Source organism: Mus musculus, chromosome 4, assembly GCF_000001635.26.
Source record: "Mus musculus strain C57BL/6J chromosome 4, GRCm38.p6 C57BL/6J".
Lineage (NCBI taxonomy): Eukaryota > Metazoa > Chordata > Mammalia > Rodentia > Muridae > Mus > Mus musculus.
The window spans coordinates 133,844,916-133,915,646 of NC_000070.6; the positions used below are offsets into that span (position 1 = coordinate 133,844,916).

Sequence of the window (70,731 nt, forward strand, 5' to 3'; positions counted from 1 at the left end):
TGTGGAGAGCTGGCTGTCTTGGAATTTGATCTGTATACCAGACTGGTGGCCTTGAACTCACAGAAATCCACCTGCCACCAACTACCTCGCTATTCATGCACGTTATAAATAAATAAATAAATAAATAAATAAATAAATAAACAAATAAATAAATAAATAAATAAATAAATAAATGCAGAGACAGGGAGGCAGGTGGATATCGGTAAGCCTTGGCCAGTCTGGTCTACAGCACGAGTTCAAAGACAGCCTAGGATACACAGAGAAACCATGTATCGAAACCACACCCCCACCCCCACCAAAAACAAAGACAGACAGACAGGATGCTGAGATACCCTGGTGTGTAGGCCAGTATTGAGAGCGAGTCTCTGACCCAAAGGGAAGATGTCAGCTCCTCCCAGCGTCCCTCGGTCAGAACACGAATCTCCTGGACCTTCTAGAGCCGTCCTCAGTGTGTGCCCCGGAGGGGTTGGGAAACTTTCTATTTTCTTACCACTAGGAAGTGCCCCAATTTCCAACTTGCTTTCCACCATTTGCCAAGGAGGGGAACTTTCTTTTTCTTTTCTTTCTTTCTTTCTTTTTTTTAAAGATTTATTTATTATTAAATCTAAGTACACTGTAGCTGTCTTCAGACACCAGAAGAGGGCATCAGATTTCATTATGGATGCTTGTGAGCCACCATGTGGTTGCTGGGATTTGAACTCAGGACCTTTGGAAGAACAGTCAGTGCTCTTAACCACTGAGCCATCTCACCAGCTCCAAACCTAGATTTTTTTTTTTTGAGGGAGGGTCTCATCTCATGTAACTCGTGCTGTCTTGGGACACCCGTCACTGAGGTTCATCCTGTATTGAACTTGAGTCTCTGCCCCAAACCAAAAGCAAAAAAAATCAAGACCTTGATCCTCCTCCCTCCACCTCTCAGGTGCTGGGATTACAAGTGGGAGCTAACATCAGCAACTCAGGATTCTTCATTCTCTTACTTACTGTGTCTGATGTATGTATGTGAGTGTGGGCACACACACCACAGCGTGTGTGTGAAGGCCAGGGCTTTCTACTGCGGGTTCTGGGACTTGATCTGGGAATGCCTGCCTGCATGCAGACATGCTATCGGCAAAACCAAAGCCATAAAATACTTTCTTCTTTCTTTCGTTGTTGGACAGGGTTTCTCTCCGGCTTTCCTGAACTCTGCTTTGTAGTCCAGGCTGGCCTCAGACTTACAGATCCACCTGAGTCCACCTCCAGAGTGCTGGGATTAAAGGTGTGTTCTACTAAGTCTGGCTGGCCGGAAAAAAAAAAATTATCAGTGGTGTGAGGCTGTCAGATCCGTTGGAACTGGAGTTACAGACAGCTTGAGCTGCCATGTGGGTGCTGGGAATTAAACCTGGGTCCTTTGGAAGAACAGACAGTGCTCTTAACCACTGAACCATCTCTCCAGCCCCGGGTAAAATATTCTTGAATCTCTTATTTATTCTCCAAAACTGCAAGTGTTGCCTACCCCCAAAGCATGTCTGGTCCATTCCCTCCCCATCTCCCTCCCATCATTAGGAAGGTTGAGAACCATGGCCCTAAATCCGTTTAAGAGCTTTTACTGTTCACAATGCTCAGGTTGGGCCTGCAAAACCCCGACTCCTTCCCAGCCTCATCTTGCCATAAACTCCTGGTTCGGAGGACAATGTCATCAGCTAAGCTCTAGACTGAGTCATTTCTCCAGTCCTCTAACTAGCCTGCATCCATCTTTGGGTCTGTCCTAACTGGCCCCTTCTTACCATCCAGCCCTCAGCTTCTGGTCAATCTGTACAGTAGCCTACCTTCCTACCCCATTCTGATTCTATGCATGTCTTATCAGTAGGTGACTACGAGTTGTTAACTGTCCATTTCCTCTCTATAGGGTAAGGTTCTAGGACCTTATTTTCTACTTGGCCCAACAGAAAACACCTACTGTGTGCTACATAAGAAAAGTCATTCCCTCTCTGAGCCTGTTTTCCACCCATAAAATGGAATGCCTACCTGACAGGGTTAAGATAAATGAGACAGGGGCATAGTTTAGTGACACAGCACTGTGCAGGGTTCTGGGTTCAATTGTAAACACCACCAAAAAGAGAGGAGGGAGGACGGTGGCAGACCACCTGTCTGGGGTGTTTAAGGTCTTGGGTTGCATATTTATCACTAAGGGCCAGCGACCATTGCTGGTTGCTAATGTCGTTAGTGTTCATCCATACTGTGAGAGAATCCTCTCATAGGAGCACATATATGCACAGAACCAGAGGGGTTCTCAATGACGTGTGCTTCAAGCAAGTGGGCTAACCTGTCCCTAGCCTGTTTCCTGTCACCGTTGAAGTCTTCAAGGAGGATAAAGAGCAGAAGGAAGAGCGGGCGCTTTAACTGGATTGTAAGTTTATTAGAAAGGCCTTGGACAGATGAACCCTGAGTTACCAGCTGAGGAGGAAATGAAAAAGCCCTCATCGCCCGGGGACCGCCTCCCTGGTCTCCTGTGAACTCTGTCTAGCGGCAGACAGCAGGTTTCCCCAAAAGTGCTTTCTGCTTCCTCTCCATGGGGTTGTCCGATCCCACCGCAGGGACCCACCGAGGATGGGCGTTGTGGATGCTGGTGCCTGGAGCCAAGAGCTGACAGGGTGGGGTCCCTTGCTCTAGCAGAAAGTGGTTCTAGAACCCCAGAACAGAACGGAAAAAGAGATGGCTGGGGACCAAGTTCTGCTGAGGAGCCAGGAGACAGCTCTGAGAGGCGACGCTGGACCTGCTCGAAGTCATGTGCAGATGGCCCCACGGCCAACAGCGGAGAGGGCCCCAAAGCTACCAAGGGAGTCTCGGCCACACATGTGACTCGTCGTTCCTCCTGGGACTGCTGGGACTGCGATGGCCAAGAAGGCAAATGGATCTTGTAAAAAATTCATGGGAGATGACGCCATTTTTTTTTCCTTAAAAAATAGTTTGTACAGTGAGTGGCTTTCACACGGTGGAGCCTGAGCCCAGAAGAGCCCGTCCCGGGGAGGAAGGCACGTCACACCCTCACGGGTGATCTGGGCTGGTTACTTCCTTTAGAACTCCATTCCACTTGGTCCTGTGACCCAGGCTTGCTGTCTCTGGGAAGGACTCTGCCTCTGAGGAGTTCGTCTGCGGCTCACAGGGTGGTGGATGGCAGCTTCCTCACCCGCCGCTGGGCCAGGATAGACGACTCAATTGGCTTGAGCTGAGGGGTGGGTTTGGAGCTATTGAGAGCAGAGTATGTAGCCGCCATGGCTCCCTAAGAGAAGAGGTAGGAGAATCAGACCACGAAGGAGGGTTGGTGGTGGGCATCAAAACACAGGTACCCCAGGGTCTGGCCCACCCCTCCCAAGCTTCCCCAGTCCACCCAGCCCCGTGCTTCTAGCCTGGGTACTTATTGCTTATGAGCAGGGTTTCTCCCTGGGGCACAAGAATGCATCATGCTAAGTCTGGGACTCACCCCTTAGGGGCAGGGCTTTGTCTTTTGCCACAACCCCTGGTTCTAGGCAGACCTAGAACTTCAAGTCCTGGCCATAACCCACCGGTCTGAGACCAATCCCACACAACGACCCCAGACACTTGGCAGCCCCAGGTGTTCATGCCGACCTTCACGAGCTGCAGGTCTTGGTGGGACAACTGGCTCTGGGGAAGCTTGTCTTTCTGGGTGATCCATGGGTGCTGCAGGACCTGCTTGGCTGTGAGGCGCTGGTGGGGGTCCACATGCAGCATCTTAGATACCAAGTCCTGGACACACACGGACAAGGAGGTGAAGGGTGGGGCACCGAGGAAGCAGAGAGCCATGTCCCACTGATGGCCAGTGACTGGAAGGCCAACCGTGTCCTGCAGTCCGTTCTTTATACACCAAAGCCCTCCTCCCCCGCCCCATCCCAGGATCTCTTTCTTCCCTCCTTGCTGCTCCAGTTATGTGGGGGACATCTTTTCCCTTTTCCTTCAGAAAAGCCACGAGGAAAGGTGGGGGTTGCCTGAAGATGGGGGGGGGGGAGGAAGCTTGAATGTGACCCTGAGAGCCTGAGAGCTGGCCTGGTGGGCACGAGGTGCTGGGCTCCGTCCCCAGCCCAGTGAAGAACAAAAATGAAAAGAGAAATCCATGCCAGGTATTTAATCCAAGCACTTGGGAGACAGAGCCGGGGGGACCACCAGTTCAAAACCAGCCTCGGCTACATAGGCCTTGAAGGGCAGCCAGGGCTGGGAGAGAGAGACCTTAACTTCAAAGTGAAACCAACGCAAGCAGGCTCAGTGCTTACTGCTCCCCCAGAAGACCAGAGTTCAGTTCCCCGAACTCTAATTCTTTTTGTTTTTTCCAGACAGGGTTTCCTTGTGTAGCCTTTTAACTGTCCTGGCACTCGCTCTGTAGACCAGGCTGAAAACAGAACTCAGAGATCCACCTGCTTCTGTCCCCTGGATTTTTTTTTAAGATTTATTTATTATTTATTATATGTAAGTACACTGTAGCTGTCTTCAGACACTCCAGAAGAGGGAGTCAGATCTTGTTACAGATGGTTGTGAGCCACCATGTGGTTGCTGGGATTTGAACTTCGGACCTTCGGAAGAACAGTCGGGTGCTCTTACCTGCTGAGCCATCTCACCAGCCCTGTCTCCTGGATTTAAGGTGCGCACCATCACCGCCAGGCCCCGCACTCCCGTACACAGGGTAGGAGGCTCACCCAGATGTAACACCAGCTCTAGGGTGCCCTATGCCTTCTGGCCTCTGAGGTCACCTGCACTCACATGTATCCCCGCCCCTGCCTCCCCCCCACAGTTATAATATAGTGCTGGGTGTGGTGCTGTACACCTTTTAACCCAGTACTGAAGACCCAGAGGAGGGTGAATGCTGGTGAGTTTAATGGCAGCCTGGTCTACAAACCAACTCTCAGACAGATAGCCTAGGATACACAGTGAGACCAACAAAAACCAAAGGAAAACCAAACCAACCCGGAAACAGTAACAGAGCCTCAAATAATAAAAACCCTGCTGCCCGGCAGTGGTGGCGCACGCCTTTAATCCTAGCACTTGGGAGGCAGAGGCAGGTGGATTTCTGAGTTCGAGGCCAGCCTGGTCTACAAAGTGAGCCTGGTCTACAAAGTGAGTTCCAGGGTTCCAGGACAGCCAGAGCTATACAGAGAAACCCTGTTTCGAAAAACCAAAAAAACAAAACAAAACAAAACAAAACAAAACCCAAAAACCCCTGAACTTAGCTCTTCCCTCTTGGAGAGTTGTTACTTATGAGCCTCAGTTGACCCTCTGAGAAACAGAGGTGACAACACCCAGTGCAGGTGGTGCCATTCGCCAAGGGTTCAACTGTGCTACGAGATGTTCTAGATGAATAGAAATGTCCCAATATTGCATGTACAAGCCCAGCCTCCTTTGGGATGTCATTCCACAGGGCTCAGATCCACAGGGCTGGGATCCACCAGGCTGGTACTAGGATCCACAGGGCTGGGATCCACAGGGCTCAGATTCACACACCTGGCTAGAGAGCTAGCTTCAAAGGGTTGGCGTATTCTCTACTACATCAATTCTCCATAGAGACAGGGTCAGGCAGCCCTCTGCATCCCTTAGGGCCCAGAACACAGAAGGGGTGCAAAGTTATCCAGACAAACAGAGGAGGCGCGCGTGTCTGGGAATCTTTTATTTGGGATAACACTGCAATGGAGATTTGTGGAACATGCTACTTGGGAGAGGGAGGCTGTAGGAAACCTGTCCTAGAACTGTGGAAAGGCACTGATATCAGCCCGGCTCTGCCCTCCAAACCTCACAGACTCACCTTGGCTGTCTCTGAAACCGTGTTCCAGTTTCCCCCACTGAGGGTGAACTTCCCGCTGCCGATCCGGGTGAGGATCTCCTCTGGGGTGTCACTGGGCCCATTGGCAAATGGAGTGTATCTAGAGAGACGTCCCCAAATCCAGCTTTAGCCTCTGACCTCCATCCTGGCACTAGGGGGTTAGGTTAGGAGGCTGGAAGCTCCCAAAGGCAGGGTCAGGGGCCCAGACTTCACACGTACCCTGCCAGCATCGTGTACAGCAGAATGCCCAGGCTCCATATGTCACAGCCTTCATCGTAGCCCTGGCGCTTCAGCACCTGGCAGGAGGCAGGGGAGGGCGGTCAGGCTGAGGGGCATAGGAAACAGTCACACCATGGCTATATGTCTTCCCTTGGGACCTGGGTCAAGGTCTGGACAGTATAGGATGATTGAGAGCAGGCACAGGGCCACCTGATGCTTCCACTTACCTCAGGTGCCACAAAGTTGGCTGTGTAGCAAGGTGTCATGAGGAGTCCGTTCTCGGCCCGTAGCTGCTTGGCAAAGCCAAAGTCGCAGATGCGCAGGCACTCGGGGTTCCCAGACTCATCCACATAGAGGATGTTACTGGGTTTGAGATCTCTGTGGACAACCTGCGGGCAGAGGGCTGGGGTTGGTATATGGTGCAGGAGTAGTGACCTATGCCAAAGGTCAGAATGGAGAAAGCCACACAGACTGGCACACAGACCTCTAGAAGTGGGGAAGGTATTGAATCGGGGCCCTATGTTGGTATACTGCCTTTGAAAAAACCTGTGTGTGTGGGTGCCAAGGCGTACAATTTGAGGGGGGTTGATTCTTCCACCGTGTGTACCCAGGGGACCACATCTGGGTTGTCCGGCTTGGCAGCAAGCACCTGTGCAAGCTGGAGCATCTCATGGGCTCTGCATCGCCTTCATGAAGTCTCTGTGAAGACGGCAGCAGCCCTGTACCTGCCCCAGTTTCTCCCTCTGACCTGCCCACCATCACCCGTTCTCTCCCAAGGCAGCCCCCACCCCCTGCAGTGTTGGTCCTTCTCCTCTTCTTCCTTTCTTTTTTTTTTTTAAAGATTTATTTATTTTTATTATATGTAAGTACACTCTAGTTGTCTTCAGACACTCCAGAAGAGGGAGTCAGATCTCATTACAGATGGTTGTGAGCCACCATGTGGTTGCTGGGATTTGAACTTCAGACCTTCAGAAGAGCAGTTGGGTGCTCTTACCCACTGAGCCATCTCACCAGCCCCCTTCCTTTCTTTTAAAAGATTTTTCCCCCCCTGTACTTCTCTCTCCCCCCCCCCCCGCATCCCCCGGTGCTGCTGGTTCTACCATTATAACGCCCAGAGCCCAGCTCCTCTCAGCTCCTCCTAATCAGGAATTCCGTCCCCAATGCCATCTAGATTCTGCAGCCGAAAGAGAAAGTCCCTTAAACGTTAAGTCAAGGGGTCGGCAAGATGGCTGAGTAGGGGAAAGCACTCACAGTCAAGTCTGATGCCTGAGTTTGGTCAACAGAATCCGCACGGTTAAAGGAGAGAACCTACATTTTCCCCTGACTTCCACATGCATATAGCACAGCACAAGTGCACACAGACACACACAGAGTGATGGTTTGTATATGCTTGGCCCAGGGAGTGGCACTATTAGGTGTGACCCTGTTGGAGTAGGTGTGTCACTGTGGGCGTGGGCTTTAAGACCCTCACCCTAGCTGCCTGGAAGCCAGTATTCTGCTAGCAGCCTTCAGATGAAGATGTAGAAGTCTCAGCTCCTCCTGCACCAGGCCTGCCTGGATGCTGCCATGCTCCTGCCTTGATGATAATGGACTGAACCTCTGAACCTGTAAGCCAGCCCCAATGAAATGTTGTCTATGAGCTGCCTTGGTCATGATGTCTGTTCACAGCAGTAAAACCCTAACTAAGACACACACACACACACACACACACACACACACACACACACACACACACACACACACACACAAATATAGACAAACACAGACAAATATACACAAACTCAGTCACACACTCTCAAAAATGTTTAAAAAAAAAATGGAGGTGCTGAGTAACTCAGTGGTAGAGTCCCCTTGCAGGAAGATCGGAAGTCCAAATCCATCTATGACTAACGTGGTAAGTAAGAGGCCAACCTGAGATACACCGTTCTTGTCAAAAAAACCAATCACCTGCCTAGCCAACAAGGGCAGAGCTAGAAAGGTGGCCAGGTAGTTAGGAACCCTGGCTGAGCACTCTAGAGGCAGAGGCAGGAGGATCTCTGTGAGTTCAAGGTCAGCCTGGTCTACAGAGGGAGTTCCAGGACAGACAGAGCTACACAGAGAAACCCTGTCTTGAACAACCCCACCCACCACCACCACAAAAAAAAAAGTTAAAAAAAAAAAAGAATTTTAGCTAAGTTATCATGAAGATCAGAGCAGAATTTGAACCCCAAAACCTACAGAACAAACTCATGCCCTGTGCCATTAGCCCCACCTCCAAGTGGAGAGACAGGAGGATCACTGATTGCTGAGGCTTCCTGCCTTCCAACCTAGCCAAGAAAATGTGAGCTCCAGGCTAAGGGAAAGATCCTACCTTATCAGAGCAGGTGTCAAGAGGACACTTGACATCCTGTCCTGGCCCTCAGAGGTACACTCACGTATGCACCCCCACCACATACACATATAATCTCACGGACACGTATATCGATAAGCCTTTTCAAAACGTCACTTCGCAATCATGGTGACACTGGGGCCACTCACCACACCTCAGTAAGTAGGCAGGTGGCATTTTACAGAGGAGGCGATGGAGACCCCAAGAGCAACCCTGACTTGTAAGAAACAGGGGCAGGACTTGAACTCAGTCTTAACCATTTCGGGACCTTCCCAGTTTTACTGTGCACAAAGGACACATTTGGGGAACAGACATTAGGGAAGTTTGTGATCCGACCCTGCCCTAGCAACATAAAGAAATGAATAACTCTCTGACGGAAATCGAGCCTGGACACAGCTGGAACAGAATGGGGCAGAGCACAGCTCAGAAACACTCCGGTCACTGCTGCCTGGCCACCAGGTGTGCACGCTGTCACAGAAAGACACAGCAGGCTGGGAAGGCGGGAGTGGGAAGACAGAGTGGGAACCATAGCAACCAGACTAAACACGGCTCTGGGGATGAGGGGACAGTCACCACGCAGTAACTCAGGCCGTTTTCACAAAGGCAGCCAACCTCAGAACGAGAGCCCATCCCTCCTGCAAACCAGGGAGGGAAGCCTGGCCTCACCTCCACAGCTGTGTGGCCTTCAGCTCTCTTGCCTGTAAAATGGCACTGACACATGTGTCCAGGGCCCAGGGTCATGGGATGGTCTGGGATGTTTAACTCAGGGCCTGGGATAACGGTGGGTGTTTGTCATGGTAACCCTATAGTGGTTTCAGATGGAAGCCCAGTTTTGACAGGGATGAGGCAGGAGAATTGCTGCGGTTTCCTGGCTTCCAGTCTGAGAAAATATAAGCCCAAAATTCAAGGAGAAACCTTTCCTGGAAGGAATGAGGGCAGAGGGAGGGGACAATGCTCAGCTGGCCTCTGCTTCCACACACTCACATAAACACTTAAGACAAGCCAGTGGTGGCACAGCTCTCAGTTTGAGGCCAGCCTGGTCTACAAAGTGAGTTCCAGGACAGCCAGGACTGCACAGAGAAACCCTGTCTGGGTAAAGCAGTAACAAACTGAAGAACAAAACACGAGATGCAAACATATCTCCCAAAACCCACGCCCTAGCTTGTCATAGCAACATCATCTGTGGCAGATACCGGGCAACTACCCAGTGTCTATTAACAGGTAAGAAGAGTTCACCAGACCATCCATACTGTGGAATTCAAACCAGCAACAGAAACTGCTGCCCACAAGATGAATGATGGGAAGGAAGGCAGGCAAAATGAGCCTAGCTTGGAGTGGCCACACAAGGTTGCAATGTCACTACTCCCAACCTGGGTACGCAGTAGGGCTCTTTCCTGCTTCATACCAAAAACCCAACAACAAACAAACAAACAAACAAAACCCCCAAACCAACCCCCCCAAATCACTACCAAAACTACAACAACCAAAAAAAAAAAAAAAAAAAAAGATGAAGAAAAAAAGAGAACTGAGCGGGCAAGCTCTGCAGGAAGATGGGAAAGGCTTTATATATTGATGTCAGAGTTGGAATGGGGTGTGTTCACTGCCAGGAAATGGACCAGCATTGTGACTGGTGCGTCACGTTGTATTTATGAGAGATTTCAATAAACAGATGCTATTAAACAAGCAGGTGTTTTGGATCTGGCCCCTCATCAACCCTTTCAGCTTTTGTGGATTCTCAGCTTCAGACACCAAACCAACCCACAGAGCCCCTGCAAACACCTCAAAAAAACAAACAACCAAACAAAAAAGTAGTATCTGGGTCCGCATCAGCAGCCCCTAGTCTCTGCCTCCTGAGTGTTGGGATTAAAGGCGTGCAATGGTGCTATCCTTTCTGGTTTTTGAGACAAGGTCTTTTTATATAGTCCAGGCTGCCTTGCTACAGAGCAGCCCAGACTATCTTCAAATTCATGATCCTCCTGTTTCAGCTTCCTGAAAGCTGGGGTTACAGTCATGTGCGCGAGCCGTGTGTGTGTGTGTGTGTGTGTGTGTGTGTGTGTGTGTGTGTGTGTGTGTGTGTGTGTGTGTGTGTGTGTGTATGTTTAGTACTGTGGATGGAACCCAGGGCCTCCAGCACACCAGACAAGCATTCTGTGTGTGTGTGTATGTTTAGTACTGTGGATGGAACCCGGGTATGTGTGTGTGTGTGTGTGTGTGTGTGTGTGTGTGTGTGTGTGTGTGTGTGTGTATGTTTAGTACTGTGGATGGAACCCAGGGCCTCCAGCACACCAGACAAGCATTCTATAATTGAGCCAGAGCTGCTAAGGGGGATCTTTAACCAGTATTACCAAGACAGGAGAAGGAAACATTAATGCTCAGACCTGATATGGTTAAATATTAGTCTGCCTGCATTGACCACATAAGAGACCAAAGCCACTTCAAACACAACCATTCAAAAACCCACATGGCAAGCAAACTTAAGCTTTGCTAATAAGGTAAAGCTCCCTCTTATAAAAGGATTCTGGGCCTCCGAGAGGGCTGGGTTGGCAAAGGCACTTGCAGCCAAGTCTGATGACCTGAGTTCGATCCCTACATGTCAAAAGCAGATAACTGTCTTCCACAAGTTATCCTCTGACACCCACCGTGGCAAACACTCCCATACATACTAAATTAAGTAACAAATGTGTAAGAATTCCCTTAGTAAGTTATATGTAATCTAACACTGACTGCCAGGTTTAGTAAAACAATAGATTCAAATACTCTGAAAAGATAAATCCTCAACATGAGGGTCTCCCAGTGAGGAGATGGGGTGGCTCCCATCTGGCCTGAGTTATTAGGGCAACATGAGTCTGTGTCTGTGGGTGCCACGCAGGATGGAGTACAATGTCCCCCTGAGTAGACAAGTGATTCTGGCTGTCTGCCCCAGCCCCCAACCCACTTTATAGCTTTGTAGCAGAATGTCCAACAGAAACCTCATCACCAAATGGTCCTGTGAAAGAACCCGTTCTTAAGTACAAATGAGAGCCCAGCTGTTCTACAGAATTATCTCAGGGACTATGAGGCTTTGTCCCTAGGTATGAGAAGAGGACATCGTGACCCTCCACTTCCACCCCATCACTAACACATGGAACTGGATGCCATGGTTACCATGGTCATAAGCCCTCTTTCTAATTCTTCCTCTATGGATATAGTCAGTTTAAAACCAAGAAAACCGCCGGGCGGTGGTGGCACACGCCTTTAATCCCAGCACTTGGGAGGCAGAGGCAGGCCGATATCTGAGTTCGAGGCCAGCCTGGTCTACAAAGTGAGTTCCAGGACAGCCAAGTCTACACAGAGAAACCCTGTCTTGAAAAAAACAAAACACAACAACAACAACAACAAAAGAAAAGTAGAATTCCTTGAAGTTCCGTGGCCTGTAATAGCTAAGTATTCCATCTGGGTACTGGAGCTATGATGTCTATAATCCCAGCTCTGGGAAGGTTGAGGTAGGTGGATCTCTGAGTTACAAGCCAGCCTAGCATGGCTGCATGATGACTTTACAACTACCCTGGGCTACATAGCAAGTTTTAGGCTAGCCTAGGTTATAAGACCTTATCTCCAAACTAATAAAAACAAAAGCAGGCTGTGATACAGCACACCTCTCATCCCAGCACTCAGGGAGATGGTCAGAGGCAGACGGATCTGAGTTCGAGGCCAGCCTGGTCCAGAGTGATCAGGGATACACAGAGAAACCCCCAACTTGAAAAACAAACTAGTAAGAACAATCACAACAATAGTAAAAATTTAAAAAGACCCTTTCTCCCGCTGATCAATAAAGCATAAAATGCAGCCAGAGGCAAGGCACGGCACTGCAAGGGTTAGAGGAGCTGCAACCAGCTTTAGCTTACAGGAAACACAGATGTGATGTTTGTTACAACAAAACACCAATCATGCTACCAGGAAACAGGAGATTTAAACCTGAGATATTCCAAGGGAACTACAGATCTCTTATGTACAGAAGTGGCTCACCACAGGAAAGTGTCGCACGGCAGATGACATTGGTGTACATTTTATGCAAATTGTAATTCAGTTCAGTAACAGGGCCCAGGTGGATAAGGTCACATGCGTTTGAAGATGAGGTCCTGCTAGGTAGACTATCCTGTCTTCAATCTCACAGAGATTTGTCTGCCTCTGCCTTTTCAGTGCAAGAATTAAAGCCCTGTCTCAAAAACAAAAAGTCCTTAGCTATAGGTATTTACAAGTCAAGGGTCATATACTGCTCCATGTGGCTATTCAGAGGGAAGCGGACTGCATGGGACTCCTGTTACATGTGCTTGTTTTGAGGTAGTTCAAAACAGACCAGGGCTGAGGACATGGTTAAGAGCGCTTGTGCCCTTCCAGAGGATTAAGTTTGGTTCCCAGCCCCACGTCTGGTGGCTCACACCTGCCCTCTTCTGGCCCCCAACGTGCATCTGTGTGCCCATGCACATACCATTTTTTGTTTTGTTTTGTTTTTTGTTTGTTTGTTTTTTGGAGACAGGATTTCTCTGTGTAGCCCACTTGGCACAGAGTCCTGGGTTATATAAAGAAAGGAAGCTGGGGATGGAGAGATGGCTCAACAGTTAAGAGCACTGCCTGCTCTTCCAGAGGACCCAGGTTTGATTCCCACACCCACGGGGCAGCTCACAACTGTCTGTACTCTGGCTCCAGGAGAGCCAATGCCCTCTTCTGGCCAATGCAGGCACTAGGGAACTCAGTGTGGTGTACAAGAAAAACACCCACACACATTAGATAGATAGATAGATAGATAGATAGATAGATAGATAGATAGATAGATAGATAGATAGATAGACAGACAGACAGATAGTGTGTGCGCGTGCAATTTGAACAAGCCACAGTAAGCAAGTCAGTCAGTAGTACTTCTCCGTGGTCTCTACTTCAGTTCCTGCCTCCAGATTCCTGCCTCGATTTCCCTCAATTGGACCGCTACCCAAATAAACCTTTCCCTCCCTGAGCTGCTTTTAGTTGTATGTTTTGCCACAGCAATAGAGAGCAAAAGAGGGCAGCATGTAACCTTCAAACCATAGTTCAGATCTTTTTTTTTTTTGGTTTTTCGAGACAGGGTTCCTCTGTGTAGCCCTGGCTGTCCTGGAGCTCACTTTGTAGACCAGGCTGGCCTCGAACTCAGAAATCCGCCTGCCTCTGCCTCCCGAGTGCTGGGATTAAAGGCCACCACGCCCGGCCTTCTTTTTTTTTTTTCAAGATTGATTTATTTCTATTATGTATATGTGTACACCATTGCTTTCTTCAGACACACCAGAAGAGGGCATCGGATCCCATTACAGATGGTTGTGAGCCACCATATGGTTTCTGGGAATTGAACTCAGGACCTCTGGAAAAGCAGTCAGTGCTGTTTTGTTTTGTTTTGTTTTGGTGGGTTTTTCGAGACAGGGTTTCTCTGTGTATCCCTGGCTGTCCTGGAACTCACTTTGTAGACCAGGCTGGCCTGGAACTCAGAAATCTGCCTGCCTCTGCCTCCCGAGTGCTGGGATTAAAGGCATGCGCCACCACGCCTGGCTCAGTCAGTGCTCTTAACCACTGAGCCATCTCTCCAGCTCCACAGTTCAGATCTTTAGCATCCATGTAATCACTGGGCAGATAGGGCAGGCTACCTGTAATCCTACCACTTAGGAAGTGGAGTCAGGGATCCTAAAATAAATTGCTTGGCTGGTCAGCACAATCCCGGATCAATGAGAGATTCTACCTCAATATATACAGTGCAGCCACGTGATTAAGGACAACATCCAACGTCAACCACTGATCTCTACACGCTGGCACACGTGTACACATACCTGCCCATTTGCCTATACAAATGCAAGACCACACATACATACATACTCATGCATGTGTGACATGGTGGTGGCACATACCCAAGGCTGTCCTCCAACTTGGGATGCTCCCTCCTCCCTTGGCCTCTCAAGTGCTGGGATTACAGCCATGTCTGACTTCTGATACTTTTTCTCCTCTTTGGAGATAAGGTCTCACTAGTTAGACCAGGCTGGCCTCGACCATTCATCTCATGTCATGTGCCTCCTGAGTGCTAGGATTGAAGGCACATGACACCAGGCTGCCATCGCTCTTAACCCTTCACTGTCTGATCAGATGCTCCCCAAAACACCACCTCAGTCATAGAGCGCCACAAGGTAACTCACAACCATAAGGAACCTTAGCCCCCCACTCAGTTTACCCACCAGGGCAACATCAACAAAGAAAGCTACACCCTGCTCTTTGGCCCTACCCACTCTCTCTCTCTCAGCACCTGGGTCACTCTCTCGAATACCCTGCACCTTACAAACAGAAATCTAGCCCTCCTTGCAACTTCCAGTCGCCATTTTCCCCGGTTGTGTCATCCTGGGGGAAAAGACAGCACAGCTCCAACCTTCAGACTTTTGACCTGTCAAGTGCCAGTGACTTGACAGGTCATTCAATCAATCAAACATCTTACTCAGGATTTTGTGGAAATCCCAATAAAAGAACAAAGGAGGCTTTCTCTTAAATTAAACTGGGCCTGGTGTGCTGCACACAGTAGGCACTGGACAACTGGTCTTGAGTCTGGCCTCATTTCTCTTCTTACAGCCAGCCACCTACCCATCCGTAGTCCCCTCTGACTGGCAATGTGGAGGCTGCCGGTCCTGAGCCAGCCAGTTCTTGCACTCTGCCCAGGTTATGACCTTGGACACCCCCAAGCCCCCTGTCTCAACGGAGCCTTACCCCTTGAGAGTGCAAGTATTCCACAGTCTTGCTGATCGTGTGCAGGACGAAGCTGGCCTCCCGCTCTGAGAAGAATTTCTGCCGTAGGATCTTATCCAGCAGCTCGCCGCCCCTCATCAGCTCTGTCACCAGGTACACGTGCTTACCATCATCGTACACCTGCCAGAGACCGCGCCATCAGCCTGCGGCCCTCATAGCCAGCCCTCCAGACAAGCAGGCTCAGGGCTGGGTTCTGCCACGTGTCAGTGGCCCACCACCCATCTGGGCTTCCATCTTGCTGGATAGTGGGTGCTGACATCATGGGTGACGACGGTTAGAAAACCCCTCCCTCAGGGGAGGGCTCAGGGACCCCTGTCTCCTCTCATGCGTGCTGGGAGGAGGCCCCAAAGTCAAAAACATGGGGTCTCTCAGTCAAATCCCAGCCCCAACCTGGCTTCTATGATTCCGTCCCCACTCACATCTTTCAGGGTGATGATGTTGGGGTGCTGGCCATACCGCAGAAGAATCTCAATCTCTTCTGAGGGATCTCTTTTGCTCTTGTCGATGACCTGAAGAGAACGGGAGGCCATAGCAACGTCAGGGGCAAAGGCCCGTGGTGTGAGCCTCTTTGTATTGTTATGGAGGCCAGACCACGGGGCCAGGGAGAACTGAGCAGCCGTTCACCTGTCATTGTCCACAGACACTCCCCATCATTTTGCCACAGGTACACACTGGCCTTACCCCGAGCCCAGCAGCCTTAGCAGAGCTATGGTTCGGAGGCTCACCTTGACAGCATACTCCATGTTGGTGGCCTTGTGGACACAACGCTTACACACAGAGTAGGAGCCCACGCCGATCGTCTCCTTTACTACGTAGCCGTCACTGAAAACCAAGTTCTTCCCGTGGAGTTGCTGCAGGAGACACGAGTCAGCCTGACCCCGGATGCTACGGTGCAGGGGTCATTCCTAACATCAGGCCTTGGCTCGGTAGAGGTGGCATGGCAAAAGAGAAACAGCCACAAGACCTGAGTGTCATCTGACCTGTGTGGCCTCAGTCAGGAGTCTGCCCCTCTCTGAGCCTCCGTTTTTACTCTGCAACGGGCCAAGTGTCTCCTCTAGAGTCTGGCCAACTTGTAAGCTAAGCCCAGGCCATGAGCTCTGATGTTAAGAAGTTCCTATCTGTTTTTAGCCAATAGTCAGGGCCATTCGGAGACAGGTATCAAGGATCGTGTTATCAATCACTAGCGGGTTTACATATGGGGACCGTGAGGGTCCAAGAGACTGGAGGTCGTCTGGGTCCCAGAGGCGTGACCGGCCAGCTCCACAGCCTGTGTTCTTAGCTCTTCTGTTTAGGGCAACCGAGCAGCAGGGCCCAGCTCCCTCACCTGTACCACCGAGTGTAGGGGGGCCTGAGTGGTCCGAGGCTTGCCGTCGTCCTCCATCAGACCAGTGGCCACGAAGCTGAAGCCACGGAACAGCTGATGGGCACCAGCACTGGGAGGGATGCCTGGCGAATCTGTCAAGCAGAGGACATGGGCGTGAGCGGGTACCCTTGAAGCCTGCAGTCCAGGACAGGGAGACTGCCGGGACCGTGGCCTGCTTCAGCAGGCAGCCCTGGAGGGAGCATGTTGAAGGCTCATCTATCCCAGGCCTTGGCCTGTCTGTTAACATGTGTGGCTCAGTGGTATAGCACCTGCCTACATCCTACAATGTAGGTTCGATTTCCAGCATCACGAAAAAAACACAAACACATTCAGTGTTAGATCTCCATGAAACATGGGACAAGTCTTAGACCCGTGGCTCCTCCCAGGGCTCTCCACCCAGCCCTCAGCCTAAACCTCTCCCTCCCAGTACTGGGCTTCCTCTTCTCTTTCCTCAGCCTGATAAATAACTCAACTATTTTGGCTACTCTGGTCTCTTGACCCAGGCCACCCCTCTTGGTCACCGGCCCCTCTCTTGTTTCCCCCCCTACCGTGGTCCAGTTTAGTCTGCCGGCCATGTTCCATCAGAACTCTTCCCTCTGCCTGCCTTCTCCCCTGTATCTACAATAAAAACCCCCTCTGTGCTTTGGGAGGAGCCATGGTCTCCTCTGACTTCATTTTTCATCCACATACTAAATGAATGTGTAGCTGTGCATGACGGCACGTGCCTGCAATCTCAGCCCTCAGCAGGCAGAGTCAGGATTGCTCCAGATGGAGGCCAGACTGGGTTACACAGAGAGTTCTAAGCCAGCCTGAGCCACAGAAAGAAATCCTGTCTTAAAAACTCCAAATAATCAATTAACAAACACAATATAAGCAAACCAACACGTGCTTAGACTGGTCCAGACCTGTCACGTGAAGACTGTAAGAGCCCCACACCCAGCCTCCTGCTCAGGCCAGGCCCAGGATACCTCTTCCCACCCTCCCCACCTCAGGTCCATCCCCTTCTTAGGCCTATTCTCAGCACAGCTAGAGGGACAGTTCCAACCAAGAAGTCTGGGGCCACCTGTGTTCTACACTCATCAAGGGACTGCTCACCCCACCCCCACCCCCAAGTCTGGCAAGTGAGATCCACGTGGCCTCAGCCTCGTTCCTCCCCTTTGGGAACTCAGTCCCGATGAACTCCACACACTCAAGAGTGTCTCGGTGTCGCTACACACGCCGTTCTCCTGGATTAGATAAGCCACTCCTTGTCCATCATTCAAGTCTTAGCTACCTTCCTTTCCCTGAGAAGGCTACCTGATGATGTCGCTCCTCTGACCCTCTATAATCCTTCCCACTGACACCTGAGCTACATGGTTCTGTCTGGTTCACAATCCACCATTCTCACTACGGCTGGCATAGAGCGGGGACCTGGTATGGACTTGGCAGATAAATAAGGGGAAGACAAGACAGCTGTGAAGTGATGCGCTTCCAGTCAACAATGGTGTGCAAGTTACACAGAGGGAACGATCACCCTCTAAGAAGACACCTCAGGGGCTGGTGAGATGGCTCAGTGGGTAAGAGCACCCGACTGCTCTTCCGAAGGTCCGGAGTTCAAATCCCAGCAACCACATGGTGGCTCACAACCATTCGTAATGAGATCTGACTCCCTCTTCTGGAGTGCCTGAAGACAGCTACAATGTACTTACATAAAATAAGTAAATAAATTAAAAAAAAAAAAAAAAGACACCTCAGAACTAACACACACCTCCCCACCCACTGGCAGTATCTGGCTGGACGTCAGGTTTCCCAGCTCATCCAGCCTGTGGGCACCGTCTCCTCTGCTCTGCCGAGGCCTCTCCATCACAGGTCTGCCCGGTCAGATTCCTCATGTCTGATGCAAGTGCAGGCCTTGTGTGTTTAGTGGTCCCAGTGGGCTGGAAGATGCCTGGGGCAGGGGGTCCTGACTTTCCTGTTGTGGCCTAAACCACCCCCACACTTCAGTCCCTCACCGAGAAACAAAGCAGCCCACAGAAGCCCATGGAAGTAGTCGGGTCGCATGAAGTCAGGATGGAGCATGAAGCCCACGGGGCCAGATACTGCCTATCTACCCACACACCTGGGCTTCCAGAATCCTCGATCACCTCTGTAGCCCAGGGTTCCCCAAAGATCTGCTACCCAGCCCAAGACAGACAAGTCAGGTCAGGAACGTACCCCTGGGTGTGCGTGACGTGAACTCGGTATCAAAGTAGAAGGTGTCGTCGGGCTGGGCCACAGCCGGCTTGAAAGGGGGCTTGATCTCACGCCGGTAGAGCTTCTGTAAGGTGGGGTATATGCTCTGGTCACCATGGTGACCCCACAGCCTGCTAGCAGCCCCGACAGGAAGAGTAGAAGCTATGCTGCTCAGTGGATAACAGCAAGGGAGAGCAGCCTTCAAGGGCGTGAAGTCACCCCTCCAAGGGCATGTTAAGGGCTGCTCACCTTCTACCTCCCACAGCTGAGGCCACGGTTGGCAGGGGCCCCTCCCCCACCCTTCCTGCGTCCATCACAGGGCACAGGCACGGGCACTCACATTCCAGTCAATGGTGGAGTAGAAGATATGTCTCTTAATTTCCTCTGCCCCATCAGGGCCCGAGCCTGAAAGAAGCCAAATGAAGCCAACCTCAGACACCCATTCTGTCTTCCAGGCTCTGGACCAGCTGCTACCGTGGAGGGCAGCAGGGGTTCACCATGTCCTGCGTCAGTACCCACTACCCTGAAGCCTGGAGCCCGCTCAGTATTTCCTATGTTACGGAGCTTCTGCTGGTGTACTGAGGAAGGAGGGGCCAGGCAGGACGGGAAGCCTGTCCAAGCATTAATCCTGACAGAAGCTGGACTGACTTCTTTTGAGATCTAACAAGGGCCTTCATCCACTCCCGCCACAGGCCCCCCTCCTCTCTGCCCTTCTTTTCCTACTGCCTCTCGTCTTTATCCCTGAGACAAACGCTCATTCGATTCAACCCAGGGACCTGGACTGGACCTTAGCTGGTTGTGATCCAGATAAAGCCAGCATCCAAAAACCTCGGCAAATACTGTATACTTCACTGAACAACAGGAATGTCCTTCTCTCATCAAAGATCCCCGGGAGCCAGGGCAGAATCAGTGTCTCCACTGACACAGGAACCTGGGGCTCGGAAAGGTGGGGTCCCCTGCCATAGCGCAGGCTCATAAACCGTATTCAATCCCTCAGCAAATGTTTACAGTACTGCTGGGTGCCGGGCAGCGGGGACAGACACAGCTAGGCCTGAGACCTTTCTCGCTCCTAAGCTCCTGCGCCTTCCCTTGAGCCAGCAACCTTGGCAGAGAAGCTGTGTGGGGGCCTGTGTCCTTGTCCCTGAGGGGGTATGAATGACTCAGTTCCTGCCTTCCCCCCACACAGGTCACCCTCCCAGCACCATACATGGAACCAGAAAATAGGGTGGCCAGCAGCATTGTCTGCTCACACAAAGGACAACAGCTCCTTTCAGTCCTAGATGTGGCCCCGTGGCCTAGGCTGCAGCTGTACCCTGATCCTCACCGCCATGTCCCCTCCTCTGAGCTGGGGTTGCTTACCAAGCCGATTGGCAGGATTCCTCTTGAACAGGGCCCGCAGGAGGCTCTGGGCTTCCGTGCTCAGAAACTGGGGCATGCCTAGCTTCGCCCTGGAACAGCCACAGGTCTCATCAGGGCTGAGCCCCACCCAGGAGTCCCAGAGCCCCTTCCCTTTCTCTTTTCCAGCTCAGTCCAGAGAAGCCAGCCACTAACTCACCTCCCAGAGACATTAAGAACACTTCCCACTGGCCCTGGCAGACAGCAAGGGTCTGCAGACAGGGAAAAAGCAATTCACTGGCCCTGCAACTGGGGTGGGATTAGGGAGAACTTGGAGGGCCAGGCAGTGTTGGTGCTTACTTCAAAATCAAGGTCATGGTCTCCTTCCGGTCCTTCCCCTGGAAGGGCAGGGAGCCCGTCAGCATCTCAAACTTCGGGGGGAAAAGGAAACATATAGGTGTGGCCTTGTTCTCTGTCTCCCACACATCCCTCCCCCTCCTTCCCGGGCTACCCTGCTGCAGTCCGGGGATTCTTGCTGGCCTGTTAAGACTTTACAGTCTAAGTCTAGCTGCAGCAAGGCCTGTGCCTGCCTCTGCCCCCCTCCCAACCTAGAACCCAGGAGCAGCACTAAAGCCAGAGGAAGGAAGCAGAGGAGAGTTCCCAAGTTAGGTGAGGGGTGGTACTTCAGGCAGGTGGACTAAAGCCCGCGGCTCTTCGAGGGAAACAAAGTACAACAGTGTGCAGCAGAGCCCGGACACTCACCATCAGCACCCCATAGGACCACCAGTCTGCACTGTGGGTGTGACCCTGGCGGTTGACAACCTCGGGCGCCATGTACTCCACTGTCCCGCAGAAGGAGTAAGCCTTCTTCTCATGGTCTATGGCCTCCTTGCTCAGGCCAAAGTCTGCAGCATGGAGGGCAGAGAAGTCACTTCTAGGATCCCTGCCACGCCCACGGCTACCACACTTAGCTCCTCTGACCGGAGCCAGGTATCACCAAGGTTGTCAGTGAGAGCTCAGTCTGCTCTGAGACCTAGGGAGCCTCGAGAGATGGCTCAGCAGTTAAGAATATTGGCTGTTCTTCCAGACAACCCAGGTTCCATTCCCAGCTCCCACACGATGGTTAACAACCAGGTGCAGGCAACTCTAGCCTCTTTGGGCAACACATGCATGAGGTACAGATACAAATATAGGCAAAACTCCCATACACACACAAAAAATAACTAAGTAACAAGGCCTAGGTTTTTGGCATGTATGTAACTGGCATCGTCTCCCAGGAAACACAGCCATCAGCTGAGACCTATCAGACAGAGCCTGGTTATCCTCCCCAGAGCCCAAAGGAGCAGGTGCCCTTCACTCACCAGTGAGTTTGATGTGGCCCTCCTCATCCAAAAGGATACTGTAACAGAGAGACAGGAGTCAGGAATCCTTAGCTGCAGGCACTGTGCAGGTTCTAGCAGTAACCTTGGGGTGGAGAGACTTGGGCCTGACCAGAAGAAGGGTTTGGTCCAACTCTACTCAAGGAAAAGTGGAAGGATGGAAGCTCGGGAAAGTAACTCCTTTAGAATGGCTAGGGAACTTGTCTTTCTTTCAATTCTACTACATTGTACAGGCTGGCTTCGAACTCCTGGACTCGGCCTCTTTAGCAGCTGGTACTACAGTTGAGTACCGCAATGCCTGACTTGGGGTGTGTCTAACTCTACCACCAGAATCTATCCCAGCTCTCAACACAGCACCGGAAGGCAGTGCATGCGAAACCCCCAGGATAAGCGGATGGAGAGATGATCTTTAGAGCTGGGTGATAGTAACGCAGGCCTTTATTCCCAGCACTTGGGATTAAAGCACTTGTCTCGAAAAACCAAAAGGAAGGGGAATGGAGTAGGGCCACAGCTGGGCTGCAGCCTTTAGTAATAGCAGTACCGACCAGGCAATTCCTAATTACCTAAAGTGAACCTGCTGTTGGCCACAACCTGCGACAACCACCCATCCCTCTTGACAGCCCCAAAGAGAGATAAATTCCTGGGAGCGCCACAGCATCTCCCAAATGGCCCTGTTCTAAAAGGGCCCAAGAGCAGTCCCTGTGCCCAGGAGAGATCAGCAGTATGGCAGGGGCTTTGCTCACTTCTCAGGCTTGAGGTCTCTGTAAATAATGCCCAAGCTGTGCAGGTGGTCCAGGCCCAGTGCCAGCTCAGCCAGGTAAAACTTCACATCCTCCTCTGTAAACATGACCTGCAACAGGGAAAGACACACCCGTCAGCTGGCTTACCCCGTTCCCCAGGAGCTGGCCTACTGAGCAGTCAGGGCCTCTTGGTGTGGAGGGTCTACCCTGGGGACACAGTCAATGCAACACATCTTTCTCTAATACACAAGTCACTCCCTGCGCTACAGCTTGGAAACAGCAAAGAATGGAAACACCCAGGAATAAAAGACTGGAATAAACTGCTTCCCCCGGGGGAAAATGGGCAGTTCTGCAGCTTTAACGCAGAATAAGGAGTTTGCTCACATCCTGATGCAGAACAGTCCGAGACACACTGACACTAGAGGCCAGGCACAGAACAGCGGGCAGAAACTATGATGTCTCATATAAGAAAAGAGGGGTAGGAGCTAGAGAAAGTACCCAAGGAGCTAAAGGGAACTGCAACCCTATAGGTGGAACAACAATATGAAGTAACCAGTACCCCGGAGCTCTTGTCTCTAGCTGCATATGTATCAAAAGATGGCCTAGCTGGCCAACACTGGAAAGAGAGGCCCATTGGACACGCAAACTTTATATGCCCCAGTACGGGGGAACGCCAGGGCCAACAAGGGGGAGTGGGTGGGTAGAGGAGTGGGGGGAGTGGGTATGAGGTACTTTTGGGATAGCATTGGGAAATATAAATGAGGAAAATACCTAAGGAAAAAAAAAGAAAAAAAAAAAAAGAAAGGAGGGGTAGACATGTATACAGAACATGGACAGAACGTATATACAGAAAGGAACATTAGAAGGTTAAAATAGAAACTAGTAAGAAAAATGTTTATTTGCAGGGGTAGAGAGACTGTGTAGTGAGGAGACTTCACCATGAGTATCTGTCTTTTGAATCATGGAAATGGACTGCCTAATTAAGCATTAATTACTTTTCGAGACAAGGTTTCTCTGTGTAGCCCTGGCTGTCCTGGAACTCACTCTGTAGACCAGGCTGGCCTGGAACTCAGAAATCCGCCTGCCTCTGCCTCCCGAGTGCTGGGATTAAAGGCGTGCGCTACCATGCCCAGCTAAGCTAAGTTTTAAATACTGAAAGTATGGTTCTGAGAGAGTGACATTCTGTGGGTAAAGACTCTTGTCACCAAGTCTTGGAACCCCTATGGTGGAAGCAGAGAATCTACTCTTACAAGTTGTCCTCTGGTCTTTGAATGCACACTTATGTGTTCACGTGTCTGTCTGTGTGTCCCTGTATAAGCAGTTCCTTGTTGTTGTTGCTGTTTTAGAAAGTGTGAGTCTCCCCTGTGCCCAGGGACTGAGTCAGGTGTTGGTATACTCTAGACATACACTCTATCAATGACTTACATCCCTACCATATACTTTTTCAGTTGCTCAGGCAGGCCTGAATCCTGTAATCCACCTGCCTCAGCCTCCCAAGTAGCTGTAACAACAGGAACAGGCCCTGTGTCACAATGTCTGGCCAAGCTTGGTTCTCCCCACAGGTTGGATTGGATTCATGATCTTGTCTTTTAGAAATGAGGTTAGGGCTGGTGAGATGGCTCAGTGGGTAAGAGCACCCGACTGCTCTTCCGAAGGTCCGGAGTTCAAATCCCAGCAACCATATGGTGGCTCACAACCATCCATAACGAGATCTGACTCCCTCTTCTGGAGTGTCTGAAGACAACTACAGTGTACTTACATGTAATAAATAAATAAATCTTAAAAAAGAAAAAAGAACTTGCTATTAAAAAAAAAAAGAAATGAGGTTAGGATCCCTTTCTACTGGGTCCTTTGTATCTTTTTGTAGCGTCCTGGGTGAGTTTGGCCTTCTTCCCCTTGGCCAGCACCCCCACCCCCCTCGCCACTCTCTCTCAGGTATTTGAGGGATCCCTTAGCAACCAGAAGTTACAGCAGGGCCACATTTAGGCCCAGTCATCCTCAGCACATCCTGAGAGAAACTCTCCGAGGCAGGTGACGTTTCTTGATTGTTCAACAGAGCCGGGAAGTTACAGGCCTGCACCACATTGCTCTTCATCGGCCTCAGGACGGGACTCTGCCATATCCCAGCAGTGGGATGCTAGCTTACCTCCTTTGAGAGCCGTGTGAACAGGTCTCCACCACGCAGGAAGTCCAGAATAAGATAGAGCTTGCCCTCGGTCTGGAAGGCTAAGAGAGGAGAAAGCCACCGTGGAATCAGCTGGATCAGTGCCAGCTTGTGTCAGCCAGGCCTGAGAGGTGGGACAAGGGATGGAGGAAGGCAGCAGGCAAGGGTGGACACTGAGGGGACAAGTGGCACTTGGGCGGGGTCGGTGGCCTCACCATAATGTAGCTTCACCACGAACGGGTGGTTCACGTCAGCGAGGATGTCTCTCTCCATCTTGGTCCGAACACGGTCACGCACTGGCCAGAGGAGAAAAGAAGTCACTAAAACCCACCCGAAAAGCCCGCCTCTGGGTGAGGTTTCTCACTCGGCCTTTCAAGCACTCTCAGGATGCTCTCACCCTTGGGACAGTCAGCTGGTTCTTTCTTCCCTAGAATATTCTGGGTCCTCAGGCAGCTTTTGGTCTCCTGGAGACATCCAGGCATAGTCCTTGTGTCTCGCCCAGTTGTCTAGCCTCACCTACCACCAGGCCCTCTGTAGCCATGGAGCACCGTGTGCCCCAGGGTGACTTATTTTCCGAGGTCCCCAGCCTTTGACTCTGCACCCCTTCAGCGCACACTATCAAGTCCCTGTTTATCCCTAATTTCAATACTAAAATGTGATTCTGGGCCTACGCAGGCTTTCTTCATGGGCTTTCCCAGTTTCCTTTTCCTTTTGCTTTGCTGCTGGGGAGGATCATTTGAGACAAGCTCTCAAGTTGGCCAGGCTTGATTCAAAGTCAGGGTGTAGCCAACACTGGCCTTGAACTTCTGATCCTTCTGCCTCTACCTCACACCATGCGTTTCAATGACAGGACTTAATGAATGTCTGGTTGGGGGTGGGGATAAACAAAGATGGCAAGCAAATTCTAACCACCAATAGGTTTTTGGTTGACTAGGTTCAGACCCTACAACCTCCAGGAAGTATCTACCCTGCAGGCGAGGCTGGGATCTCTGGGGTCCCACAAGGCTGACGTTTCCCGTTGTTTTAATTCTTGTATTTCTTTCACTAGATGTGGCAGGGGCCATGTGTGGTTTTAACTAATCCAGGCACTTTCAGACACACCTCACACTTCTGCCACTGCAGAGATATGGTTCCTCCTTTCTGGGAGAGTTCTTCCTTACTTTACCATCTTGTTCTGGTAAATTCCTAACATCCGTCAAAGGCATAGGTCCTGCCCTGGCCCCCAGAGTGTCCCCCAGACTCCTCATCTGACCCCTATGAATCCACAGCCCACCCCTCAACTCCTTGGCCTGGATATCCATGCACACAGCCTGGTATTGCTATACCCAACTGCCAGGTCAGGTAAAGACTCTCCCGCCAGTCCATGAGCCCCTCACAGCAGGGCCACATCTTTTCATCTTTCTCCTCCCCTACGACTCCCACAATCCCTCCTGAGGGACAATCCTACTATTAGCCTACACTAAAACTCCATCATCCAGCAGACAGCTTTTGATAGGCTAAGGACAGATCAGACCTTAAGGCTGGCCCTTCCTTTCTCCCTGTTACATCCCCAGCTAGGGGTTAGCACGGGCTCCACCTGATTTCTGGCTATATTGGTTCCCAAACCAATCAGAGTCAACTGACCCTCAGCCAACTACTAACTGTCCTCGTCTACTTTCTAAGAATCCTTGACTTTAGCTCGGGGATCCATCTGAAACCCTCTGTCGTCCAACTCTGTGGCCCTGCCCCCCACTAATCTTCTCATGGACCCCAGGTTCTACATTCTCAGGCTGCCTGCCTCTTCTCTCATGCCCTTCTCCTCCTCTTCCTCCTCCTCTCTTGGCTTTTTTGAGACAAGGTTTTTCTGCGTAGCCCTGGCTGTCCTGGAACTCAATCTGTAGACCAGGCTGGCCTCGAACTCGCAGAGATCCACCTGCCTCTGCCTCCTGAGTACTGAGATCAAAGGCATATGCCACCACTGCCCAGCTCTCACATTATCCCTCTATGGTCTGAATTTCCCAGGGAGGAGGGGGGTGTCCCTTAGATTACCTCACACCCCCAGCACTCCCGTCTAAGCATTCCCATCTAAGCACTCCCGTCTAAGCACCTCTTTACTTGGCTTTAGAGGAGGGGGAAGGAGAGGCAAGGGCAGCTTGTTTTCCACCTCCATGCCAGAGACTCCTGAGAACGAGGCACCTCCCTCACGGGCTCTGTGATCCTGCAGCCTGGGCTTCTCCCTCATCCTAAGCCCAGCCTCAGTTCTTTCCAGGGAAGCACTCTAACTCACCTTTCAGCGTGGCCTTCTTTAATACTTTCATGGCATACAAGTGCCCACTGTCAGGCCGGGTGACCTTGCGTACCAGGAAGACCTGAGAAGGCAGAGGGTGGGACAAATCAGGAGGGAGGTGGGAGGTGGCTGGCTGGCCCAACTGGCTCCCAGCTGCCACAGTGACTTAGATGATCCCTGGGGCCCCAAGTGGACCTTCAGCTCTCCCTCAGTAGATCAAGGGGACCCGAACACCCCCCCCCCGTCCTCTGATCCTTTGGTGCATTCCAAGGTAACCCCTGACATTCCACCTCAGACACGACCTGTGAGACCCTCTCAATAAGGGACTCGAACTTACTTTGCCAAAGGATCCTTGGCCCAGAACCTTGAGGAGCTCAAACTGGGATGGATCGGCCTTCTCAGAGCCAGCCTTGACGTGGTGTGTGATGGAGATCTCCTTGAGGATGGCCTCATCCTGACAGAGGGACAGAGCTGGTAGGTGTGGTGTGTGGTGTGTGGTATGTGGGCCCCTCTGTAGACGTGGGGCCCTTCCCGGGCAACATGGCATATAGCTTATCCAAGCCATCCACCAGATGGAAACAGGTCCAGGAGACCACTCCCTCAACAGCCGTCAGGCTCACGGGTACCAAAAGTGTCTCAAAGGCCAACCACCAGAGTGTGTCAACTCAGGTGAGGCCCAGTTCCTGTGGCATGGATGCTCCAGCCTGCTCAGACACGAAGGGAGGTACAGACATGGCCAGGATGTGCTGACCAAGGCTTGGGTCTGGTGCAGGGACCTAGGAAGGCAGGCCCTCCCTCAAGGCTCCCCTCCCCCAGCTATTAGGCTTTTGCCACAATAGGAAGTAAGATCTGAGCTCATAATGAGGTAGAGCCGGGTCTTTTTTTTTTTTTTTTTTTTTTGGCTAGGTTGGATAAGATGAGATAAACTCTCTGATTGTATGGATGAGACTGAAGTACACAGAGAACCAAGAGTCAGCCAGACATCCCCCAACCCACTCAGTGCCTATCTGGAGCAATTGAGAGTTACGGCCAGAAACCCTGTACCCTACCGAACTTCCCTTGATAAGCATTGGGTCACTGCTGTTTTAGGACCTCTCCGCCCTGCCAATCTGCCTGCCTTGCGCTGAAGCACTGAGGTGGCTCCTCACTTCCCCAGGAAGTAAGTCCAGGCGAGGTCCAGTCTTCATCTAGCAGGGCCAGAAGAGTCCAAAGCTAACTTAGACCAAACTGGCTGCCCAAACACCTGTTCTAGAGGCTACTGCCAAGCCACGAGCAGATATCCGGGTCCACTTACCGAGTCCTGCTGGGGACCAGGGCCAGGGCCAGGCAGAGTCTGGCTGATCCTGGACCGCTGTTTCCCGAGCAGCCAAGGGAGCAGGGTCCTGAGCCGCAGACGGGGCAGCTTGGGGTCCTGCTCCATCCGCCCGGCAGGGCCACAGCACCATGGCAAGGGTAAGCAACAACCCACTGGGGCTGCCAAGGAGGTGGCTGGGCCAGAGGCGGATGTGCAGGGTGAAGGCGTGGGGGCTGGGCCAGGCTCAAGACAGCCAATCAGACGGGGCCTGTGGTTTCCCGGCTCCAGCCATCCACCCTCACTCTGTTCCCTTCTCTCTCCCCCCACTCCCCGGGGCCTGAGGTCTGCCCTCTGGCCCTCCCCTTCATCCTCCTACAAAGAGAACGCCCCATATCAACCCAGCTGCTGAGCAGATAAGTCCTAGATAACAGGGACCTGAGAAGGTACCCAGTAGACAGAGACAGGCATCTACCACGTAATGGCAGCCAAGGACAGATACCCATCAGACAAGACAGACATACATATACAATGTGTATTATATATATATATATATATACATATATATATATTAAATATCTCCAACAGGCAGGGAAGATGTATTGGCAACCAGCAAGAGATAGATAGTCTGGAGCCATTACCCGACAGAAACAGACAGGCACATACAATGAACACACAGAGGTGCTGAGAGACCTGTACCCAGTGGCAAAAGCAGGAATACACATCCACTGTACAGAAGGGAACGCGTGTCTCTGTGATAGAGACTCATCTGAACACGCAGAGACAGAAGGAAGAAGCCACTCAACACTTATCATGTACCCAATTCATGAAGACTGGCACTTATCAACTAGAGACAGATTCTGGAACCCAACAAGAGAGAAAGAGCTGGCAGCAGGGAGCCAGGCAGAATTTGAGACCTCCACAGACTGACAGGGGTCCAGGGCAGACCCAGGCAGGTAGCAGGGCAGGGATCCCCCAGGAAAGGACAGAGCAGGGCAGAGTTGCAGATTCTTGAGTCTCTTCTTGAGTCCTCAGGGTGGGGAGAGAGCAGGGAACCTATGCCGCCAGCCTCAGTACCCAGCAGCTGCACTAGGTCAGCCCCAAACTGAGGTCTTCCAAACTTTTCCAGGGAGTTCCTAGGAAGCCCTAGGGCTGACGAAAGGTTGAAAGAGCCATCTCTTAACTGGACTCTCATCCAAATATCCCTAAAACTTCTAACCCCTCTGGGGGAACAGGAAAGTGTGGTTCAGGTTCAAGGCAAACCGATGATAGTGTTGTCCCGAGCCAAGTCCCTCCTCTGGGTTCTGTCTGACTGTAGTCGGCAGCCTACAGTCAGTGCCAGGAAAGGGTGGGCAGGTAAGTCAGCCAGAGCCCACTTCCTGCCCTCCCAAGCCCATCCCTCTCTCCGTCCTAACAGCACTCCAGGACTTCCCATTCCAAACTCTCACTCCGGAACTCAGAGGTTCTCCGCTGTACCATCAAACCCTGAACACTGAGGGCCAGCCAGTCCCCAGAGAGTAATCTGGTGGAACAGGCAGAAGGCAAGGCCCAGAGAGTGACTGTGCATTGGCCAAGGCCACACAGCAATTCTTGCTCATCCCACCCTGAGATCTGCTCCTCAACCTCCGAGCTGTCTGCCTGAGTAGACCGGTTTGGGACAGACGCAGCTACCCGGAAACTCCAGGGGTCAAAAAGCTTCCCCCAAACCTATTCTGTGCAGAGTCATTCTGACAGACACTTCTGGAGACGAACCACTCCTCTCCTCACCTTTCTGGGATAGAAGCCGGAGTCTCTCTCAACCCTAGGGAAATCGGCGGGTGTTTGCATGGTGGGGCTCAGGCCGGTGACCAGAGGGGCCTCTGACTCCTACAACTTCTGCTTTTTTTAGCCTTCTTAGCCCAGAAGGCAGGGTCTCTGGCTCCCCTCCTTCTCACTTCCCTCTCAGCAGGAAGGAGGAACTCAAGATGGGTTAGGCTCCCTTGCTAAGGAGGGGACACTGCAGACCCCACGTTAGGACTCAGGGAGAGCCCAAAGGTGCTTACCTTTTTGTCTCCTGACCCCCAGGGAGTGAAGACAGGAAAGCAGACCCAAGTCACAAGGCCATGATGCCCACACAACAGGCATTCAGAACGTGAAAATATACCCTGGGGGCTTCCCGAGGACATATGGGTCAGAAGTCTGCAAGGCCGGTCGGTCTGGCTGACCCAGCCAAGAACTTAGACAACCCTTCCCCAACAGAGCAGGCAGCACCCTGCCTGGTCCTGTTTCTGTTCAGACACATTAGTCCTAAGTCCTGGGATAGACAAGTCAGGATCCAAGAAGAAGAAGAAGAGGCTACTGAGAGCAGGAGTGGACCAGGTCCACCCCTTTCTCCAGGGCTTCAGCTCCTCTGATGCTAACACACCCACAGAGCTGACAGATACACTCTGCCTGGTGACAGCCCAGTGTAGAAACACATGCCCCCTCACGCACCCCACATTTCCCCTTCCCTGTCCTCACAGGGCTCTGATAACGGTCTGTGGTAGACGGCCTGTGGAATTGTGAAAGACGCCTCCCCGAGACCAAAGCGCTGACTGCTTCTTCAGACAGGGGCAGCCAGCCCGAAGATTCTCCACAAGCGCTTCTGCCAGGATTCCCTCAACCCGCCAGCCCCCATTAACAGGGAAAGAAGCACTGTAGCTACCAGAAGGGACGGGAAGAAGAAAATGCACTCAGGATTTCCTTAGTTGAACTGCGTGAGGACCTGAAGCCTCTGATGAGGGGAAGGAGGGACACACTTATATTCCTGACCCTCCCCAGAGCAGCAGGAGGAAAAGCCTATCGCCACACCATCTGATCTTGGTCCTCTCGGGCCTCCACTCAAGGCCTCTTGCTACGGTCAAGCCCACTTGTCTGTCGCTCATCCTAAGGGCCACTAACACTCGCTTCCCCAGCTGGCAACATCTGCAGGACCTCCCAGGTGTGTCTCCCTTTGTGCCCCTCAGCAGGATGGCTGTGCCTAGGCATCCTAGGGAGGGGCTGGTCCCAGGCACCAGGTCAGGCCAGGGAAGAAGCGCTGAGCACTCAGCCTCCTGTCACATGAGCATGGAAGCACTCGGTCCTTCAGTCTTTGCTGATGTAGGTCCACCAGGCCTGGGCTTGGCACAGCACCCACGGAAGGACCATTTCCCAATTTCAGTGATAAGGAGACAGGACTCAGAAAGACAGTGACTAGCCCCAAGCCATGAGGACGGAACAGGGGACAGTAAAGGTTAAACTAAAAAACCTGAACCTTCAGGAGAAGCCAAAGCTTTCCCACATTTCATCACTGACTCCCCCTACCCATCAAAACTTTCCCGCAAGCGTTAGACACCGGTCTCTCCTTGGGACACGGCTTACAGCTCCTGGCCCCTGCTTTCTTCAGGTGGGAGACAACTGTCCTGCTACAGAGCTGCAGTTAAGATGCTGTCGCTGCCCAGAGGTGCAGAGACGGTTGAGGGTGAAGACCTTCTGGATGAAGACAGTCCAGCTGGGTCTTGAAGATGAACAGGCATGCGATAGACAGAAAGGGACAGAAAGGGTCCACGCTGAGAATGAGCGGTGTAAGCAAGGCCCATGGGAAGTGGGGTAATGGCTCCGTGCAAGTCACCTGCTCCCAGGCAAAATGTCTACCTCAGTATCTGCCTCTCCCCTGCCAAGATGAAGGTTCAAACCATCCCCTTGGAAGTATGTCTCCGGGCGCGCCAAATGGGCCATGGAGAAAGGACACTGTAAACAAAACCTCTTTCTATTTAGACCACAGGCGCTCCCCAGGGCAGGCTGAAGGAAGAGGGCCCTTCATGCATCCCAGGCGCTAAGCAGGTAGTCTGGCCAGTTCCGGTCATCCACAGAAGCAAGCATCTCAATACCTGAGGCTCCCCATAGCCCAGAGTCACATCCTGCCCAGGCTGGAAGGCCAGGGGGAGCATAAGGGATCCGGGAGGGATCAGGGTTTCATAAACAGGAAGAGAAGAGGGGAGGCGGGAGATACTCTGCTCTCAAAATAGACCTGCAGGCACTTCAAAGGGGTCCAGCTCCGGAGATAGCCAGAGGAGGGGGCCTGGGTTACCCAGGCTGCTCCCAGGAGGGGAGGGGGGAGTGTAAGTGGAGCCCTGATGTTTCTGAGTATCCAAAGAGCGTTTGCCTACACCATCAATGCCAAACTCCAACTCTGTCCATCTGTAATGGATAAAGGAGCCAGCATTAGATAGCAACACTGGGTACAGACCTTGAGGAATACTGTTTGTTGGTTTGGGGTTTTTTTAAGGTTTATTTATTGATTATGTTAAGTGCACTGTAACTGTCTTCAGATGCACCAGAAGAGGACATCAGATCCCATTACAGATCTGCGAGCCACCATGAGGTGGCTGGGATTTGAACTCAGGATCTTTGAAAGAGTAGTCAGTGCTTTTAACTGCTAAGCCGTCTCTCCAGCCCCTTGATGAATACTGTTAATTTGTACACAGCACAATCTCTCTTCTAGGTGGCCCTAAGAGCTATTTTATTTTTTTTCCTTGTTTTGTGGCAAGGCCTTACTGGCCTGGAACTTGCTATGTAGACCAGGCTAGCCTAGAACTCACAGATATCCACCTGCCTCAGCCTCCAAATGATTAAGGGCCTGTGTCATCATGCCCAGCAAAATAGGCTCTGTTCTGTCCTTTGAAGGAGCAACTTGTCCTTGGCTAGACAAACAGAGAACAGGAAGAGAGCCCAGATTGCCTGGCTCCCAAGTCTCATCTCCACATGGAAGGCCTGCGTCCATCTCTGGCTACTCAAAGCCCAGGCAACTGCTAATGCCCCAGGGAAGGTAGGCCGGTGGCCCAGAGCCCACCCAACCTTCCTTCGCTTGCCACACACAGCAGAGACCACCTCTCTGCTCCACATTCAGCCATGAGCTCAGGTGACACTGGCTGAAGATGCCTGGACCACTCATCACTCTCCAGAGAAGAATGTGGGGATCCAGAAGCTGTGTGTCCATGCCCATGTGATCTTCCCATCTTAGCACCAACTGCAGTGTTCCTGCCTCTGCCCTCCCTCCATGCCTGGATGCTCTCTGAGGCTGTGTGGTGTCCAGTGCCCCTGGGTGAGGTTGCGTCTCTCAGTGAAACAATATAACGCACCAAGTGTGCGCTGAAGGACAGTTGGCCGGTTCCATGCACTACACAACAATGAGGTCCTACAGCAGGATTAGCGCCCCCTAGTGTACCAAGCACAGAAGTAGCCAGTGAGAACCCTTGAGCCAGTCAGGGCTGAGTTTGCACTCAGACCTAGCTGGCACCTGGGGTGGTAGATACCCACTGTTCTTCCTCTTCAGGAACTCAGCAGCCAGGGAGGAATGTGGTTTCGGTCAAACAAAGCTTGACCCCATCACTGGTGTGACATAAGGCTTCATTTTTCTCATCTGGGAAAAATGTTCTACCTCCGAAATTGTGCACAGGGCAGGAGAGATTGCTCTTTGGTTAAGAACTTTGTTCTTCCTGAGGACCCAGGTTTGATTCCCAACACCTACTTAGCCACTAACACTCATCTCTAATTCCAATTCCAGAGGACCTGACACCCTCTTCTGGTCTCCTCGGGCACCACACCCGTGAGGCACAGACATGCATGAAAGCAAGACACCTATGCGATAAAATAAAAATAAATCTAAAACAATAAATAAATGAGCTTCTCGTTTGATGCCAGGCACAGTTCAGTTTCCACTGTGTGGCATCTGAGCACCGCCCCAAGTCATACTCTCTCCACCCTGGGACCTTCCACCTCAGAGCAGGGCCTTAGACTGTGGAATGAGCACAGGTTCGTGCTTCAACAAACTTCCTGTCCATCTGCCCCTCTCTTGATTTGGTTTTGAGACAGAGGTTCAAGTAGCTCAGGCTAGTCTAAAACGCACTGTTTACTACATAGCTCAGGCTAGTCCAAAACTCACTATACACCAGAGATGATTTTGAACTCTTTTTTTCTCCTCTTTCTACCTCCCTAGAACTGGGATTACGGCCTATCTCCAGACCTGGCCCTTCTGACCCTTGAGATACCAAGTAGAGCTCACTACTAGTTCCCCCAAACCTCTACTGTGACCCCTTGAATCTTCAAACCTAAGATCTAAGTGCCTTGGTCTCCAATAGGGACACAATGGATCACTGTGGGTTTTTTGTTTGTTTCCTGAGACAGGGTTTCTCTGTGTAGCTGTGGCTATCCTGAACTCACCCTGTACACCAGGTTGGCCTCACAGAGCACAGGGAGTAAAAGGCCTGCACCACCACTCCCCAGCTCCTCCCCCATTTTATTACAAGGAAACTAGGAGCAACTCTCCAAACACGGTCAGAGATAACAAAGGTCCAAGCAACAAGGCTTACCGGCCCCCATGGCTCTGTTGCCACAGTAACCAACAGCAGGAGTGGGCAAGGGCCTACTTCTACACATGCCCCACCACACCCAGCTCAGCTACCTTATCTTAGGAAACTAAGTCGAAGTAAACCTCAGAGCCAAGCCTGACTCTAAATCAAAGGTCACATTTACAGCTGGGCTGACCTAGGCCTGGAAGGCGGGGCCTTGGGCAGGAAGTTGAACAGAGCAACACACCAGGGTAGTTCCAGCGTGTGCCAGGAGGTTACCATGTCAGGTCCTTCACTTCAGTCCTAGGTTACTCCCCAACTTTCAGATGAGGACAGAAACGGAAAAGCTCTTGGGTGGGGCGGGGTACCTGGAATCTGGGTTTACAGAGACCCTGCCCAGAGGGCTTTCAAAGCCTCTCAATGGCATTATCTCTGTGACCTAACAGCGCTCTCGCTCTCTCTCTCTCTCTCTCTCTCTCTCTCTCTCTCTCTCTCTCTCTCTCAATCTGTGTGTGTGACTTAGGCGTGGTTCTTCCTACTACAGAGATGAGAAAGGCAGGGCTCAGAGAGGACAAGGTACCCAACGAAGGTCGCATAGGAGCTTTTGGCAATGTATAACAGCAAGGTGGACAGGTGAGATAGCTCAGTGGATAAAGGCAGTGACTGGTAAGCCTGACAAACTGCCTTTGATCCCTGGCATGTGCCTGACAGAAGGAAAGAACCGACCTCAGCAAGTTGTCCTCTGACCTCCACACATGCCTAGGGACATGCACGCGAGCACACATACACACAAAAGCATACACAAAATTATTAAATCAAAGTATAGTACTGGTTTTGGGCTGGACATGGTGGTATACACCTTTAACTCTAGCACTTGGGAAGCCACGCAAGGCAAATGGATCTCTGAGTTTGAGGCCAGCCAGAGTTACACGCCAAGACCCTGTCTAAAAAAAATTAATTAAAAAAAAGAACAACAGGCCAGGCGGTGGTGGCGCACGACTTTAATCCCAACACTCGAGAGGCAGAGGCAGGTGGATTTCTGAGTTTGAGGCCAACCTGGTCTACAGAGTGAGTTCCAGGACAGCCAGGGCTACACAGAGAAACCCTGTCTCAAAAAACCAAAAAAAACAAAAACAAAAAAAGTACTAATTTTTTTTTTTTAAATAAAAACTAGGAAGGGGTAAAGGACTGGCAGGCTAGAGGGAAGCCGCCCGGGGAAGCAGAGACAGCTGGGATAAATGGCTACACCTTGTTCTGGGAGCTGGGAGTCTCAAGAAGCCATCTGAGAGGCACTGGGCACGGTCAGGCTAGAAAAGCCACCAGGTTCCCGGTCCTACCACTCCAATTCATAGAGCCAAATGCTACCAAGCCCCTGTGGCACCCGCTCCCACCAAGGAGCTCAGCACGACACACAGAACTCACCAATCATTCCGTAGGCACAAACTGAGAGGACATAACAAACCCAGGAAGTGCTGTGGTGTGTGGGGGTCACAGCCAGAACTCCTGGGTCCTGAGCCTGCTCCTGGCCCTTCCTGGACCACACCTTGGAGCCCAGGAGTGAAAGCTCCCTCACCTTTGAGGTAGGAAAGCTGAAAGCAGCAGTCTCTGTCCTGAGCAGAGACAGAGTCAGAGGAAGAGAGCCGAGCTTGGCAGAGGGATGAGAGACGGGGGCCTCCACATCTCCTCTCTCCTCTCTAACCCAGACCTCACTGAAGTCTCCAGTCCTCACCTTGGATGGCTGAAGTCCAGCTTCTTCCCCTGAAGTCTGGCCATTCTGAAAAAGAGAAACAAAAGGAGAACGTCACAGTTTACCTGCAGAGAGAGAGACAGACAGACAGACAGACACACACACACACCCTGAGACACTCCATCTTTGGCTGCTCCCAATAGCCAGGGAGGCAGAGGCGACCAATCCATTCTACGCGGGTCCCCTCCACCCCTGCTTCAAGATGCAAGAATCAAGTTCTCGGCAACAGCCCCTCCCAACCCCAGAAGGATAGTCCTAGGACCCAGGTCTCAGCTCAAGTATTACCTCTTCCTAGGGAGAAGGAAGGGGCTCACACAGAGCCAAGCTCCGCCATATTGTTGGTGCAACCTTCTGCAAACTAACCATGAGAGGCCTGTGTCCCTATCTGGACCACTGGAATCGATACCCTAGCTTCCCAAAATTGCTCTAAGGATGGAATTAGACAAGGTTGGGGCAGGTGTCCCCTGCTGGTGGCTTCCCCGGCCCTGCTCTACTTTGTGAAAGTGATGGCTGTATCCACCATGTCCTTTGCATTTCTCCATACTGCTGGTCACATACAGACTCACTCTTCCCCATAAGCAGGGAGACCTGGGCGAGCAGACATGAGGACCTGTACCACAGCTGCTCTGTGAGTGCCTGCCGCATGTCAAGCCTGGGCTCTCTGCCCCACACCTGTTTAATCTTTCTGACAGCCTGGGAGTTTGGCCTTGGCTCTCTAGGTAGATGAGGACGCCAGGGCTCAGAGGGGACTAAAGATAGAGCCCTCACACATCTGAAAAGCAGGGATCTGAAATGTCTCCTCAAATGTGGGAAGGGTCTGTTGATGAGAGACCTCCACCTCAGCCAGGGAGCTGCCTGCAGGGAGAGGCAGGGGCACAGCCCAGCTCTGAGATCCAGTTTCTTCCTGACTTTTACGCCAGATGGAATCAACATTCCCTGGGGTATAACACAGCTGGTCTCTCTATTCCTACATGCTAGGAAGTTTGAAACCCACCTGAGGAAGCTGTCCCTACCCTTCCTGGCATGACTGAGTACAGTGAGACAGACAGGAGGTTTCCAAAGGCTGGGACTTTGGAGCCAAGGGTCAGGTTCACAGGGCAGCTTTGGTTTTGCTTGGCGGCAGCAGGTAAAGCCAGGTTCTGTCTATTATGTAGCCTCCTGCGCCTGGAGTAGCTGTCCCTTGCCTGCCAGGACATCCTTCCTGCCCTGAGCCACCTTAATGCCCCTAATCCTCCCCAAGAGCCAAGTGTTATACAGGTGTACACACACACACACTTTCAGAAGGCACAGGTTGGTCGGAGCCTAAGGGCAGGACTAGACAGATGCACTTGTGGAGTTCAGCTCACTCAGCTGTCTAGATGTCACAGAGGAACTGTCTGTCCCACCTACAGGCACAAACAGCCTGCCTACCAGCCCCTGCAGCAGCCCTCCAGAGCTATTCCAGACCCTCATCTTCCTGCTCGTCAGTCAATTCAGTCTCCATCCACTGAAAACCTCCCAGCCCCTGTCACTGGGACTAAGCTAGATAGAACAGAGTCCCAGTGCCTCAACACGAAACCCAAGGTCACCTTCTCCAACCACCCAGCACAGCGCCAGGATTAAAAACTGTGTGTTCAGCCAGGTGTGGTGGCACACGCCTTTAATCCCAGCACTTGGGAGGCAGAGGCAGGTGGATTTCTGAGTTCGAGGCCAGCCTGGTCTACAAAGTGAGTTTCAGGATAGCCAGGACTACACAGAGAAACCCTGAAAAACTGAAAAAAAAAAAAGGAAAAACTGTGTGTTCAAATTTTGGCCTCTACCATTTGCATGGCGCCAAGGAGGTCATTATACTTCTCACGGCTCAGTCTTCTTACCTGTAAAATGGGACTAAATGGGCGGCTGTTTAATGTCAATGAAATGAAGCCATAAATACAGCTGGCATGGGACTGGCCCATAAAGAGTAGCCACTGGAGCCAGTATTATTGTCACCCCTACCCAGTTCCCATCTTTTTACTAACTCATACAGAATCCTTTGTCTTCTGGCCTATTAAAGTAGTAAGTTAGACAACATTTACCACAAGAATGTCTGTCCACGTGGCCAGCCATGAAGACTCACACCACGTTCACCTGAAGGGCACTCTTGATAAAAAGAGATGAATTCTGACATTTTCATCCACCTGAAAGTATTTCAGGGCAGCCAAAAATAACCTTTCTCAAGCTGTAAACATACAGACTGTGAGACTGACGAGACGGCTCATCTGTTTAAGGTGCTTGCCACCAAGCCTGAAGACCTGAGTTCGATCCCTGAAAAGCACAAAAGTATGGAAAGAGAGAACTGACTCCACAAAGTTGTCCTATGGCCGCCCGCCCGCATACACACACACACTCACACACACACACACACACACACACACACACACACATATGAGTGCCCATGTGCACCCATCATGTGTAAATACACACAAAAATAACTACTAACAATATCTTAACAATGGGCCGCTTCGTGAATTAGCATGCCATCCTCACCCAGAGACCATGCTAATCTTCCGTGGATCATTCCAGTTTTAGCAAGCTCTCCTGGGTGCTCTTTGGGGCTTCCGCTGAAGTGATCTGAGACTGAGTAGACCTGTCCCATGTGACTGAGCATTTATACGGTGGCTTACCCTAACAAGAAGCCCTTTCTACTGAGGCTCCGTTCAAACTTTAACTCCTCTGCCCACCCAGCCCCTAATTCTTCCCTCTGTCCTCTGCGGTCCCAGCACTGAGCAGACACCTAAACTCAGGAGGGGGCAGGACTCGTGTCTTTCATCAGCGCCTTAGTTCTGAGCCAGGGTCAAACATACAGTTTGACAAATGAAAGGTGAAAGGTCAACCCAGCAAAGACAACAAGGAAGCCAAAGAAGGTTCCTTTTCGAGACAGGGTTTCTCTGTGTAGCCCTGGCTGTCCTGGAACTCACTCTGTAGACCAGGTTGGCCTCGAACTCAGAAATCCACCTGCCTCTGCCTCCCAAGTGCTGGGATTAAAGGCGTGTGCCACCACTGCCCAGCCAGAGTAGGTTCTTGTTACCGTATTTTTTAGCTGAGGTTCAGCAAAAGGGCTCACCACAGCTAGCAGGTGGCAGCCATGGGTCCATGACTCAAAGTCATGTGTTTGCGAGCCTAAATCCCTGACGAAGGAAAGAAGGCATAGCAAGAGGTGTCAAGTTGTTTTTAGGTAATTCAGGGACCTCTGCCACCAAGCCTTGTTTAGTTCGGATCCTACCCCATGGACCCATTTCTCGGGATCTCTAGAAAAGTGACCCATCCTCCATAGAGGACAGGAGGGACAGACAGGATGGCAGAGATCACCTGCCCTCTTGGTCTGGCATGTGGGACAGCGGGAAGAACACAGCTGTGTAACCACAAAGCCACCGGCACAAGTGGCTCTGAGTGAGAGCTGTCACATCCCTTTTCAGCGTCTTGGTTTCTTCCTCTGCCCCATGTCTCCATGTCTATCATGTCAGGAGCTGCACTCTATGACCTAGGAGACTGAAAGAAGTCTGTCTAAAAAGCCTAAGGGGTGCTGGAGAGATGACTCAATGGTAAATGGCACTTGTTGCTCTTCCAGAGGACATGAGTTCAAATCCCGGCACCCATGTTGAACAGCTCATAACTGCCTGTAACTGAAGCTTGGAGGGGTGGTGGGGATCCAATGCCCTCTTCTGGCCCCTGGGGAAACTGACTTTTAAAAAGGCCTAGGGGGAGATTTAACTCAGAGGTAGAGTACCTGCGTAGTACACATAAGGCCCTGGTTGGATGGAAGGAGGGAGGGGAGGGAAGGCGAGGAAAAAGGAAGGGAGAGACAAATGACATGAAGACCAGACCCTGGAACCAGGGAGAAAAGCCTGAGACAGGGAAGTCCCCCTGGCCTCTTGGAGCACTCTATTCTCCTCTCTTGTTCAGGAGGACAGCTCATGAAGATGGACATCTGCTCAGAACCCCTAGTGCCCTGTACCCCTTCCAGGAGTTAGAGTCGGGTCCTAACAGACATGTTGCTTTCTACCTAAGGGTCCAGAGCAGCTTCTGGAAAAGCTGGGAGCAGAACAGATGGGGAAAGACAGCACGTGCCCTGCAGGCAGGAAGCAGCCCCAGGAACTGGGTTCTGAGCCCAGCCCTGGCAGCCCTGTTGCACTGTTGGAGCCTGGGGGCCAAGTGCCAGGACACTGCTAGCCCTCAGCCAAGGCTGGACAAAGGCCCTGAGGCCTGAGAAGTGTGTGCCAACATCCGGAGCTGCTCTCTGCCTACCTGCCACCTGTGCCAGTTGAAACCCACCCCACACTCATCTTTGAGTCTCTCTTGCTTGGAGGGAAACAGTGACAGCACTGGGTTCTAGTCCTGATATTAATGCACACGCCAGCATCCCTGAGTCCTGCCTTCCCATTTGAAAATGGGAGGGGGGGTCATCTTTTTTAAAGTTGCATGACATCAATAAGTAGCAGCTGGAGACAAAGCTCTGCTGCTTTCAGCAGAACCAAAAAAAGCCCAGGTAACATCCTCACCCCTACGTCCAGTTGGTTTAGTCCACCTGGGCCCTGCCTGCCAGCAGCCCACTTCTGGTGACAGCAATGGGAAGACAGGGCAATTCAGATCCCAGACCTCTTCTGCCAAATGCCCTTGCCAGCCCCCTTACCTGCCTTCTTCCTGGCCACAATGGCGCCAGTACCTGCAGGCTAGGCACTGTATCACTTACGTGTCATCTGCACGAAGAACAGCAGGGCCCTGTTCTCAAGTGAGCATGCACACCCTCACTGCCCCACAGCTCTGGTTACCCAAACAATAACACCCAGTCCACAGGCACCTCCATGGCCTGGGGGAGGGGACCCAGGCAGCAGGACCCAGGGTTTTGCACCTTGTCAGGCCCAGGAAGTAGAGCTAGAAACTCATCTGTGGTGCTGGAAGGAGAGGCCCAGACAGCTTGAAGATGGACTTAGGGCCACACAACATTTCTGAAGTGAAACTCAATGAAAAAACTCCTCTCCCCCATCCCAGGAAATGTGACAGTCTCCCCTCGCCTGAATTCAGGTGCAACAGTATTCAAACTAAGATGTTTCCGGTTTAACCTGGCCCCCATGAGGCTGCCTCTGGCCTCAGGATTTCCCAAAGGGAAGCAGGAAGTGCTGCCCTGGAGGAGGCCAGCACTCCTAGAACTCTACTCTCCGCGCTAGGGTAAAGCTGTGAGTCCCTAGGCTGAGTCCCTCCCTAGCCATACCGAGGTCAGGCCTCCCTTCCTCTGGAGGCCCAGGTGGCAGGGGCGTGCCCAAGCCAAGGAGTACACCTCTGAGCCTTCCCTGGGGCCTTGTGCCCCAGTCCTGGGGAGTGTGGGGGGAGCACCAGGGGCTGCAGAGAGCAGTGCTCCTCACCTAGGAGGGTGAGTCAGCCAGACAGCCTCTGAGCGCCTGTGTAGGGCCTGTAAAACCCCCGTGGCAAGGATCCCAGAACAATTTACTCCAAATTGCGCCTTCAGGTTGGTTACCTAATCCAGCCGCGCCCACCCTCCAATAGCCAGTGTAGCCCATCCCTTTAAAGGGGCAGCATGCCCTGAGTGCCTGGAGACTTGGGGATCTCACTGTGGATCCTCTCTCTGCCCGTGGTCCTGAGAGACAGGGCTCACAGTGACTGACCTGAGGTACCAAGCATAGGTAAAGGGGTTCAAGCCAGGAGAAAAAGCATCTAGGTTCTGGGATCAAGTGAGGTCTCCTGTACCCCAGCCTCCTGTACCCCAAAACAGCTCCAGTGAAGGAAGGCAGAGTTTCACCTGCCTCCTTCGCAGCAGGAGAGCAGGGAAAGTTTTAAAGTTGCTGGTTCAAAACTTGACCTTGATCCCAGGGTGACAGGACAGCACAGAAGTGGCCTCCTGCATGCTCAGGGTTGGACCACAAAGCCCTCAAAAAAGACAGGAGTTGCTTCTGGGAAAGGCTAGGTGGCAGAAGCCATACTGCCCAAGGGCTCAGCCTTTTTCTACAGGAAAGGAAGGAGGGAGAGAGGAAGACGGAGGCAGAGTCTCTTCTACAGAGACAGTCTTCACAAGATCTAAGGACTTTCCCCACTCTTCAGCATAATCTGAAGTAGGAAGACCCGGTGTCATTAGCTTTAGGGCAAAGGAAAGCAGGCTCCAACTCCAGAGGTGGTATCGTCCCACGTTCCATAACTGCCTGGGATTCAGCAGGGCTACCTTCCTAAGGTCAGAAGTGGAGGAACGAAGAGAGGTCTTGGGGAGAGGTTAAGGTGAGAAACCGGATTCCCATGATCCTTGTCTCTAGTAGAAGCCTAGACATCTGACCCAAGCCTTTCTCCCTTCTGCACTGATTGGGGCAACTCCCACAGCTACTAAAAGATGATAAGCGGGATGGGTCCTAGGTGTCAGATCTCAACACACCGTGGAGATTCCTCTCCTGGCTACTGCAGGGAGGTACTGAGAGCCCAGCAGAACCATCCCCTACACACGCACACCCGGAGCACAAGGGGGTGGAGCCGGACAGTGAGCTAGAGACCGGAGGGCACTCACGTCCCCGCGGGGCTGCAGAGACGCCGCGGGCCGCCCCCGCCCCGCCCCGGTGCGGATCCGGGCTGGCCGGCCGCCGCCGCCTGTCCCCCCAACCCCCGCCCCTCTCACTCACCTCCGGGTCCAGCGGCACCAGCTCCATGAGCGGCCAGGGCTCCTTGAGCTGGGCGAGCGGCATCGCGCCGCTGCCGGACCGCCCGCGCTCCTCCCGGCGGCCCCGGGCAGCGCTGCCTCTGGGCCACGGGGTCCCTGCTGCTACACCGAGACCCCCGCACGCCCCTGAGCCCCTCGCGCTCTGGATGGGCCGTCCGCCGCCGCCGCGGCACTCGCACTTCGGCTCGCTCCGTCACCCGGCGCCGCCGCGCCCATTGGCTACCTGCGCGGGGGCGGGGCCTGAGTAGCCCCGCCCAGTCCCCCCACGGCGCGGCATTCCCGGCGCGGACCCCCGCCCCCAACGCGCCGGGAGTCAGCCTTGCCTTCACGAGAGACCCCAGCCCACTGTCGGCCCTGCCCACCGGAGGCTCCGCGGGTTCCGTTTTCCCGGGCTTTGTGCCGCTTTGCAGACCTCGCTGGGGCCTCCGTTGTCCTGTCCTAGCAGCCTTTGGGATGTTAACCCAGATGTGCCTTCTCCCTCCAGGGGGAGGGGCTGCCACCCCACATTTACATGGGACGTCCTGGGCCTGATCCCGACTGAGGCGTGGAAGGAGCCTGGGCCTTGTGCCCTCTGGCTCTCAGCTCTCCAAGCCCTTAGGATCGCCCCCTTCCGAAAGCTTGTGCACATCACGGGAGCCCACACTTTGGGGTCTCCATGTGATCCCCGGGTCCCAAGCCAGCCAGCGCCAGGACCCACAGCGCCCCCAGGGTGATTTCCTAATACGCATTTTTTTTTCTCCTTCCTAGTCTGTTGTGCCCTATCACTTGAGGGCGCTGGTTTCAGGCCAGGTCCGCGCCTCTTCCGTGGCAGACCAGATTGTGGTCTGACTTGAGCAGGAGTCCCTGGAAAGAAGGCAAAATCCAGTTCTGGTGGGATCAGGATTCTCTCCAGTAAGATTTGGCCTGCTCTTAAGGAGATTTTAGGCCCCAGGTGTCGTGAGACTTACTCTCAGGTGAAAGACAAGCTGGCTCGTTTATTAAAAGCCTCCAGCGAAGACAGGCGTCATTGATAGGGAATTTATTTTTTGTTACGTTTCCTTGCTTGGTTATGGCCATGGAACCCAGGCTTTGCCGGCCAGGTCGTGTTGAGTATCTCCGACCTCCACCTTCAGGCAGCTTGTGATTTTTTTTTTGAGACTCCACCCCATCCTAGTAGACACCCTAAGCTATTTATCCGAAGTCACACAGCAGGTCAGGAGCACACTGGTGTTTAAAAGAGTGTGGGGTGGGTCCGTGGATGGACTCAATGGGTAAAAGAGCTTGCCTTCCCTGAGTCTGATCCCCAGGCCCCATGTGGTGGAAGAGAACCAACTCATAAGCAGTCCTTTGACCTCCACAAATGTGCACAGGGACAACCTTCCCCGATAAAGACATTTTAATGCAGTACATTTTTAAGTGGAGAGAAGTCACTCACGCCTCTAATCCTAGCAGTAGGGAGGCAGAGGCAGGAGGATCTCTGTTCAGGGCTAGCTTGGGCTACTTAGCCAATTCTAGGCCAGCCAGGGCTACACAGTAAGAACCTGTATCAAAACAAAACAAACAAACCCCCCAAACCCCAAAAACCCAACTAAGTAAATAAATAAATGAATAAATAGAAATAAATTTAATCCAGGAGATTCAGGCCAGAGGATTGTGACTTTGAGGCCAGTGTGGACTGCATAATAGAGATGTTGTCTAAAAATCAAAAATTAAATTAAATCAAAAAAGAAATAAAAACAGATGCTGTTTTCCCAGTAAGCATTTATAATCTCACTGCGGAGGCTACTGACACAGGATCTCATTGGTCAGCCAGGCAAGCCAAATAGGTGAGTTCCAGGTTCAAAGAGAGACTCACACAATAAAAAGATAAACCTGTAGCCTAGACATACATGGTCACTCACATGCACATGTTCAGACATCCTCATGCACAGGTACCACAGACACATGCATACATACATGCAGACACATGCACACAGACATGTGCACACATGCATACACTCACATGCACAGACACATGCATACATACATGCAGACACATGCACACAGACATGTGCACACATGCATACACTCACATACACACAGACACATGCATACATACATGCAGACACATGCACACAGACATGTGCACACATGCATACACTCACATACACACAGACACATGCATACATACATGCAGACACATGCACACAGACATGTGCACACATGCATACACTCACATGCACACAGACATGCACATATGCATGCAGACGTGTACACAGACACATGCACATATAACACACATTTACATGCACATATGCATACATGCACAGGCACAAAGACACATGCACACATGTGTATATGTACATGCACATATATGTACAGACACATGCATACAGACACACGTGCACACACATACACAATGAAGTCGACACCAATTTCTCGAAAATCTACATGCCCCCTTATCCCGAGTCTCCCCTTTAGTGGAATGGATGACTTGAACTGCATTTTGAGTAGAAAAGACTTTGGAATCCAAAAAACCCCATAGATTTGAATTCCAGACCTGCCCTCTCTTTAAGCATTGGACAACTCCTGTCTTTTTTGTTTGTTTTGGTTTTTTTGTTTTTGTTTTGTTTTTTGTTTTTGTTTTTCAAGACAGGGTTTCTCTGTATAGCCCCGGCTGTCCTGGAACTCACTCTGTAGACCAGGCTGGCCTCGAACTCAGAAATCCACCTGCCTCTGCCTCCCGAGTGCTGGGATCAAAGGCATGCGCCACCACGCCCGGCCAACAACTCCTGTCTTTAAGTTCAGCTTCTTTATCTGAAAATTGGGAATTATAACTTCAATCTTTTAGGTCTGCAGTTAGGACTAAAGTCATTGTAACCCTATATATAATTTAGAGTTATGAATAGCACACCAGGCCCTCTCAGCATGGTGGCAACAAGCCTGGAATTCCAGCATTCAGGAGGCTAAGGTGAGAGCACTTGAGTCTGGGGCAGATCATCCTGGGTTATATAGTGAGACTGTATCCTAGAAAAAGAAAATAAATCTAAATACAGCCAGATGTGATGATCTATGCCTGTAATTGCAGCTCCTGTGAGGTGGAAGGCAGAAGGATCCTGAGCTTCTTACTGAGTTCTCCACTACAGAAGACCCCACCTCGGGGCTGGAGAGATGGCTCAGTGGTTAAGAGCACTGACTGCTCTTCTAGAGGTCCTGAGTTCAAATCCCAGCAACCACATGATGGTTCATAGCCATCCATAATGAGATCTGATGCCCTCCTTTGGTGTGTCTGAAGACAGCTACAGTGTACTTACATATAATAATAAATAAAATAATGAATAAAATCTTAAAAAAAAAAAAAAAGAAGACCCCACCTCAAAACATCTGGCAAATTCACTCATCCCAGAAAGGGTCCTGCCACCAAGCATGAAGATGTGAGTTGGATTTTCAGAATCCACAGGGTAGAGGGAGAAAACTAACGCCCCAGATTGTCCTCTGACTTCCACATGTGCCCTGTGCACTTGGAAGCACACACAGAAATAAATTAAAGTGTTAAAAAAAAAAATCCCTCCTTGGGCTGGAAAGCTGGCTCAGCAGTTAAGAGCGCTGACTGCTCTTCTAGAGGTCCTGAGTTCAATTCCCAGCAACCACATGGTGGCTCACAACGACCTGTGAAGGGATCTGATACCCTCTTCTGCTGTGTCTGAAGACAGCTACAGTGTACTCATATGCATTAAATAAATAAATAAATAAATAAATAAATAAATAAATAAATCTTTTTTAAAAAATTCCCTCCTTAAGCCAGGCGTGGTGGCGCACGCCTTTAATCCCAGCACTTGGGAGGCAGAGGCAGGCAGATTTCTGAGTTCGAGGCCAGCCTGGTCTACAAAGTGAGTTCCAGGACAGCCAGGGCTACATGGAGAAACCCTGTCTCAAAAAACAAAACAAACAAACAAACAAACAAAAAATTTCCCTCCTTTAATTTCAGCACTCCGAAGGCAGTAGGCAGACAGATTCTAGTGAGTTCAAGTCCAGCCTGATGTACATAGTGAGTTCCAGGACTGCCAGCGTAACACAGAGAGACCTTGTCTCCACAAATGAATGAATGAGTGAATGAATGAATGAATGAGGTTGGAGAGATGGCACTGTGGATAAAGCAGCAGTGCCAGGGTGAGCGCATGAGCAGCCAGGCAGGCAGTCCTGCCAGCCTCCTGCAACCCCAACATTGGAGGAGCAGAGACAAAGGATCTCAGGGCAAGGTGGCCACTCAGCCCAGCTGTAATCAATGAGCTCCAGGTTCAGTGAGAGACCCTACCTCAATAAAGTGGGCTCTCACACATACAGACAACACACAAAACACACAGGAACACACATTTGTGTGAGCACACACATACACTGTATACACACAAACAATAAATAAACGCAGCTATTGCTAACACAGCACTAACATGCTCTGTTTTGAGCATCTTCCTGCATCTGTTCTGTGGTATTCATATCAACCTGACGAGACAGGGACAGTTTTACCCAATGCACTAGATGAGGACGTTGGGGACAGCTTGGTGCCAGATGGCAGCAATTATGAACATGGGTTAGCATGGTCCGAGTCAACTGTTTGGGACCAGTTTGTGATGCGCCAGCTCTGACAGCTCAGGGCTACGCTTCGAATACTGTGGTGAACTTGATTAAATTATTACCTGTCATTTATCTGCCACCTGAATTGAACTGGGGATCCTGGATGTTGACTTGTTCAATCTGGTCGTCCTCCTCAGGGCTCAGAAGAAATTGCACACAGGTGACAAATGTCAAACAGATTTAAGTGATATTTACAGAGCAAGACCCACTGAGGGCTGTGGCATTGCTGGCAGGGAACTGGGCTACAGTAAAGGAAGGGAGGTAGTAGTGGTTTTGTCTGGAGACTCTCTCTTCCTTCCCTGTCTCAGGACTCTTCCTCTTCAGAACATTGTCTTACTTAGGGGCCGAGTCAGCGATTACATTTTCAACTTAAAATTTATCTGGTCTACATAGCGAGTTCTAGGCCAGCCAGAGCTACACAATGAAACCCTGTCTCAAAAACAAAAACAAAAAAAAACCAACAATAGGTGGAGATCAGAGGACAACGTTTGGGAGTCAGTTCTCTCTTTCTAAGGTGTGGGTGGATCTTGGAGTCCTACTCTGGTAGCAAGCACCTTTAGCCACTGAGCCATCTCATCAGCCCATAATTTAAACATACAAAGATTTGCTTCTTTGTGTTTTAGGTGCCTGATTCTTGCCTGTTGGCTAAGATGTAAAAAGAAGGACTCTGAGACCAGACCAGTAGCCTGGAAGAAGCAGAAACTAGGTGAGCTGCAGGGAAGAGATTTAGACCAACAGAGAGTCCTGGAAAGGACACTCTCTTACCTGTTAAGTGGCCTACAGACTCTGCAGTGTGCTGCACTGTCACCCATGCTGGGGTGGGTCTTGGTGGTGCACTTGTCTTTAAGTCATTTCTGCTCCTGTAAGCAATCCCAATAGTTGTTGTGGTTTACCAAGTTAGACTTTGGTGGTATCTGTATTTGGGTGTATTGTGGGCTCCCTATCTGGGATGAAGAGACAAGTGTGTTTTGTTTCCCCAGGAAAAGTTGGTTGGTTGGTTGGTTTTGAGACAGGGTTTCTCTGTATAGCCTTGGCTGTCCTGGAACTTGCTCTTTAGATCCGGCTGGCCTCAAACTCAAGGGTCCACCTGCCTCTGGCTCCTGAATGCTGAGATTAAAGGCATGTGCAGGCCCAGGAAAAGTTTCATCACACTACATAATTGGCACCCAAGGAGAGACCTGACAGAACCAAAGAGGAGTTGGGAAGAAGCGAGTGAGTGCGTTGTCCTGGCTATGGGTAGCAGGGATGTGCCCTGAGACCAAGAAGCCTGACAGAAGAGCATCGCAGAGGAAATTCCAATAGAGTTTTCTTTCCTCTATGGTGTGTGGTAGTGTGCCTCTGTCCTATGAGGGCAGTTGCATGTTTTAATATCCACAGTGACACATGCGACTAAGTCGCCATCAGGATTAGTAGTGTCTGTGGGAGGAATCCCGGGATGGCAGTCTCTTTTGTCTGTGTGATATGGGATGCCCTGCCACCTGCTTGATGAGTCAAGACTCTAGGTAAGCAGTGGCTTCCATTGTATGTAATCAGAAATGCATCTGACATGCCAGGAGGTGGTCGAACGTGCCTTTAATCCCAGCACACAGGTGGCAGAGAAGGTGGATTTCTGAGGAGCCTGGTGCGGCTGGGGAGAACAGGGCCCTAAGTAGGTCTGAGCAAGTTAAGTGGGCCCTCTGAGTTTATCGGGAGGATCCATGGAAGAGCTCCAGGATATGGAAGTGTGGCAGCTCAGAGAGAAGATTACAGTAGGGAGCTAATTAACTTAGCGCCTCCTAACCGTGCTTTGTACCCAACCTTGATCTGTGGAGGAAGCTGCTGATAGAACTGGATGGAACAGGTCCATGGATGCTGATGTCCGATTTAATCTTAGCTGTGAACCTCTGGGGTCCCATGACACTGAGGAGAGATGGTGACAGACTCAGAGAGTCTGGACAACGCTCTCTCTCTGTAGCCCTGCTACATGTTAAAGAGCACTGGTTTGGGATGTGGCCCTTCTGCAGGAAGTCAGTTTGTTACATAGATGATATAATGCTAACCTCTGAATGTCTTGCAAATTTGGAAAGCCATTGGAGATACCACCAGGTACAATGGGGCTTCAATCTGCCTTACAGCCCTACTGGGGCTGGGTTAATTAATTGAAAGGGGGTGGGGAATCTAAAAGGATACTAAGAAGCCATAAAGTTATTGAATCAAAACCCCAGTGCAGCCGGGTGTGGTGGCGCACGCTTTTAATCCCAGCACTCAGGAGGCAAAGGCAGGTGGATTTCTGAGTTCGAGGCCAGCCTGGTCTACAAAGTGAGTTCCAGGACAGCCAGGGTTATACAGAGAAACCCTGTCTCGAAAAACCAAGAACAAAACAGAACAAAAAAAACCAAAAACCCCAGTGCAGTGGTAGGCTACCTTCATGTGAGTGGTGCATGCTTTTAATCCTAGCACTCAGGAGGTAGAGGCTTGTGATGGATCTCTGTGAGTTCAAGGCCAGCCTGGTCTAAAGAGTAAGTTCTAGGGCAGCCAGGGCTACACAGAAAAACCAAAGCCAAACCACTAGAAAGAAACAAAACAACAACAACAACACATTTCATCCTTCAGGGGAGCTCTTAAACAGGAAGGTAAATAACTAAAGAATAGCTGCAAGAACTTCCAGAAACTGACCGGATTCACTTGGCTCTCTTCGGCAGAGTAAACAATAAAAGCTGAGAGTCTCCCCTCCCCCAAATACATACATACATACATACATACATACATACATACATACATACATACATATGTGTGTGTGCATATATGTATGTATGGCTGGATGGATGGATGGAGAGAGAGAGAGAGAGAGAGAGAGTTAGTTTATTCAGGGTATGAGGAGGGGAGTTGAGAGGGTAGTACAGACAGAGAAAGGCAGAGAGTAGAGGAGTAGAGGCGGCCATGAGCACGTGGAGAGAGAGAGGGAAGGGGCAAGAGGACAGAGCAAGAACAAGAAGGCAAGAGAGAGGAGGGGATGGGCAGCCCCTTTTATAGTGAGTCAGGCACACCTGGCTGATGCCAGGTAACTATGGGGTGGAGCCTAGACTAAATGTCAAACATATTGTGTGTGTGTGTGTGCAAGCGCGTGCATGTGCACGCGCATGCGTGCACACTCATGCATGTATATATTTGGGGAGAAAAGCTACAAAGAAAAAGCTGGCTGCTTGGAAGAAGCAGACCCCCCCCCCCCAGAGCGGCCTGGGAGAGACTTAGACCAATTAAGTCCCCGGGAAGGACAATGTCCAACCTCAACAGCTGCCTGCAGGCTGTGCGGTGAGCTCCCGGTTTCCCAGAGTTTGTGGACTGTCCCCCATGCTGGGGTGGACCTTGGTGACGTGATTGTCTTTAAGTCATTTCTGTAAGTAACTCCTCACCCATCTTCCTATAAGTAACCCTAATAAAACTCACTGGTTCACCATGTTGGACTTTGGTAGCATCTGCACTTTGGTCTGCCATGGGTTCTCTATCTGGGTTGAGTAGCTGAGTGTATTTTGCTTCCCCAGGAAAATGTCGCCACACAACATTGCCTATATGGTGGTATGTATCCCTTAAATGTGTTTCTGTCTGGTGCCTGTGGAGATGCCCACACCAAGCTCTCAAAGCCCACACGGGGAAGAGGGCATCAGATTCCCTGGAACTCTGTGACAGATGGTTGTGGGCTGCCACCTGCAGAGGAACGAGGTGCTCTGAAGTGCTGAGCCATCTCTCCCACCCCTCATTGTTCATTGTCTGTGGTTTTCCAGGCAGGGTTTCTCTGTGTAACCCTGGCTGTCCTAGAACTCCCTCTGGAAACCAAGCTGCCCTCAAACTCAGAGATGTGCCTGCCTCTGCCTTCCGAGTGCCAGGATTAAAGGCGTGCGCCACCACTGCCCAGCCTCCTTGAACTTTTGATGAATTCATTTCACATCCCATGTCTCCATTCTGTGGAGGTGTTGGAGAGCCATGTGTCACTGTGGCAAGAGGGGAGCCCAGAGGACAGATGGGCTCTCTAGGGGCACTTGGTCAGTCTGGTCAGTTTCCCATCTGTTCCTGGAGTAGAAATAGCAGTCATTTAAGAGAGAGTTATAGTGAACTACAGCCCCCAACCTCAGCACCCATGTAGCTATCACCCTCACACAGCTTAAGCTTGGTTCCACTTCTCCCTTAAATGCCTTTAATTTCAGAACTTGGAAGGCAGAGGCAAATTCTTGGGAGTTCGAGGCTAGCCTTGTCTACTGTTTTAGTTACTTTTCTGTTGTGATAAAACAGTACAATCGAGGCCACTTAAACAAGAATGAGTTTATTTGGGGGTTATAGTTCCAAAGGAATGAGAGTCCATGACTGTTGGCTTTCAAGGGATTCTGCTGGGTTCCTCTCAGGGACCTAGTAATGGCTTATGTTATTGCCTGCCACTGACAACAGGAGAGAGCCAGGTGAGGGCCAGGTGGGAGCCAGGTGGGAGCCAGGTGAGGGCCAAGTGAGGGCCAGGTGAGGCAGTAAATAAAAAGGACTGCTTGCTTCCCCTTCCCCCAGCCCCTACTGATTTGCTTTCTTTTTCCTTGTTCCCACCTATTCCAGGCTGGCCTCTTTTTCTCATTTTTTCTTCATGGCTGTATTTCTGGTTGCCTGCCTCTACCTCTTCTCCAGGTCCTCACTCCCCTTCCTTCCCCCCCCACCAAACCTCCTTTATACCAGGTCTGTTGCATGGTGTGATTTCTCAGGGGACACCTTGGTATGGGCCTGCCAGGTACCCTCCACCCCTGCCTGCTATCTCATTCTAGTTCATGACAATTACCACCAAGGAAGGAAGAGTGACAGCAGGCAGGAGGCAAAGGCACCTGGAGTTGCTGAGAGCTTAAGTCTCATGGCAAGAAGCAAAGAGCAAAGTTAAATGGCTGGCAGAAGTTTTTAAGCTCTCAAAACCCACACTAAGAGACACACTTCCCTCAGATAGGCCACACCTCCTGAGCCTTCCCAAACAGGACCACCAACTGGGAGCCAAGCATTAAAATACCAAGGACTCTGAGGGACACTTCTCTTTCAGACCATCATGTCTGCATAACAATTTCTAGGACACCCAGTCTCAGAAGAAAACCGGGCAAAGTGTAACATCTCACATGGCCCAGCTATGAAATGGCAGTGGTACTCTTGTAACCCAAACCCCATGTCTAACCCATGTTCTAAGATGTTCCATGATGGCCAGTGCTGTATATGAATGCGAGTAATAATATAGGGTTAGAACAGGCTGTTCTGGGAAGCTACGTGCGGTGTTTGTTAAAGGAATGACTCATGAGTGAGAGGCCACGCTGGGCACAGTGAGGTCATCACTCTGTACCTTGTCAAAGCACTAACTCTAGCAGTGAGTGTGGGCTGCGGCCTAGGTGTGGGTCTCTCTGTGGTAGCCTGAGCTGCGTGGGCTGTGGCATTGAAGAGGTCCTTGTGTGGACGGGCCTTGCCCCAGGGGGCTCCTCTGTGATGTTGTCTCCTGGCCTCTGAGTAGAGGCTGGTTGGCACTGGTGTCTGAGGGCAGCAGGTAAAACAGCAGGAGGCGGTTACTGTAGGGACCGCACCTTTACCGAGGAATCTCAGTTGGTCCGAACCAGGCTGAGCATTTACATCATAATCAGCACAAGCAGCGGGTGGGGGCTTATGGCCTACCTTTCTGCCTGACTCCTTCCCTCTCCTTCTCCCTCTGTCCCTCCTCCTCCTCCTTCCTTCCTTCCTCCCTCTCTTCCCTCCCTTCTTTTCTTCCTTCCCTCTACCCCTCCCTCTCTATACTGAAAACAGAACCTAGGCCCTGAGCTTGCTAGGCAAATGCCCCCACCATTGAGCTACATCCTAAGCCTCCTGGGCACCTGAGGTTGGACAACTATGTCTCCTGTCTGGAACTGAAGTTTGCAAGCAAGATCTCATCAGCTATTTCTACCAAGGCCTCGAGACGTAAATCATAAGAAAATTGAGGCTCAGAGAGGGATAGGGTTGCCCACAGCCAGACAGCGGGTATTGTAGCTGGACTGGAAACCTGAAAAACAACATCTGTAATCTCAAAGCACCCCAGTGTTGGGGAGAGAGGGAGGAGGGAGCAGCTGGGGGGAGAGAAGTGCCTCTCCTGTAGGGCCAGGGTCACACCCCACTTGCACCTCCTCCAGGACGTGTCAAACAAAACCCAGGCTTTTGCCTGCAGAGCCCCGCAGGAAGGATGAATACTCCCTCTGCATCTTCCCGGTGCCACTTGTCTTGGCTCTCTGCCCTCCTGCTGCCATCATCCTTGCCGCTCACTGCACATGCCTGGTGAGCTCTCTCCCGTGCTACCCTTGCTGTGCCCTCTGTCTGGAACATTCTTTCCCCAGCTCTGGGGGGTTCATGCCTTCACTTCATCAGCATCTCGAATCTCCGCTGTAATGACGTGGCACAGTAACTGTAGCCCAAATGCTGTGGCTGCAGGCTCGCTAGCAATCCAACTGCATGCTCATCTGTCTGCCCTCCCCATGAGAAGTAAGCTCCAGGAGGGGACAGGTGACATTCCTGGATCGGCACCTTAGGCTGAGACAGGGCTCTGAGTTCCAGCCCACATTGAGACGCTTATCTTAAAAGTAAATAAAACCACCAGCCTGGTCGGCCAGGCCAGCCAGGGTTGTTACAGAGAGACCAGCTAAATAAATAAATGCTAAATAAAACCAATAAAATCAAACACAAAAGCTGCAGCCTCCTGTTTCCTGCTGTATGCATGGGTACGCAGATAATGCCACAGGCCACAGATCTTGCTTGGGGTCCAGCGCTGCACACCTGAGCTCTTAGCTCATCTCTCTTAGCCAAGTGACCCTGAGTATTCAAGATAACCTCTCTCAGCCTCAGTCTTTGCATTTGTTACCTAGGTAAGCACTGGCTCTCTAGAGCAGGCAAGCCTCATCACAGACATCCACCTGCCTCTGCTTCCTGAGCGCTGAGAGTACAGGTGTAGGCCACTGAGTCTGATGGTTTTTTTACATTTTGAAATAATTTTAAGTGAAGAAAAAAAAAGTGACGATGCATGACATTTGTACAAAATTCAGATTTGAACACGCGTAAATAAAGTTTTATTGGAACACAGCCATGCTCCGTTTGTGGCTCCTCTGTGCTTCCTTCTCACTACGTTAAGTAGTTGCAACAGAGACCATATGGCCTGCGAAGTCTGAAATATTTACGATCAGTCTCTTGGGAAACAGTGTGTGGCGGGCTCTAGGAACTTACATTCTTAGAGGAGACAGAGAGTCAAACAAGCAGGTCAGGCCTGTCCAAGTGGAATATTTCCTTTCAGGCTGCTTCTCTGGAGCCCCAACCCTGAGGAAGGGAAATGTTCCACCCACCAGGTGCCACCCAATAGCAGCTCAGCATCCCATCATTGTGACCAGCCAATAGGATCTGAGCTAATAGGATCCACCCAGATCCCCTTCCCTTATCCCAGAATGTGGACTCAGGAGCCGCTTTGTGGGGACGACAGAACTCATCACCCTTTTGTGGGTTTGTTGTTGATGTTTTTGAGACAGTATCTTACTCTCTAACCCAGGCTAGTCTAGAACTTACTATGTAGACCAGAGTGGCTTCAAACCAGCCAGAGTCCTGTTGCCTCGATGTCTCAAGTGATGGAATTATAGGGACAAGCCATCACATCTAGTCTGTAGAGAGTGATAGGGTTGCCAATGAAAGAACTCAGTGGGGAAACCCCCACTCAACTCCCGATTCGGCGTGCACCCAAGAATCACGAATAGAACACAACACCTTGATGTAACAACAAGAGGTATTTTAATGGCGGAGCTCCGGATCGAAACGTATCTCACACAGGAGACAGTGGATTCGACCACGAGGCTTGGAAGCTAGGGGTTTTTATAGAAAAGGAGTGGGGCTGGGGGAGGAATTGGCGCAGTTTCACATGATTGGTCCATTTAAACATCAGCAGCCTGTAACATTTAACTTAGGTCAGAGGGGTGGGAGATACGGAGGCGATGGGCCTGCCCGGGCATGTCCTGGTCTGTTCTGCTATGTTCTCAGCCCCAGGTTTCAAAGCTCACAAACAACTCTTTGGGCTATTTGACATACATTACATGAATTACAGTTTTATTTCCTTTCACCTCTATCCCTTTGTGGCACTGTGGCGGCCCGCCATGTGTGCAGCGGATCTCTGGGCACTGTCTTCATTCCCCTGCCTGGAAGGGGCAGGTGTGGCTTATGGATTTGTTTCTGAAGAAACTAAGACCTACATCAGCCGCTGACTTGCTACCAGCCCTTGTGGTGTCAGAACTGGAAAGTTAGCTTTGGGAGGTACCTCTGGGCTCACCTTAGTCAGAGCTTGGAAACTGGTGGCCTAGGGCAGAATCTACTGAGGGTGGTGGCCTGTTAGCTCTGTTCAAGCACTGAGCCATGCATTCTCTGTAAGACTTTTAAGACATTGTAATGACAATGGGTACGCCTTTTATTGTCTCCACATTCCCGCAATTCTAAATGAGGTTAGTGATAAAACTGTCCTTTCTTGAAGGGCGTGGTGGCGCACGCCTTTAATCCCACCACTTGGGAGGCAGAGGCAGGCGGATTTCTGAGTTCGAGGCCAGCCTGGTCTACAGAGTGAGTTCCAGGACAGCCAGGGCTATGCAGAGAAACACTGTCTCAAAAAACAAAAAAAACAAAACAAAACAAAAAACAACAACAAAAAAACCAAAACAAAAAAACAAACTGTCCTTTCTCTGAGCAGGGCAGAGTGCCTCCTGCCTTTAATTCTAGCACTTTGGGAGGCAAAGGCAGCCGAATCCCTGTTTGTTTAAGGCCAGCCCGGTCTACACAATGAGTTCCAGGATAGCCAGGGCTACATACAGAAATCCTGTCTCAAAAAACCAAAACAACATTCTTCATGGGTGACCTCTGTGGTGGCCTTGTGTGTTCTGCATGAACACAACCCTGGTTTCAACCCCCAGCACTAAAACCATTGTCATTTCTAAGATCGTTCTCCCCTGCCGCTGCCCCTGCCCCGCCCCCCTGCCCTCTTACTGGGGCAGGGATGCACAAGTGCATGTCACAGTGGTCAGAGGACGTGTTGTGGGAGTTGGCTATCCCCTTTTACCTGTGGGTTCCAGGGATCAAACTCAGGCTGTCAGGCTTGGTGGCAAGCGCCTTTAACCACTGAGCCATTTCACTGGCCCCCAAAGAGATCTTTCTGTTGGGCGAAACAATTTGTGTTATCATGGTGAAATTTAAAAAAGAGAACATAGAGCTGAGCAGAGAGCCCCGGGCCTGGATGCTCAGGAGGCAGCACTCTTTGGGCGTTTGTTTGTTTGTTTTATAAAAGAACTGGCTATGGTGGTGCAGACTGTTAAAGCAGCGCTCTGGAGGCAGAGGCAGGCAGAGCTCTGTGAGTGCGAATGAAAACGGCTGGCCTATTGAGTTTCAGTGCAGAAAGACAGCCAGGGCTGCATAGAGAGAGTCTGCCTCAAAAAGCTATAGAGAGACAGACACACAGACAGATAGGTAGTATTATTTAAAACATCAGGCCTTTTATAGGCATGCAGAGCTATGTCCAGTTTATTTAGTGCAAGGGATCAAACCCGTGGCCTCTGGGATTTTACCAGTTTGAGACTCTTCCCCTGTCCTAACATACTGTCTTGATTATTGAGATTTTGGTATGTCCTTAGGTTTTGTTCCCCAAACCCAACTTCATGCCAGTCTTGGCATTTCTCCTACAATTTCTCCACTGCAAAATCCTAGAACGTTTGCCATAATGACCACTATATTACTGATTTTTTTTTAATTTTTAATTTTTTTGGTTTTTCGAGACAGGGTTTCTCTGTATAGTCCTGGCTGTCCTGGAACTCACTCTGTAGACCAGGCTGGCCTCAAACTCAGAAATCCACCTGCCTCTCAAGTGCTGGAATTAAAGGCGTGCGCCACCACGCCCGGCTTACATTACTGATTTTTAAAAAGTGAGGTGGGGACAAGGGGAGGGCAGAAGAGATGGCTCAGCGGTCAAGAGCACTGACTGCTTTTCTAGAGGTCCCGAGTTCAATTCACAGCAACCATTTGATGGCTCACAACCATCTGTAATGGGATCTGATGCCCTCTTGTGTATCTGAACATAGCTCATATAAATAAATAAATCTTTTTCTTTCTTTTTTTTTTTTTTTTGGTTTTCCGAGACAGGGTTCGTCTGTATAACCCTGGCTGTCCTGGAACTCACTTTGTAGACCAGGCTGGCCTCGAACTCAGAAATTCACCTGCCTCTGCCTCCTGAGTGCTGGAATTAAAGGTGTGCGCCACCACGCCCTGCAAGAGTTACTTTTTTTGTGCATTGGTGTCCTGCCTCTCTGGAACTTGAGTTACAGACACTTATAAGTTGCCATGTGGGTGCTGGGAATTGAACTCTGATCCTCTGGTAGAGCGAGTCATCTCTCCAGCCCCCAAATTTGTATTCTTTTAATTATGTATGTGTGTGTGAGAGTATGGGTTTGTTCACTGATGCAGTAGCTACAGAGGCCAGAAGAGGGCATCAGATCCCCTACAGCTGAAGTTAAAGACACTTGTGAGCTGGCTTACAGGGCTGCTGGGGCCCAGATCTGGTCCTGTTGAAGCTGCTCTTACCCACTGAGCCATTTCTCCAGCCTCCGGCCTGAACTTTAAAGCTAACACAGGAAGTTCACCTACTTTAGATCCCAGAGCTATTTTTGGAGGAGAAGGCTAGAGAATGAACTTGGTCCCTGTCTTAGCTTGTTAGTTAGTTCCCCCCTCCCCCCGCCTCTTCCCCCCCCCATTCCCTTTCGCTCCAACCCTGCCCGTGCTCACTCCGCCCCCTATGTTTCTCATTTAAGGATGGTTGTGAGCCACCATGTGGTTGCTGGGATTTGAACTCATGATCTCTGGAAGAACAGTCAGTGCTCTTAACCCCTGAGCCAGCTCACCAGCCCTCTTGTTAGTTTTTCTTTTTGTTGTTTTGAGAAAGGAGAGGGGAGTCTCACTCTGTAGACTTGGCTAGCCTGAAACTTGCTCTGTAGACTCTGCTGCCCTTGAACTTAAGAGATCTGCCTGCCTCTGTCCCCTTGAGTGCCAGGATTAAAGCCCTGTGTCATAACACCTGGCCCCAGACGCATACTTTGTTCTTGCTTTGGCTACAGGTGTTGTTAACTAGTATTTACTAGTTTTTAAATTAAAGCTTTCTAGCCTCTCTCAGAAGTCGGCCACCCGGGTCCTTGTCCTGCCTAGTCCCCTCCCTTAGATGACTGTGTCACAGGTGCTCCATGCCGTCCCTGACCTCCTCACTCACTCATGCTCTGGTGGGTGTCTAGCTTCGTGCTTTCACGTAGGCCATCTTACAAACGGAAGACTCTTAAATCCCAGAGAGGAAGAAGCTTACAATGTACACAGTGGGTTTGTGACAAAGCTGGCACCAAGCCAGGCTTCCCATGGCCCCTCGGTGACATAGACAATTGCCAGTGCCCTCAGATGTGAAGGGAACTCAAAAAGGGACTTTCCCAGCTCAGAACAAGCTAACTTTGTTTCCTGAACATATCCAATGGCAGTACCATGGTGGGGACCTCCTCACCCACTGGCCATACCACCCCCTCCCCACCCCGACACCTCTGCCCTCCACTTGGGCATGGTGCAGAGCTGTAGGGTGACCTTCCCAGAACCTCACGGGAAGTTCAGGGTGAATCTGTCTAACTTCTGCCCCAGCTCTTGACCGAAGACCAGAGGAATCTACCCCCAGCTCACCACCTGCGTTAGCCCCATTTCTTGGAACCCATGAACCTGCCCGTGAGCTGCCCCCAAATAAACCTGCCTTTTTACTCTCTATTTGGCTTGAATTAGCTTATCTCGTTGGTGGAGAAAAACCTATTAACTGTCTCAAAGCAAAAACAAACAAACAAACAAACAAACAAACAAAAATGGCCACGAAGAAGGAAGCATTTCCTGTCTTGTATAAACTGTATTTCATGAGAATAAAATACTTAGGACAAGTTCATTTTTATGGAAGAATTATCCAGGTAATGAGTGCAACGTGAGTAAGAAAAATCACCATTTGGCAATGCCTAACAACATAATGACTCATTAGTGGACGGCAAAGCCAATAGGGGAAAGGCCGACGGAGACTTCTATAAGGAAGAGATCAATAAGGCCTCAGATTAGTCAGCTAATAGAATATGTCAGCTAAAACATTACGCACTTCAGATTTGCTGTAATATTGGGTGTACCGAGCTGGAGATTCAGTTCAGATGTCACAGTGCTGCTTAGCACGCAGGAGGCCCTGGCTTCTATCCCTGGTACTGAATCAAATGGGAATGGTGGTGTTCACCTACAACCCCAGCCCTCAGCAGGTGGAGGCGAGAGGATCGGAATACAAGGTCATCCTCTCCTCTAAGGGGAGTCTGAGGCCAGGCTAGAATCCATCCAGCCTGTCTGGAAAACAAATGACAAACAGCACTTGAAGTGCAGATGACGGTGGCCGATGAAGTACTGTTGCCAAACACATTAAACCCCTCTAACCAAGTCTCTGGAAATGACTTTTCGTTTACTGGAAATCTAAGGCACAAGAGCAAGTTTAACTACACTTCTAGGAAACAACAAATTTTCTACAGTATGGCAACTCTGATGGGACAAATCCTCGGTGTTTCCACAAGTAAAGAGCACTGGGAACAAATAAAAAGTGAGATGGCTCAGCTGGTAGAGCAAGCTCGGGGAGCTGAGTTAGATTGATTGTTGGAGCTCTCGTGTAAAAGTGGGTGGGGAGGGCTGGGGAGAGGGCTCAGTGGTTAAGAGCACTTGGCTATGTGAGACCCTGAAATATTGCTAGCACTAATGATACTTTTTAAAATAAAAGAGGAGACAAGTAGGAGGTTGGGAAAATCTTTTGATTTTTCTTTTTGCAGACCTGTAGAGATTTTAGTCCCAAAAGGGGAAAAAATTTTGCAAAAATGTTCATACTTATTGAAGGTGAGAGGCAAATGATTAAGTTTTCTTTAATGTGATGGGATGTTGACATTTTTCTCTCCCAGCACGGGGTACTGAGCTGAGGGCCTCAAGCACTCTAGATTAGTTACATCTTATTCCCATGGCCGAGGAACTAGCAAAAAGCAATTTAATGGCGAGCGAGCGTCTGCTGGCTCATGGTTCACAAGATGCTGATTGAAGGGTACAGCCAGCCGGAAGAGCTCTGGGCAGCTAGCTGGTTGCACAGTGTCTGCAGTGAGGAAGTGGTGGACAGAGGAGGAAGGAGGGAGGAAGGAGGAGAGGGACGTGGGGGTAGAGATGTGGGGGGTTTCTGGTGGTGGGGGGAGTGGTGTGGGGAGGTGGGGTTTGTGGGTGGAATGGGTAGGGGATGGGGTGGGGGAATAGGTGGCATAGCAAGTGACAATGGGGGTGACATAGGTGGGGGGATGGGGAGTGGTGGGGAGAGATGATGCTGGTAGCATTTTATCTTCTCTTTTCCTTTGTGTCACTACATCAAAGAGGGTCTTCCCTCCTAAGTGAAAGGTCTCTGGAAATGCCCGCATAAACACACCCATGGGTGGGTCTCCTAGGAGATTCTAAAGCCAGTCAAATTGACAGTGAAGACCTGTGACAGCAGAGGAGCACACTGCCCTCTGAGCTGGACAGCCTCTTCTTAGTTTAAGACAGGGTTCTACTGAGATGCCAAGGCTGACCTCCGAACTCATTCTGTGCCCAGGCTGGACTTGGGTTTGCAACCCTCTTGTCTCAACACCTGAGGTGCTGGGATTACAGGCTGAGGACACCAGACATTTTCTACAGGAAAAAAGGTTTTTAAAACTAAATGTAGGCCGGGCAGTGGTGGCGCACACCTTTAATCCCACCACTTGGGAGGCAGAGGCAGGCGGATTTCTGAGTTCGAGGCCAGCCTGGTCTACAGAGTGAGTTCCAGGACAGCCAGGGAAACCCTGTCTCAAAAAACCAAAACCAACCAACTAACCAACCAACCAACCAACCAAACAAACAAAAAAACAAACTAAAAGTTGGAAGTTGGCCTGGAGAGATGGCTCCGTGGTTAAGAGCACTGACTGCTCTTCCAGAGGTCCTGAGTTCAATTCTCAGCAACCACATGATGGCTCACAACTACTTGTAATGGGATCTGATGCCCTCTTCTGGTGTGTCTGAAGACAGCGACAGTGTACCCACATACATGAAATAAATAAATCTTTAAAAAGAAAACGTATAAAAATAAAAAAAAAAAAATTAAGGGGCTGGAGAGATGGCTCGGCGGTTAAGAACACTGACTGCTGCTCTTCCAGAGGTCCTGAGTTCAATTCACAGCAACCACAAGGTGTCTCACAATCATCTGTAATGGGATCTGATGCCCTCTTCTGGTGCACCTGAAGACATGACATTGTACTCATATACTTTTTTTTTTTTTTTTTTTTTGGTTTTCGAGACAGGGTTTTTTTCTCTGTGTAGCCCTGGCTGTCCTGGAACTCACTCTGTAGACCAGGCTGGCCTCCAACTCAGAAATCTGCCTGCCTCTGCAGCACTCCCAAGTGCTGGGATTAAAGGCATGCCACCACTCCAGGCGTACTCATATACTTTAATTAAATAAAATCTTTAAAAAAAAAAGTTAAAACAAAAAAACAAAAGAACAAACTAAAAGTCAAAAGTCAGTAAGAAATTGGAACAAGGGCCGAGAGAGGGCTCGGCGGTTAAGAGTAGCTACTGCTCCTACAGAGGATCTGAAAGTTTGGTTCCTGGCACCACATCAGGCAGTTTATAACTACTGCCTGTCACCCCAGTTCCAGGGAGATTGACACCTCTGGGCTCCTTGGGCACCCACACTCGTGTACACAGACCCATAACAAAAATGGAAAAGAATTTTAAAAATAAGAAAGGAAATTAGAAGCCTGGCAGTGTTGGCCCACACCTTTGATCCCAGCACTCAGGAGGCAGAGGCAGGTAGGTGCATCTCTGTGAGTTGGAGGCCAGCCTCGTCTACAGAGTGAGTTACAGGATAGCTAAGGCAACACAGAGAGATCCTGTCTTTAAGAATAAAATGAAGTTACAAGAAGACACAGATTAAGAAACAGAGAAGTTCTGCATTTTTGCAATGGAAGCAAAGAGGGCAGGAAGAGTCCCCCCTGACCACAAAACTGAGAACCGGCAAAGCAGCAAGCTTCTCTGGGTTTCTCTTTTGTGTGTATTTGGTGGCTTGGGGGGGGGGGGGGGCTGGGCGAGGACAGATCCGTTGCTATACCAACACAGATGACTTTGAACTCCTGGTCCTCCTGCTTCTGTCTCCCAGGTACTAGGATTACAAACATGAACCACAATGCTTGGCTCCAGCAGTTATTTTTCTCTTCTTCTTCTAAAAATAATTAAATGTATTTATTATTTATGCATATGCATGGGTGTGTGTGTAGAAGTTTGCGTGCAGATGAGTGGGTGTGCTTAGGAGTGTGTATGTGGTGGTTCACAACTGTCTGTAACTCTCATTTCAGAGCATTTGACACCCTTTCCTGACCTCCACAGGCACGTGGCATGCACACAATACAATTACATGCATGCAGGCAAACATTCATACACACTAAAAGAAAAAAAATAAATTTTTAGAGAAAGAGTACAAAGTTCACATGCCTAAATAAACCGGTCCGGTTTCCTCCCCTAATAACCCATCTAAGCTCAAATGCACAGACAAGAGGCAAAAGCCTGCACGGGAGGCTGAGGGGTTTGCAGGGCTGGCATTACCCAGGGCATCTTGCAGCAGACAGATGCTCAGAATCCTAAGACTTCCTCCACGTCCCAAGTTGCCAGAGCAGTTCTAGAATGCCCTGCTTAGTCTCCCCTCTCTGAGTCGCTAACCCTCCTGGCTCTGCCACTGCTCTGCCACCCCTGCTCTGCCAGCAGCTTTTCCTGAGTGGGCCTGGGAGGAATCCCTCCAGAACACAGCAGGCTTGTGCTTCATGTCTACCCCCTTCCTTGGCAATTGTCACAATATGTTTCGAACCAAGGCTGGAGGAGGAAAAACGATGAATATTTACATGTAAATATTTTTGCCCTGTTGCACAGAAATAAAGATTGGAAGGAAGTCAGCTGAACACTAACAGGAAGAGACCAACAGAGGCATGGAATCAGATAAAGTTGGGCCGGGTTCCGGGCTGTGCCATTCCGTCCTAGCTGTGTGACCCTAGCAAGGAACCCTCCCTGGACAACTTTGTCCAGACCCCAGATTCCCACTGCATGAATTACTTAGCATTAACCAATCCATCCAGTATAGTTTACAGAATAAACTTGTATTCTCGGTACTTGGGAGGCTGAGGCAGGAGGATTGCTCGAAGTTCAGGGCCAGGTTGGGCTACATTGTCAGTTCCAGGTTTAATTTGGGTCACACAGACTATGCCTCAACATAATAAGACAATATCAGCTGGTCCAGGGTGGTGGCAAACACGTTTCACACAAACCAGCACTAGGGAGTCAGAGGATATTTGTGAGTTCGAGGCCAGCCTGGTCTAAAGAGGGAGTTCCAGGCCAACCAGGGCTACACAGAGAGACCCTATCAACCAAACCAGAACCAAATAAGCAAGCCAATGCAGGCTGGAGGAGAGCAAGTAACCAAGGAGACTTAATCTTGATGACTTTCTTGGTTCTTACCAATATTCCCTCTAAAACTGTTGACAGTGATCACGTAGTTCTGTTATATTGTTATAAGCACAGGCCCAAACTAAGAGTTCATTACTGGTGGACTAACTGAATTGTAAATGTTCATTTTCTGGAAATACCGACTCTTTAAATAACAATCCTATCTATTATGTATTGACACAAACACAGGACAGTATAGATTGAGTCAACCATAGGCATGTGACCTCTTCTTATTTATATATGTAGGATCTCTCAAGCCGGTAAACACAAAAATACTGTGTGTGAAAAAAAAAAGTAAAAGGATGAGGACTTTTAGTTCTACAAGGCAGTTCATGTCTTTAATCCTAATGCTCGGAGAAAGAGGCAGGCGAATCTGAGTTCAAGGCTAGCCTGGTCTACACAGTGAGAAATCCCGTCTCAAAACAAAACAAAACCTGAAAGTTCTCTCTCTTTTTTTTTCAAATTTTTTATTAGATATTTTCTTCATTTACATTTCAAATGCTATCCTAAAAGTCCCTATACCCCCACCCCCGGCCCTGCTCCCCTACCCACCCACTCCCACTTCTTGGCCCTGGCGTTCCCCTGTACTGGGGCATATAAAGTTTGCAAGACCAAGGGGCCTCTCTTCCCAATGGTGGCCAACTAGGCCATCTTCTGCTACATATGCAGCTAGAGACACGAGCTCTGGGGGTACTGGTTAGTTCATATTGTTGTTCTACCTATAGGGTTGCAGACCCCTTCAGCTCCTTGGGTACTTTCTCTAGCTCCTCCATTGGGGGCCCTGTGTTCCATCCTATAGATGACTGTGAGCATCCACTTCTGTATTTGCCAGGCACTGGCATAGCCTCACTTTTTTTTTTTTTAAGGCATGATTTCTCTGAGTGCTCTGTAGACCAGGCTGGCTTCAACCTCAGAGATCTGCTTGCCTCTGCCTCCCAAGTCCTGAGATTAAAGTCCTGTGTCACTATGGCCGGCTTAAATTGGTTTTTGTAAGGTTAATTTTTAAAAAGATTTATGAATTAGAATTACATTTTAAATGTTTTAACTTTCGCTGTGCCAGGGCCTCATATTAAAAGGGGGGGGGAGGAAGGGAGGGAGGGAGAGAGAGAGAGAGAGAGAGAGAGAGAGAGAGAGAGAGAGAGAGAGAGAGAGAGAGAGAGAGAACGAGCGAGCAGGCAGGGTTTATTGGTACGTCCAGTCTATGCTGAACCCCAGAAAACAGAAAGAAAATGCATCTCCCTCCTATCCCTGGTGCACTTCAGTTAACAATAGCATTCAGTGTTAAGTTGCTGAGGCTGTCCCCCAGCCCTCCCTGTAAGGGAAACTGCTGGAGTCACAAACGGACTCGGGAGAACTCACCTCTATCTGTCTAGCTTGCTTGTTTTAGGTTTTGGATGCTTGTTCGGTTTTGTTTGTTTTAGTTCTTTAACACAGGGTCTCACTTTGTATTCAAAAAGCCAGGAACTCACTATGTAGCCAGGGCTGGGCTCCAAGACCTTCCCGCCCCAGGAATGACAGGCATGAGCCACCATGCCTGGCAACCTAATCTTGTTGAAACTGAAGATGAAGCGCTCATGAGCCTCTCTGTTTGGCTGGGTTCTGAGAAGGGCATATCCTGCTGTGAGTGGCGGGAGGGTGCCGCCAAGTGACAAGCCTGGGCAATGGCTGGAATGTTAAAGCGTGGATGACACACCAAGGACCTCCGACTAACTCTATAAACCAAGGACCTAGATCTAGTCCCAGACTGGGCCCCAGGACTGTCCTGTATGTCCTCCCCCAAGCCGCGTTCCGACACATGGCACGACTGGAGCCCATTTCCGAGATACCCTAGGGCCAGCATCGAGCACCCAAACCCACCAAGCCACGTGGTGCCCTGTAAATCAGCCCCGTGCTCGCTTGGCTTCCGCGTGGCTACTGCTCCCATCACCCCGCGCGCTCCCCAGATTATGACCCCGCCCCTGAGGGGGCGTTCCAACCTGAAGCCCCGCCCACACACGTGCGTGCGCGTGCTCCCTGGGCCTCCTGGGACTGGCGATAGCCAAAGCTGGTCCCTGGGAAGCTTGGGTCTGGTGTCGGCCTCGGTGAGGGCTGTGATGGTCGGGTCAGAGCCGTACATGAGCTGGGCGGTCCTGGGAGAGGCTGTCGTGTGTCGTGGACGACGTCAGATCAGACGCTTGGAGGGGAGCCTGTGGGAGCTTCCAGTTTCGGGCCCAGAGGACCCAGTGCGGTCACTGGCTCCCACGCACGCGCGGAGCTCAGCTCTGCGTCGCCCCCGTGCGGACAGAGGAAGCAGTGCCTGCCTGGCACCCGAGGACTCCTCTGGGCTGCATGCGACCCAGGCACGCGTGGCCACCTAGGCGATCTACTCTCCAGACACCGCCCCCTTCCGTTGATGGACCGGAGGACGGTCTGATGTTGTCATGGCGACGGCTGACCAGTGATTTCCTCTAGCTACTGTGAATCTTACTCTGGACAGAGAGAGCACTGGAGTACGGTTACCCAGCCTCCTTGCTGTGTCCTCAGTCAGTAATCTAAATAGATGAGAATTGATCCCTCCCTAAAGCAGCAAGGCCTTGAACAACAAAGCAACCTTTCCTAAAAGCCTGCTTACCTAGTGAAATCAAAGATCAGTGATAATAAAAGTATTCTTATTCCCAGTTCCTGAAAGTGGGTAATATTTGGACCAGCGAGATGGATCAGTGAATAAAGCGTTTGCTGTGCAAATCTTAGGCCCTGAGTTTGATCCCCAGAGTCCATGCAGATGTAGAAGGAGAAAAATAAGACTCCAGAAAATTGTTGTCTGACCCTCATTTGCATGTAGCTGCATCTCCAATCCCGATAAAAATAAATGGAACAAAAAAATTAAGTTGATAAAATTTAATGAGGCTGATTAAGCTGGGTTCTTACAGAGTACCTTTGTATACATGGTAACTGCGTTCCTTACCAAATTAAGGAGTAGACACTCTTATGTAAGAAGGAAGTTTAGATTCAGAGAAATAACTTGTCCAAAGTTATACTGCGGATGTAGCTCAGTGGTAGAGCACTTACCCAGTGTGTGTGAAACTCTGTTTTCAGTCCTTGGTACAGCAAAGTCAAATACAATGGTAGGCTAAGTTCGTTGTAGTTGTTGTTGTTGCAGACAAGCTCCTATTTAGCCCAGGTTGGCCTTGCAGGCATAGCTGATCTTCAACTTCTGATTATTCTGTTTCTATTCCTCCACCCAAGTGTTTTGCACGGTGTGTGCCACCATGCCCAGTTTGAGTCAGTGCAAGGGATCAAACCCAGGGCTTCATGCATGCTAGATAACACTATCAACTGACCTGCATTCCAGCTTATATCCAGTTCTTTCTTTTAATAAACAATAGCATCATCCTGTTTCCTGCTACCCAGGGGACTTCCACGAATTTCCACGGGTGGAGTTTTCCAGAACTGCCACGTGCAGGATCAGGTTGTTCTTAGCAGACACACATTGCTTTCTATTGGGATTTGTGGTGGTTTGAAAGAAATAGGCTTATAGGGAGGTGTGGCCTTTGTTGGCTTTTAATCCCTATGCCAGTGTGCTGAGGGGTGAATGCTGAAGGATGTGTGGATCATTTAGAAAGAACATTCTAGGGCTAGAGAGATGGTTCAGTGGTTAAGAGCACTGACTGCTCTTCCAGAGGTCCTAAGTTCAAATCCCAGCAACCACATGGTGGCTCACAACTATCTGTAACAGGACCTGATGCCCTGTTCTGGTATGTCTGAAGACACCTATAGTGTACTCATACACATAAGATAAATAAGTAAATCTTTAAAAAGACCATTCTAAACAAGAGAGAGAATTGCACACATAAAGATGCAGGAGCCCAATGTGATAGTGTATGCCTGTAATCCCAGCTCTTACATGGCAGAGGCATGACACTCTTGGGTTTGTGGCTAGTCTAGGCTACAAAAGGAGTTAAAAGGCAGCTTTAACATGTCTCAAAAATTATCCAAATTTTATGACTTTAATTCCAGGACTCTGGAGGCAGAGAGGCAGGCAGATTTCTGTGAGCTTGAGGCCGGCCAGCCTGGTCTACAAAGTAAGTTCCAGGATAGTCAAAACTGCCTGAGAAACTCTGCCTCAAAAAATACCAAAATCAATCAATCAATCAATCAACCAATCAATCAATTCATCTAAACCTAAAAACCAAATGAAAACAAAGAAGTAAGAAACCAGGACTGTAGTCAGCAACAGAGACTTACTGTATCAATAACTACAGGAAGAGGGGAGTGCAGAAGAAGGAAAAAGGAAAACAGACATTTCAGAATTCAAGTATACTTGCGTTTCCTTTGAGCAGGAGATCCTAACATTAGTCAATTGAGTATCAGCCTAATGAAGTTTACCAGAAGTGACAGTAATTTTAAAATCATGGGTTAACCTTCTTGATACTGTTTCAGTTAGGATTTCTATTGCTGTGAAAAACATCATGACCGTGGCAACTTTTAAATATTATAAGTTATAGATACTGTATATTTATATATAATTAATAATTAGATTTATTATTGGGCTGGCTTACAGTTCCAGAGGTTTAGTTCATTATCATCAGAGTAGGAAGCATGGAAGCTTGCAGGCAGACTTGGTGCTGGAGAAGGAGCTGAGAGTTTTACATCTCGATCTGCAGGCAGCAGAGAGAGAGGATGATGCTGGGCCTGGCTGGAACATCTGAAACCTCAAAGCCTGCCCCCAGTGACATAGTTCCTCCAACAAGGCCACAAGTCTCTGTGAGCCTATGGGGTCCATCTGCCAGGGACCTTTGCTGAAGAAGGAATCAATGGAGACATTGGCGATCATCGTGGCAAAAGTTGTGATTGCTAGGGCAAAAGTAGCTAGCTTTTGGGGGTTTTTTTGTTTTGTTTTGTTTTCTTCTAACTCTTTGCTCTTCTGGGTCCAGAAACTGCTGGCTTCTGGGGATTGATACCTGCTGTTTAACAGTGGGGTGGGGCGGGTAATAAAATAAAGGAGTTAGCTTATTCAGGCTCTTGTTCTTTTATTCTAGAGATGCTCAGAGTTTTGTCAACTCTTTGAGACCCAGATAAAAAGGAAAAGAAAGTCACACGCACAGAAAGGAAATGTTTTATTTAGGCCATAAGCACAGACACATACACATTCACACACACACACACACACTCATGGGCTTAGGCCTGACCACCTGTCTTCTCAGCTCCACAAGTGTTCACACATACTTACATACATACACATAGACCTACATATATATGTATAGACAAACAGACATATACATATGTACAATTGGGTGGCTGAGGCAGAGCCCCAGATGCCAACCCCTTATTCCTTCCCTCTGACCTTTTTGTATTTTCTTAGACAAAGTTTTTTTTTTTTATAAAATTATCTCATAGACAAAACATTACACAAAAGGGGAGTTACAGAAGGATGTCTATAGTCAGTTCAAAGCAGTGCTTCGTTCTACAAGCTCATTATAAGTTCACAGCAACAGTTTCCCATGGCCTTGCTTTATCCTAGTGCTCACCTGTGGCTTCATCCTTGGACCTGGCCTAGGATGAATGGTTTTCCTTGTTCATGAATCTGTCCCAAGTCTATTTTTCCTTTTAGTGTAATTATGAAAGGTCATAGTGGTTTTTTTAATTACGTATTTTCCTCAATTGCATTTCCAATGCTATCCCAAAAGTCCCCCCCCACCCTCCCCCCCAACTCCCCTACCCACCCATTCCCATTTTTTGGCCCTGGCGTTCCCCTGTACTGGGGCATATAAAGTTTGCCTGTCCAATGGGCCTCTCTTTCCAGTGATGGCCGACTAGGCCATCTTTTGATACATATGCAGCTAGAGGCAAGAGCTCCGGGGTACTGGTTAGTTCATAATGTTGCACCTACAGGGTTGCAGATCTCTTTAGCTCCTTGGATACTTTCTCTAGCTCCTCCAAGTGTTTTTTATTATGCAAACTTTACTTAACTATTCTATGAGTCGAGGGTACATTCTACTCTTGATTCTAACTTTATTACATCTTTCTCTCAAATCAGCTAAAGCCATCTCCCAAAAACTTTCTAAAATTAAAAAAATCAGGAATTTAGCCAGGTGTGGTGGCGCACGCCTTTAATCCCAGCACTTGGGAGGCAGAGGCAGGCAGATTTCTGAGTTCGAGGCCAGCCTGGTCTACAGAGTGAGTTCCAGGCCAGCCAGGGAAACCCTGTCTTGAAAAAAATAAAAAAATTAGAAATTCTATAAAGTCATTAATTCATCTAAACAGCATTAGTTCATGACTGTTCAGCTTCATGTTGATCTGCAGGAGAACTGCTCAATAGGGTGGGCAGATGCCCCGGAGCCATTAAGCTGTGTACTAGGGCTAGGGAAGCCAATCAGCAGTAAGAAGCAATCCCGGATGAAGACTCTTGGGACCTTGCCTATCGGAGCAAGGCGAGGGAAAAACCAAAACTGTGGGCCGTCTCCAGAAAACTCACTCATTTGCCTTCAGCCTTTCCTAGATGGCTCCTGACACTCTTCTCATTTAAACCACGAGAAATACCAATAAATAGAAATATGTATCTGCTAAGAAGAATCTGATCCTGCAAGTGGCAATCCTATGCTACGGCAAGTGGCAATCCTGGGCTACTGCAAGTGGCAATCCTGGGCTACTGCAAGTGGCAATCCTGGGCTACTGCAAGTGGCAATCCTGGGCTTCTTGTTTATTTCCCAGATAAAGAGCTTGCTGCTGTTCATAACCTCTTTCAAGCCCCAGATCTCCTGGCTTGTCTGATTTTAGCCTTGCTTACTGGTCACGTGTTAAAGGCTCCCTGGTTTCTTTAGATTAAATAATAGTCCTTAATATGGCCTAATGAGGACCTTGGAATCTTGTGACAGGTCTT

At 50.2% G+C, this 70,731-nt stretch overlaps 1 protein-coding gene, 1 long non-coding RNA gene and 1 pseudogene across 5 annotated transcripts; 1 reads left to right on the top strand and 2 right to left on the bottom strand.

Annotated features, from left to right (window-relative positions):
* Positions 1–2,374: 2,374 nt before the first annotated feature.
* On the bottom strand, positions 2,375–42,882 carry Rps6ka1 (ribosomal protein S6 kinase polypeptide 1). 4 transcript variants are annotated; one of them, NM_001285505.1, is made up of 22 exons: positions 42,655–42,882; positions 36,002–36,046; positions 26,972–27,088; positions 26,635–26,716; positions 24,584–24,664; positions 24,351–24,430; positions 22,208–22,314; positions 21,447–21,484; positions 20,848–20,990; positions 20,446–20,483; positions 20,110–20,198; positions 19,091–19,155; positions 18,733–18,835; positions 16,501–16,631; positions 15,902–16,027; positions 15,596–15,685; positions 15,138–15,296; positions 6,250–6,411; positions 6,023–6,099; positions 5,786–5,903; positions 3,607–3,744; positions 2,375–3,259 (listed from the first exon to the last, which is right to left on the bottom strand). In NM_001285505.1, exons 1-22 carry the CDS (start codon positions 42,715–42,717, stop codon positions 3,137–3,139), a joined length of 2,175 nt encoding a protein of 724 aa, NP_001272434.1. In that variant the 5' UTR covers positions 42,718–42,882; the 3' UTR covers positions 2,375–3,136. The 4 variants fall into 4 exon arrangements, with proteins under 4 accessions (NP_001272434.1, NP_033123.2, NP_001272435.1 ...); NM_009097.5 differs by having other exon boundaries at positions 20,446–20,516; NM_001285506.1 differs by lacking the exons at positions 36,002–36,046; positions 42,655–42,882 and adding an exon at positions 29,693–29,816 and having other exon boundaries at positions 20,446–20,516.
* On the top strand, positions 27,049–34,207 carry Gm12977. Its single transcript, XR_001784569.2, has 3 exons — positions 27,049–27,108; positions 30,427–30,884; positions 31,329–34,207. It is a non-coding gene; the product is annotated as a predicted gene 12977 (long non-coding RNA).
* Positions 38,484–38,583, bottom strand: Gm22523 (annotated as a pseudogene).
* Positions 42,883–70,731: the final 27,849 nt, after the last annotated feature.

Excerpts from the sequence above, each read along its gene's own strand:
- Rps6ka1 (NM_001378880.1), bottom strand. The coding sequence starts at position 28,054 with ATGGAGCAGGACCCCAAGCTGCCCCGTCTGCGGCTCAGGACCCTGCTC. Across the intron at positions 20,991-21,446 it reads GGGCCACATCAAACTCACTG|ACTTTGGCCTGAGCAAGGAG; the intron begins GTGAGTGAAGGG and ends TCCATGCTGCAG. Across the intron at positions 3,745-5,785 it reads CGGTTTCAGAGACAGCCAAG|GACTTGGTATCTAAGATGCT; the intron begins GTGAGTCTGTGA and ends GTGTGTGTCCAG.